Source organism: Coptis chinensis, chromosome 7, assembly GCF_015680905.1.
Source record: "Coptis chinensis isolate HL-2020 chromosome 7, ASM1568090v1, whole genome shotgun sequence".
Lineage (NCBI taxonomy): Eukaryota > Viridiplantae > Streptophyta > Magnoliopsida > Ranunculales > Ranunculaceae > Coptis > Coptis chinensis.
The window spans coordinates 35,620,154-35,681,101 of record NC_141462.1 but is presented as its reverse complement, the minus strand read 5'-3'; the positions used below and the strand labels follow the sequence as shown (position 1 = coordinate 35,681,101).

The 60,948-nt window shown below is 38.3% G+C and overlaps 2 protein-coding genes, 2 long non-coding RNA genes and 1 pseudogene across 4 annotated transcripts in view; 4 read left to right on the top strand and 1 right to left on the bottom strand.

Moving 5' to 3' along the window:
• Window positions 1–13,580: 13,580 nt before the first annotated feature.
• LOC147487305 (uncharacterized) lies at window positions 13,581–30,010 on the top strand. Its single transcript, XM_086574008.1, has 6 exons — window positions 13,581–13,823; window positions 13,921–13,983; window positions 28,124–28,238; window positions 28,332–28,510; window positions 28,617–28,911; window positions 29,817–30,010. The coding sequence occupies exons 3-6, from the start codon at window positions 28,130–28,132 to the stop codon at window positions 30,008–30,010; spliced, it is 777 nt and encodes a 258-aa protein (XP_086430134.1). The 5' UTR covers window positions 13,581–13,823; window positions 13,921–13,983; window positions 28,124–28,129.
• LOC147487306 (uncharacterized) lies at window positions 22,663–23,039 on the bottom strand. The gene is made up of 2 exons (XR_015202421.1): window positions 22,968–23,039; window positions 22,663–22,894 (listed from the first exon to the last, which is right to left on the bottom strand). It is a non-coding gene; the product is annotated as an uncharacterized LOC147487306 (long non-coding RNA).
• An 18,650-nt stretch (window positions 30,011–48,660) lies between the features above and the next one.
• Window positions 48,661–49,056, top strand: LOC147487304 (uncharacterized). The gene has a single exon (XM_086574007.1). The coding sequence runs from the start codon at window positions 48,661–48,663 to the stop codon at window positions 49,054–49,056; it is 396 nt and encodes a 131-aa protein (XP_086430133.1).
• Window positions 49,057–49,571: 515 nt separating this feature from the next.
• Window positions 49,572–57,641, top strand: LOC147487303 (thaumatin-like protein 1 pseudogene; annotated as a pseudogene).
• Window positions 57,642–60,308: 2,667 nt separating this feature from the next.
• LOC147487302 (uncharacterized) overlaps window positions 60,309–60,948 on the top strand; it is a 1,891-nt gene continuing 1,251 nt past the window's right edge. Inside the window, exon 1 of the long non-coding RNA XR_015203177.1 lies at window positions 60,309–60,509. This is a non-coding gene — a long non-coding RNA (uncharacterized LOC147487302). The remainder of the gene's footprint in view (window positions 60,510–60,948) is intronic.

Genomic DNA, 60,948 nt, shown 5'->3' with positions numbered 1-60,948 from the left:
AGGACTTGGCACAACCCATTGAGAATGGAGGAGTAAAACCAAACGCAATAACCGCTGCTGAGTAGAGCAAGCTTGACAAAAAAACAATTGGGTACATTCGACAGTGGATTGACGACAATGTCTTCCACCATGTAACCCAAGAGACTACCGCTTTTGGCTTGTGGAATAAACTCGAAGACCTCTATTAGAGGAAGTCGGCCGGAAACAAGGTATTACTTATTAAGAAGTTTGCTAACACGAGGTACAAAAAAGGTTCCTCAATGTATAAGCATCTTAATGAAGTACAGAATACCATAAATCAGCTGCATTTGATGAAGATTGATACAGGTGACGAAGTGGAGGCTTTGTTACTATTAAACTTTATACCCGACAGTTGGGAGACTTTGACAGTTTCTCTTGGAGGAGCTGCTAAGGATGGAATCATGTCTATGGAGATGGCTACCGGGGCATTATTGAATGAGAAGACAAGAAGGGGTTCACAAAACAACTCCTCTTACTCAGAGATCCTTAGCACAGAGAAGCAGGGGAGAGGTTAGAAACCATCTCATTCTAGAGGTGATGACAGAAGCAAATCTAGGGGTGAAGCTAGAACTCTTAAGGCAGATAGACAATGTTACTATTGTGCCACCAAGGGTCACTTCAGATATGAGTGTAGAACACTGAAGAGGAATGAGAAGAATAACTGTGTACATGAATATATGGTAAAGAGGAATGAAAGCACATGCCGAGATACTACTGCACTAGTAGACGATGGTCTAGTGGGAATTGTGTCAGATTGTAATGAGTGCTGTGTTAGTACCTCATGCCAGGATATAGAGTGGGTGATAGATACAAGAGCATCTTATCACGTCATACCGCACAGGAGTTTCTTCACTAAATACAATTGTGGTGAATTTGGTGAAGTGAAGATGGGTAACAACGGAGTCTATAAGATTATAGGCATTGGGGATGTTCATCTAGAAACCAATGTTGGCTACACCTTGACACTCAAGGATGTAAAACATATCTCTGACATTCGGCTAAACCTAATTTCCATTGGGAAGTTAGATGATGATGACTTTCAAAACTCGTTTGGTAACGGGGTATGGAAACTGAGCAGAGGTTCCATTGTAATAGCCAAAAGGAAGAAAATTTGCTTGCTTTACAAAACACAAGCTAGTTTGTGTAAAATAGAGTTAAATGCGGCACAAGAAGAAGCTTCATCCGAACTATGGCATAAGAGACTGTGTCATATGGGAGAAAAAAATATGGAAGTTCTTGCTAAGCAAAAGGCATTGCCAAACATCAAAGGTACGCATTTAAATAGATGTACTCATTGTTTTGTTGAAAAGCAACACAGGGTGTCTTTCCAAAGATTCCTTTCTCACTGAAAGAAGAATGTCCTTAAGCTAGTACACACAGATTTATGTGGTCCAATGAAAGTGAAGTCCCACAGAGGAGCTTTGTATTTCTTGATTTTCATTGATGATGCGTCAAGAAAGATATGAGCATATAGTCTGAAGACCAAGGATAAAGTACTTGGCATGTTTAAGACTTTCTAAAGCATGGTGGAAAGAGATACATGGAAGCCTTTGAAGTATATTCACTCAGATAATAGGGGAGAGTACATTGGGCTGTTTGAAAAGTATTGCAAGAGTCATGGGATTCGTCATGAGCAGACCGTTCCCAAGACAACGTAGCAAAATGGTATAGCTGAGAGAATGAACTATACCATTGTAGAGAGGATGAGATGCATGTTGTCTCACTTTAAATTACCAAGGAGTTAATGGGTAGAAGCAATATGCACAGCCGTACATGTGATCAACCTATCGCCTTCAAAGCCTCTGAATAGTGATTATGAAGAGAGAGTATGGTCAAACAGAAATGTTGATTATGGATACTTAAGGGTATTTGGATTCAGAGCATTTGTTAATATTCCCAAGGATGAGAGATCCAAACTTGATGACAAAACCAAGCAGTGCATTTTTCTTGGTTATAGGGATGAAAAGTTTGGTTACAAACTTTATGATCCGATCAACAAGAAGGTAATCCGAAGTCGAGATGTTGTGTTCTTGGAAGACCAAACAATAACAAACTTTGAGAATGGTGAGAAGCTAGAAGCTTTTATTGATGATCTTGTTGACTTAGAACTAGAAATTCTTACTGTGGAACGTGCAGAAGGCATTGAGAATGCATATAACAATGAGTTTGAAGCTCATGATGATGATCATATTGCTCATGATGGGATAGAACCTATTAATATAGAAAATGTAGATGAAGTGCATAAACCACCACCTGAGCAAGAAGAAGTACATCCTCCTGAGCCACAAGAAGATGGGGTAAGGAGATTCGAGAGAGAAAGACAAGCTTCAACTAGTTATCCACCACATACGTATGTTTTACTATCTGATAGTGGAGAACCTATGTACTATCAAGAGGCTCTTGAAGGTATAGACAAAGAGAAGTGGTTGAAGGCCATGCAAGATGAGATGAGTTCTTTGCATAAGAATCACACTTATGACTTAGTTGTGACTGAAAGGAAGAAAAGTTCTCAAGAATAAATGGAACTTGAAAGTCAAGCATGAGGAGAATAATCCACACCCAAGGCACAAAGCTCGCCTTGTTGTGAAGGGATTCGGTCAAAGAAAAGGTATTGACTTTGATGAAATTTTCTCTCCTGTAGTTAAGATGACTTCTATCAGGGTGGTATTGGGTCTGACCGCAAGGATGAACCTAGGGGTTGAGCAACTTGATGTCAAGACAACTTTTCTTCATGGAGATCTTGAAGAAGATGTCTACATGGACAAGCCATAGGGGTTTGAGGTCAAAGGCAAGGAACACCTGGTATGCAAACTAAGAAAAAGTTTGTATAGGTTGAAGCAAGCACTGAGACAGTGGTACATAAAATTTGAGTCCTTTATGGTGAAGCATGGATACAAAAAGTCTACTTCCGATCATTGTGTGTTCATTTAGAAATTTCCAGATGGGGATTTCATAGTGCTTTTGTTGTATATGGATGACATGTTGATAGTTGTCCAAAACATCAACAAGATATCCAAGCTGAAGAAAGACTTGAGTAAGTCCTTTGAGATGAAGAATTTGGGTCAAGCAAAACAAATACTTGGAATGCAGATCACTTGTGATAGAAAGAGTGGGAAGTTGTGGTTTTCTCAAGAAAGCTACATTGAGAGGGTGTTGAAGAGATTCAACATGGATCAAGCGAAGCCAGTTAGCTATCCGCTTGGTGGCTAGTTCTGTATGACCAAAGATATGTGTCCAAAGGGTGAGCATGAGAAGAGTCAAATGGAAAAGATTCTTTATGCATCCGCAGTGGGCAGTTTAATGTGTGCAATAGTATGTACAAGATCGGATATTGCTTTCGCCATTGGTGTTGTAAGCTGATTTCTGTCAAATCCGGGTAAAAGGCATTAGGAAGGTGTTAAGTGGATATTGAGATATCTTAAGGGTACTTCCAAAGTGTGTTTGTATTTTGGTGGGAGTAAAACCTTGCTTGAAGACTACACAGATGCAGACATGGCATGTGATGTTGACTCGATGAAGTCTACTTCCGGTTATCTGTTTACTTTTGCAGGGGGAGCAGTTTCTTGGTAATCTAAGTTGCAAAAATGTGTTGCGCCCTCTCCACTACAGAAGGCGAGTATATTATAGCTACAGAGTGTTGCAAAGAGATGTTATGGATGAAGAGGTTTTTCGATAAACTAGGGCTAAAACAGAAATAGTTTGTAGTTCTATGTGACAGTCAGAGCGCCATCCATTTAAGCAAGAATCCGAGTTTTCATTCTAGATCCAAGCACATATGTGTGAGTTATCATTGGATTAGAGAAGTTCTCGAAGACAAGCAATTGTGCATTGAGAAGATCCATACCGACAAGAATGGGTCGGATATGATGACCAAAGTTTTACCGAAAGGTAATTTGATGTTTGTTGTGCTATCGCCGGAATTGTATCACACTCCTCATGTTGATTTGGGAATGCATGGACGTATCCCCCCTCATGGCTCAAGAGGGGGAGATTGTTGGTGTTATCCCTCATATGAGGAAGAAGGAAAAAATAGGTACTGTTCGTGTGAAGAAGTCAGAGCGTGCACGTGCTCAGTTTGGTTGTGCCCAAGGCGTGCCCGCGCCCTTGCCATGAAAAAGAAAATAGTTTTTTTCAGCCTCTCATGAAACATATCTATTGGAGTTTGGGAAATTGGAAATATAAAAGGGCGTGCGTGCCCTCAGATTGGCCTTGCCAAGAGCCCTTCCGTGCTCTTGCCTAAACATGTCAGGTTCTAATTTTTCTACAGTAAACACGAAATTTCGCAGACGCATCGAAATTTCATATTACTATAAAAACAAAAGTTAGGTTTTGGAAAACCAAGTCTTGAAAAGAAACCCAATTTTGAGAGCAACCAAAATTGAGATGAAACCCTTGCAAAGAGAAAAAGCTTGTAAGGAGAGACGAGTGATCTAGTAAGTTTGGAGAGACTTGAGAGGAGTGATTATAATCTTCTTTCCTATACTTATAAAATGATTTGTTCTTGTGGAAGTAGGTATTATTGGCCGAACCATGTCACATCTTGTGTTGTGGTATGTTTTACTTTATTTATTGTCGTAGGCAAATATCGTCAACCTGATATGTTAGCCCAAATATCATGATTAATATCGATATTTCGTACTTAAGTTTGTATGTTGCAGGAAAAGCGGGAAAATGATGGAGAAGAAGAGAAGGAACACGTGGTATTGCATGATTGGTTAAAGCTATTATTAGAACACTATATAAAGAGTAGAAAGAGAAAGAAAGGCTCATTCCGAATTCATTCAAGAAAAATCTGAAAACAAGAGCAAAGAGAGAGAGAGAAAGGAAAATGTGTAACCGCCATTGATACTAATAATAAAAGCTTAATACTAGTTCATTCAATCTTGTTTCTAGCTCTTCAATAGTTTCTTGTTAATTGATCTTAGAGAAACATCTTCTCCAACTACATTGGCGCCATCTGTGATTCAAGGATCAAGAAAGAACATTTCTTTTCTTGTTTTCTTTGAAGTTTCGAATCTATTATAAAGGAGTTGGAAGGAGTTTTGATAGGATTAGTGGAGAGTAGGAGTTTGGTTAAAGAGTTTTGTCATGCCTCCCAAACGAGCGACAACAAGTAAAACATTAATGGTTGAGGAAGCAAGTACGTCTCAAGCAGCATCTAAGAATGCAGATCGTAGAGCTAGACGATCAGTAAGTAGAATGGTGGAAGAAGTGGATGAGATACGAGAGGAAGAAGTATCTCTGAAAGATTTATTGAGAAGGATAGCTGAGTTAGAAAAACAAAATCAGATGTTAATGGCTGAAAATAAAGCTGTAAGGGAAGAAAAGGAGAAGCGTGATGAAGACTCTATGTATGAGAAGGATGACGAGGAGTCGAGTTCAGGCACCCCAATAGTACGAAAGAGTCACCTCGAGGAGATAAGAAGAAGCCATCCTGAAGAAGTACAATCCATAGCGAGAACGACACCGAAAGTGGTGCAAGAAGAAGAAGTTAAAACACCAGTCACAAAAGAGATGGTGCAGGAAATGATGCAGAAACAATTAGGAGATCAGTTATTAGAAAATGTCTCGACCTCGATAAGAAAGCTGGCAGATGATGTTGGTAGAAATCCATTGAAAAAGGAGATAGAGAGGGCCTCGTTACCTCCAAAGTTCAAGAATCCAAAATTTAGCCAGTATGAAGGGGCTACTGATCCCATGGACCATCTTTTTAGTTATTGACATCAGTTCTCGATATATCAGGGTACCGAATATTGGGATACTGTACTATGTCAATCATTTTCATCAATCTTGAAAGGAAAAGCGCTAAAGTGGTTTTGCACAATTCTGGAGGGATCCGTTTCGTGCTTTCCAGAAATTGAAGAAAGGTTCCTCACTAATTATGGTCACCAGAGGGTGAAGCCAAAGCAGGTGTTAGCTTTATTTCAATTAAAGCAAGCAAAAAAGGAATCACTGAAAGAATTCTTGGGAAGGTTCAAGGCCGAAACCCAGTAAGTAGAAAGGTTGGATGAATCAGAAATGACAGCTGTTATAGCGTTCCAGTCAGGTGTAATTCCAAAATCTTTTATGCATAAGTATTTGTTGAGGAAAGAGGTTAAAACTCTATAGGAATTATATGATAAAGTTGATAGAGATATCAGAGTGGAGGAAGGGTTAAAAACGGCCAATGCTCAAGCAGTGTTGCAGGTCACTGATGCAGGAAGAAAAGATAAAGATAGTAATGATCGATATGAAAGTCGAGATTCTTCGAGGTCAGATCATAAAAGACCTCAAGAGCAATACGCAAATAGAGATAATCAACCACAACAAAGAAGGAAGTTTGAGAAAACACTGAAGGAGGAATTAGATCCTAGTAATTTCATAGCTCTCGACTTAACTCCAGAAGATATATTGAGGAGGATAGCGAAGGAAGAATTCGTGGTCTGGCTGAAATATACTCTCGGAGAAATAAAAGGAAAACCTTACTGTCAATTTCATAAGGTGGAGAACCATGAAACTAATAGGTGTCTGCAACTGCTAAAAGATATTAACAGGCTCATAAAGGATGGAAAATTGAGAGAATTTCGGGCTGATGTTAGACCTGAGGAAACAATGACTATACGAGAGAAACCATTGGGGGTAATAAACATGATTTACAAAGGAGAAATTCCCCAGAAAAAAATCCTTCGAGATAAGATAAGAAAGATATCGACTGTAAAAGAGGTGCTCGAGGTTAATGTCAAGCCAAATCCAGTGAATCAACAGCTGGTGTCGGCTAGCATTCCTGGGGCAATCATGTTTGTACCAGAGGATTTATTCATGGTAATGTTACCACATGACAATGCTTTGTTAATCACTTTGAGTATCGTGGGTTATGATGTACAGAAGATATTAGTGGACTGCGGTAGTTCAGTTAATATTTTATTTTGGAGAGCATTCAAAAGGATTGGTCTCGATGAGTCTCATTTAAAGCCACCGAATTTCAGTTTATATGGTTTTAATGGAACTTGTACCAAGCCAGTTGGAGAGATAAAATTGCCAGTTCGAGCTGGGCCTCAAATGGTGATGACGACATTCGTGGTCATCAAGCACTATTCTGATCACAATGCCATATTGGGAAGGAAGTGGATACACAAAATGAGGGTTGTACCTAGCATGTTCTATCAAGTCATCCGATTCCCAACTGTATATGGATTACATGAAATTAGGGGTGATCAATCCAAATCAGAAAAATGTAACTTTGTCACAGTAAAAGGAATGATGAAGGGGAAAAGCCAAGACATTGGGGGCGTCTTGGAAAACTCTAACTAGTAGTTACAGCAAGCTTTGCCTGTCGACACCAGTATGCAGATTCAGGAGCAGGTAAAGTTCACTCAAGAGCTGAAACAAAATGAAGAACCCCTATAGGAAAGAAAGACCATCAAAATGGTGGAGAAAGTTAATATTAGTACAGGAGAGAGTGAGCATCATACGTTCATTGGTACAGAGATGGAGGGAAACATAAGAAATGAGTTGATGATATTTTTGAAAGAGAATTAGGATGTTTTCGCATGGTCAATGTCAGATCTCACATTTATAAATCCAGATGTTTGTTCACACAAGCTGAATATGGAAGAAAATACAATTCCTGTGCACCAAAAGCATCGAAAAGTGAGACCGATGTATGAAGAAGCAGTGCAAATCGAGATACAGAAGATGTTAAAAAATGGCATAATCAGAGAGGTGGAGCATTCTCAATGGGTAGCAAACATCGTGGTAGTACCGAAGAAAGATGGTAGAGTTTGAATATGTGTCGACTTTACCGATGTAAATAAAAAGTGTCCAAAGGATCATTATCCCATGCCTAAGATTGATGAGTTGGTCGATCGAACTGCTGGTTTTGAGTTGATCAGTTTTTGCGATGGGTATTTGGGCTATTTAAGATTCTAATGTTTATTGTGGACCAGCTAAAAATGGCGTTCATCGTAAATGGAGGGATATACTATTTTATCAAAATGCCATTTGGGTTGAAGAATGCAGGAGCCACTTATCAGAGACTAGTAGAAAAGATGTTTAAAAAACTCATCAAACGAGTTGTCGAGGTCTATATAGATGATATGGTCATCAAATCCATAAAAGCTGTGGATCATGTAAAGGACCTCGACACCGTATTCAAGATTTTGCTAGAGTTTAATATGAAGCTTAATCCTGAAAAATGTACCTTCGGGGTCAGTTCGGGCAAGTTTTTAGGATACATTGTTACGAAATGAGGTATCGATGCTAATTCTGATCAAATAAGAGCACTTCTGCAAATGCCATCTCCTATAACCAGAAAGCAGATACAAAGGTTGACGGGAAGAATAGCTGCGCTCAATAGATTTATCTAGCTCAAGAACTTCGGATTGATGTAAGCCACTTTTTAAGTTGCTTAAAAAGAATGTTAAATTCTGTTGGAGTGAGGAATGTGAAGAAGCATTCTCTGAATTAAAGAAATATTTGTAAGAAATGTTAACACTTACAAAACCAGATGAGGGAGAAAGTTTGCTCCTTTATTTGGCTGTATCAGATTTTGCTATAAGCTCTGTCCTTGTGAAAGTAGAAAATGGATTGGAAAGGCTGGTATATTTTTAGAGCAAAATGATGCTCGAGGGTGAGACTCGATACTCAATTCTGGAGAAATATGCTTTAGCCCTTTTATTTTCATCTCAGAGGTTGAAGCCATATTTTCAAGCACATTCTATGATAGTGATGACGAATTTACCGTTAAAGCAAACTCTAACAAAAACTGCTAAGTCAGGAAGGATGTCTAAATGGTCGGTGCTAATAAACGAATTCGGAGTGGAGTATTGAAACCAAGTATCAGAGAAAAGTCAGGTTTTGGCCGATTTTCTGGCAGATTTCCCATCTGAAGATGCTAGCTGGGGTTTGGAGGAAGAGGAATTCTCAATGATCCAAGAGTCTGAAGATGTTATCGATGCAGATGATCCATGGGCGGGTACTAATGGTTGGAGATTATTTGTCGATGGGTCATCTGGAGGTAAGGGGTGTGGCATAGGGGTGGTGCTGGTTACTCCTGAAAATCAAAGGCTCGAAACGGTAATAACATTGGGTTTCCATGCATCTAATAATGAGGCTGAGTATGAAGCTTTAATAGCTGGTCTTGAGATGGCTAGGTCTCTCAATATAAAAGAACTATCAATCTTCAGTGATTCGATGCTCGTGGTCAGCCAGATCAATGGAGGATATTTGGCAAAATGTGAAAACATGGTGGATTATTTGAACTTCATAAAATCCAAGTTGAGGAATTTTAGTAAGATAAAGCTTCAGCATCTCAACAGAAATGAGAACAGGCATGTTGATGCCCTGGCATATATTGCAGCGATGTTGGAGAACACAGAGGGTCGCACTCTATACATCGGAGTCCAACAGAGGCCAAGCATCGACATCGATGACTCAGAAATTATGGAGATTGACACACTGGGGGCGTCATGGATGGAAGCATATATCTCATACTTATCTCAAGGCAAAGTAATAGAGGACAAAAATGAGGCTAGAAGGATTAAGTCCGGAGCTCAAAGGTATGTATTGATTGATAATGAGTTATATCGAAAGAATCCTGGAGGTCCACATTTGAAATGCATATTGCCTGAGGAAGCACAGCTAATCATTGCTGAGCTTCACGAAGGCGAATGTGGAAACCACTCAGCAGGTAGATCGTGAGCTAATAAAATCACAAGACAGGGGTATTTTTGGCCTCAAATGTGAAGAGACTGTCTTCGATATGCAAAAAAATGTATACAGTACCAAATTTATAGGAAAGCTATACATGTCCTAGCTGAAAAGTTACATTGTGTTTCAAATCCATGGCCTTTTGCTCTATGGGGTATGGATATTGTAGGTTCATAAGCACCCAAAACTGTAATATTAAACCCCGAAAGACATAGCATTTTGGTCGATTATGTGTTTAATAATCATGTAATAATTATATTTTCGTACTTTTGTAGGTTTTCGCATTTAAAATGAATATAATGATAAAACATGCATTGAAGTACGGGAATACTGGAATATTTGAAGTTTCCCACTCAACCCCAGTGAAGCTCAACAAAGCCTGACTAGAGCCGAAGTTTCCAAAAGAACAAAACCAGTGCAGAATGGGTCCACATATAAAGAAGCAGCAAACTTCCAAAGCTCATATATGATAAATCTGGATGCCGACGTTGGCTAGTGAAACTGCCATAGCGACCCGGGCGACGAACTCTCTATGAAAGACAAAAGTCGTAAAACGCCAAAATCGGCCGCCACTAGACACACACTAAGAGGACCCACTCAAGGGCCCAAAAGGCATGACGAAGTCAAAGATAGGCAGGGTGGCAAGTGATGGTTTTAATTTGGTGCCACCTCCAATATGGAAGATATCGCACCAATTCAAACCAGGTGGTTTGAATTGAAATTGGCTAAAAGACGAAACTTTAATAAGGTAAAAGACAAGACAAATAAGTAAAGACAAAACTTTGATTTTCAAAGTTTTGAGCGTCTAAATTTACTACAGGACAAAACCAATTAATCTTTCTCCAGCCATCCAACCTATATATATGAAGGGGGTCTTCATTATTCGGTCTTCAGCATTTTCATGCTCTAGCATCCGCTTAGCAGTTAGTTAGTTTTATTTCAGCACTTACATTCCGTCATTTTCATTCCAGCAGCTTAAATACTGTAAGTCATTTTACCCTTAATAATGAGTCATTTCTTTTTCTAGTTTAATTCTGTCCCGCATTTATTTACTTAATGTATACAAGAAGTTTTATTATTCCTTCAATGACCATGAGCTAATCCCCCCGGAGGAGGGGTTATCTTTGCTTCGTGTGAGAATCGGATTGACTCTTTAATATTCTAGAATCACTGCTTAGGAATTAGGCATAGATTAGACATCCGGTCCCAAAATGGACCGAGGCTGCACAAATTTGGAGGCCGATGCTCGATCGATGTCTTGTCGCGACCAAAATGTCTCGCGCGCCACTATATAGTGTCAGACAGCTCTCCAATTTGTCCAGCTGATGTGGAATCGAGGTAGGAGCTGAAATGATATTCCAGAGATGAAATATTAGTTCAATTCCTTATGCTAATATGATGCGGCTCAGAGATGTGGGCATGCGCTAGGGATCAATACTCGACGTTGTCTCCGAACACGAGATGAATTAGAGATGTAGTGATATGTTAATATAAACTGTTGAAAAATGATTCTTGCATGAGTATGATTAACTCTCTCCCTGTTTCTCTATCTTTGTTTACCTACATCAAAATCACCGTAGTAAGTTACATTATTTGCATTATCGTTAATTTAATTAAAACCAACTAAAAAACCTAAAATCCTACTCACCAAAAGTTGTAATTCCAGTTGTGAACCTTTTCCGAGCCCTAAGGTTTGGACGATCCCTTACTCGACCTATCTTACCAAACCCACGTGAGTAAGGTAACTTGACTAAAACGGACGACTAAACGGACTTTGGACTTTGGACTTTGGTCTTCGGACTTCGGACTTCGAACTGTGGACCTCGGACTTAATCAAGAAAACCAATAAACGTACAATTAAAAGTTTTTATCAAATGGCGCCGCTGCATGCCGAAGGACTCTGGACTTAACGTAATAACTGGAACACATCACGTAAAACCCCCTCCCCTACCTCTTCATTTTTTTAATTTCCATTTCATTTACGATACTAACATGTTACGTAACTGTTTGCCTTAACTTTTTCTACTAACAAATATCTGTGAACCAAGTCTTGTTTATTTTCATAGCACAGTCTAAGTATTTCGTAGGAACTTGAAGTACTGAACTGATAAAAGAGTCTCAGACGAGACTAAATTAGTACCGCACGAGACTAACCTGGAGTATCAACACTCCGGTTTTCAAGTACAGGCCACTTTCCTTTTCAGTACTCTTTTGGACTCTCTGGTCCTGTTTTTCCAGTAAGTTCACGAGCTCGGGAGTTAGTTCGATCGTTGTACAAGGAATTGCGGGACGCCAGGTTTCAAACTCTTAAACTCCTCAAACTTTGTCGAGGATATTATTTGATATAACCTGTTTTACCTCGTATGTTTGTGTGTTGGCATGAGAACTCTTTGCATGTAAATGTGGTTCGTCATTATATCTTCATGTTAACACTATTAATATGATTCGAATATATTTGGATGTATGTGTAGTTTCAAACCATCTGCTTAGAATATTTTTGTATGTGTATGTTACATCAATTCACGTACGTGGTATTCATTTGTATGAGTTCGTTCTCGACATTCCCCTAGCTCACATTTAAGTTGCACGTATCAATAGCTATAGATTATTGCATGCGTAGGACACATTTCTATTCACATAGATTTGGATATGTAGACTTCCTGTGTAAACCTAGCATGCGTTAATTGTATGTTTAGTTTCTATTTTGACATATATCGTTTTTAATTGCATGTTTCGTAATCACGTCTCCATAATACATTAATTACGTAAACCAAAAAAATAAAATAAAAAAAATCCTAATAATTAAAATTTCATCTTAATCATCTTAATAACACCCCGTATAATACACCATCATAAATCATCATCCTATTCCATCAGTGCTTAGGAAACTTGAAAAAAAAATTGAGGTTGCCTAATTAAGGAACGTGCTAGCACGAACAACCTCCCTCAATTCTCTCAGGTGACTTGGCTGCTGGAATATTCACACGCTATCCTAGCTTACCGCTCCGAGTTAGCAACATTTCTCAGAAGACGCGTGCTTCACCTCCCTCTTTCCTTAATTCTAAAACCTCCAGTCATAATTCATTCCTTATTAGCCTTAAATTAAAATTTATATTTGTATGAGACTACGGTCTGGTAAACATAAGGAATTAGAACTTACATATCGTCATCGGAAATACAATAAACAACTGCTTATGCTATCTCCTAGACATAGTTCCTCCTCCGTACATCAACCTCGTCAAACATCTTTGTTGCCATCATCTCCCTTAATTATGGCCAAGGAAAATCCCACAGTCGGGAAACCCCTTTCGGATTTCTATACTGCCTTACAAGAAGGACCTGCCTCCTGCATTAAACTTGATGCTATTGTAGGTGATTTTCGAATTCCGCCAAACATTTTCGGTTTGTTACCTGTTTACCATGGTCTAGACCATGAAAAACCGTACAATCACCTTCGTCGGATGCAACAAGTAGTCACCACTTTCCGCCATCCGATTATTACCAACAAACAAGTCTTGCTTAGGTTGTTTCCCTTCACCTTAGCTGATAAAGCGGTTTAGCTTTGGCTCACAAGCTGGCTACAATCCATTGACACATGGGCCAAACTTCGTACAAGCATTCATGATAAAGTTCTATTCTCAGAAGAAAACTACAAAATGCTTCAAAAGATTCAATTTTTCGCAAAGCACCCCGGGAATCCTTTTCGAAGCATGGAGCAGATTTATCGACCGCTTCGAATGTCCCCATCATCAACTCGACACGCTGTATTACACTACACCAAATTGGCCAAAAACAACAGTGTATTCGCCAGAAATCCACGGTTAATAGCCCCGTAATAAAACTTGAGCCCATAGCCGTTGTTGTCTAACTCAATAGCCGTCGTCCTCTTATAATAGAATTTGGAGCTTTGACGAGCTAATTCCCGCTCTACTATTTCGCGAAAAATTAGACTTCGCGGCTAAATTTCGATTGGGCGAATAAGAAAAATATAGCAGAGAGAGAGAATTCGCCTTCGTCAAAACAAAGTGTGAGAGAAAAATAGATATTGAGGTTCGTTTGGAAATCTTGATTGTTGTTTTCATCTCGTTCTTTCGCCATCAACAACTTAGTTTCAGGTAATCATATAATCTCATTTGCAACAATTAACCCTTTATTTTTATTTTTTTGTATAAATTCTTCAGATTTCAATTATTTTATTTGTTTTCCCATCAGTTTTTCGGTTTCAATTTGGGGGGTTTTGGTGGAATGTGCTTTGCTCGATCATCCAATTAGCAGGTACTACATATTTTGATCTTAATTCTTTGATTAATATTTGTTATTAGTCGAAAAAGTGAATTTGTTGTTGTTATATTAAACCAATTGCAATTTATTTTTAAAAGGTTGAATTTTTCTTCAAAGATTACAATTTTTTTTTAAAAGGTTGAATTTTTCCGCAAAGATTACAAATTTAATGTTAAGTCACTGTAAAAAATCAGTTGGGTTGCTAAAAAAAAAATTCAGTGGTAGTAACGCATACAACTAGGATACCTTTCAACGTCCTCTTAGTTAATCCTTGGGTATACGTGGTATCATAAGCATAGCATTCCATCTTAACGAGATGTTTTAGGACTAGCTGAAACTGGTAGTGGCAAAACTGCTGCATTCGCGCTACCTATATTACAAAAGTTAGCTAAGAATCATTACGGTGTTTACGTGTTAGTTATAACGCCTATGCGTGAATTGGCGTTTCAGTTAGCTGACCAGTTTAAAGCACTTGGGTCTAGTTTGAGTTTGAGGTGTAGTGTTATTGTTGGTGGAATGGATATGATTGAGTAAGGGAAAGTGTTGATGAGTAGGCCTCATGTTATTATTGCTACGCTTGAGGGGAGGATTAAGGTTTTGATTGAAATTTTGGATCCGGATATTGAGGTTTTGTGTTTAAGAGGACTAAGGTATAAAATTGTTTTGTTGATGATATGTAAATTTATTAGTTATAAGTATATGAAGAAAAATGTTAAAGCAATTTGAATGGTTAAAGTATATGTGAGAAACCGAGATATGCAATATGTTTCATAACCATGTGGGGATAGAATTTCTTTGCGATTGGCACCTTGGCGTGTGTGTTTTAGAGGATATGTGTAGTGGATGGTTGAGTTTTGTATCTGTTTTAATTGAATGGAAACACTTAAAATTTATGAACATGTAGTTGTGTATGGCTAAACCATACAAATCTTAGGATACTTGGATGTAGAGACTTGAAGTGTTTAGAGCGAGACTTGAGTTGTCCATAGACAGAAGATGTTGCTGAAAGAAAGGCTTCAACGACTACATTTTGACCAAACTTCATCCCAGTAAACCTTTAGGTTGAAAAAGTATTGGCGGATCACCTCTCAGAAAGGGAGGAAATCCTATTCTTCAGTTGCTGAAACAACAGAGATTTCTGAAGGCAATCGGGGTTGAGCACGGAAATGTGTCTACTTTTAAGTGAAAGAACATCCAGTCCCAGTAAAACCTATATAACAAGATCGGCAAAAGAAAGCAAAGCATCTTATCTTGTTTGAGCCATCCAATGATTAAAAAATAATAAAAAAGAGCCTTGAGAAGCCAAGTGAAGGCAAGCGTGTAAAGGCGATTGAAAAGAAACCCTCGAGTCCGGATCTAGTTGGCTTCCTTGTTTAATTTCTCGAGCCTTTTTACATCATTGTGAGTTACATTGTCTTGGGGTAGAGCTTCATTAAAGCAATTCTAGTGACAAAATTATATCCTAACCAACTTTCACTATAGCAGATTTTTTATTCTTTGAAGATTACGTTTAAGTTGATAGATTTATGTATGCGAACAAATTAACTTGATAAACCAAGAAAGACATACAAAACCAACTTAAGATACAATTCCAACTTTAGGAACATGCACAAGGCATAAACCACCGGTAAACTAAGTGAAAGGGTAAAACATTAGCTAATCACATACATCCCAAATAAAAGCCACAAGAATTAGAAGCTATTCACCACATGATCAAAGCAAGCAAAGATGCGGTGGAAATTTTAAAGTTAAAAGCATAGGGAAGAAAATGAAAGGAAAAACTAATATCTTGAGGTACCTTTTAATGTTATCCGGGATGTCCTCCGGGATTTGAAACTTCGTTGCTTGAGAAGATCTTGATCGTATTTCTTTGGCCTCTTCTCTACCAAAAAAAAAAAAAAAAAGGTTTAACAAAACACAAATATATGATCATAAGGTTTTGTCTTTGCCTTTCGGTAAAAACGGTCCACCGCGATACCAAACAATGCCCCACTACCCATGACAAGAAATTCATATTCTGAAAACAAAGAAAGGCAACTCCCAAATTACTCAATTCCCCAACCCCCAAGTTAGATATTAAGATTATACACAACCTAAGAATGTAATAGACTTCGATTGGTCAAGAAAGCTCTATTCTGAAAATCATCAATAATGAAAATATCCTTTCAAGGAGAAAATTAATGCACCGACTAATGAGAGTCTTAAGTCCGAACTTGAGAAACGGATGAAAGAAAAAGCTTAAACCAAGAGAGAAAATCGAAAAAAAGAAAGCTAAACACAAGAGGAAACCGTGAAGCGGTCCGATAAGCAAGAGAAAACAACATTACTGAAAGAAATAACTGAATCTAAAACAGAGAAACCGAAGAAAAGAAACAAAAAGAATCATAATCGTGGATTTGAGAAAACTCAAGATACTGAATCCTATGACTAAAGAGACTACCAAATTACATATACCGGTGATCCCACCTCAAGAAACGAATCCTATAACTACCAAATTACGAGATACACCTGATCCCACCTCAAGAAACTACTGGGACAACCTATCTTTGGGATTAGAGCAAGCTAACCTGGGATTAGAGAAACAAGATCTGAATCCTAAAGACACAACAGGAAACCTAAGCAAGGATTAGAGAAACCACGTGCCTCAAGAAACTACGGGACAACCTATGCATGGATTAGAGCAAGCTAGCCCTATTTCTCAAGACAGAAAGGAAATACCTAACGCGGGATTAGAGATACCGGTGATTCCTCCTATTACTGAAGACAAGATTGAAATACCTAAGAAGGGATTAGAGCAACAAGAAACGAATCCTATGACTAAAGATACAACCGGAAACCTAAGCAAGCTAACCCGGATTAGAGAAACACGTGCCTAAAAAGAAACTACGGGACAACCCACTCTATACAATCACAAAACTAAAGCTATGAATAACAATTCAAAAAGAAAGAATAAGAGAAGAAACAAAAAGAATAAAAAAGGTAAGCCGAAGAGGATAAAACCCCCTCCTTAAGCGCGAAGTCTGCTGCTATGGCAGCTAAAGCGCGGGTGAACTCCAATTCTAAACAAGCTCCTGCCCCACTTAGCTGGCATTTGAGATGCATTAAAAGCCTGTTTAGTCCTGCTCATGGGTAAAGGCCTTTGCACAGTTTCTTCTTCCCTAACTACTTACTATCTGATCTGATACCTTTGCTTTTCTTTGGTTTTCTTCTGTTTTTCTTTCGTGAGTGAGCCTTAGTGATTGTATAAATTCTTATTTTCTCATCCTCAACTAAAGAAAAAACACCTAAAATGAACAGAAGAAGGTCTATCCCTTCAATCCACTTTTCAAGCCAAGCAAGCTCGGGTAAATGGCCTAGAAATAAGAAAAGACCACTGAAAAATAGCGATACTAAGGGTTGCTTTCCTCTGGGTAGGCTATCTTTGAAAAAGTACAAGCCCAAAAAAAAGCCATAAATGAATAAAAATGAAAACAAATATTCCGTTCGATTCCCAATACGGTAGTATTGTCGCTAGGTGCTGACATTATTCCTATGAAAATACTTATCATGAAATAAAATAAGAATGCAATTAGAAATGCCCCAATCGGCGCCTTGATAAGCTCATAAGATGATCAGGCCCCCACAAAAAGGGCTGCCCGACCAGGGGATCCTTGAAATAGAAATCTTCATAGTAGAATAATCCAAAGAGAAATTGAATAATGAGAAGCAAAATAAAGGACAAACAACGTTTCTTAGGGTCGAACTTGACCGCTCTTTCCAAAAAGAATGAGAGCACATAGGTTAAAACAAAGAATGTCGGGCAAATCCAAAGACCATGCTGCCCCGCCAAAGCAAGAAAAGCTGCAAGAATAGCTGATCCAGCCCCGTATTCTTTCTTGAGCAACTCGAATAGTATTGGGCTTTATACCTAATACTTGGGCACATTGAGCATTAGGTGTAATATCGTGAAGTCAATAAGAAGCTTCCTCTGTTTGCACAAATAGAGACTCCACAAGTATTTTAACGGGATTACTTGGAAGTAGCTCCCTTATACCTTTTATGGGCATTATACAATGCGTCGTAGGGGCAGTATAGTAGGATAACCCCAGCGAGCTACTCAGTAATGAAAGCTTCTCATCCATTTGTGGTAGATCTTATAACGAGACTTGAGTTGTCCATAGACAGAAGATGTTGCTGAAAGAAAGGCTTCAACGACTACATTTTGACCAAACTTCATCCCAGTAAACCTTTAGGTTGAAAAGTATTGGCGGATCACCTCTCGAAAGGGAGGAAATCCTATTCTTGATTCTTTGAAACAACAAAGATATGTCTCGTCGTCGTCGGCTTACATACCTTTAACTGACCCCACCGACCATTCTCAATGTGGCTTAAAAGCTCTTCTATTTCCCTTCTCGAGGGAGTTTACGTTTTAGCCCCGTTCCCAAGATCGATCCCCTTCTTTAGGGACCTTTCAATCTTTCATACACTGATTTTAGAGTAGGGTCTCTAGCCCATATCTCGACTCTTTATACCTTATTATCCCCCGAGGAGCCCCAAAGTAAGCTAAAATTCCTTTAGTTTAGAGCGGGCAACAAACCCTTTTATTAGTTAGTCGGATACTAAATCCCGGTTGGCAACCTCTATCCGACCCTTGATTACGCTTTTTAATACTTTGTTGGATTTGAAACTACAGCCTCAGACCCCTTGCTCCACCGGCTAGAGCTTGGCTAGATGTCCACCTCTCGATCACCATCTGTTTCGACTCGTTCGTTACCTAGTGATGAGCTTGACTGGTGCTCTAAGGCTAACGCGGTCCAATCGGCAAAGCCGGCTCAACGGCTCTTGAGTTTGGCTCCTCTCTTAAGCAAAAGCGTTGTTTCGGGTCATTGGAATGGGCCTCAAGCCACCGCCCATGCTTCAACACCTAAGTTTTCACGAGAAAAACCCAATTTTATTATGGGCAGAAAGATTAGATTCCAGTTCAGGAAACCAAACAAAGAAAGCCAATCGGAAATTATTTTATCACTACGGCGAATCCAAAAGAAAACTTCGAGCGAGAATCAACATCCTCACTTAGGGCTAGGGTAGGCGGCGGCTTGGGGCTTATGGCGCCCTCTGCGGCTTCTCCGAAGGTTTTCTCGTCACTACTTAAGATAACACAATATTGGGATGTGAATCCATAAAGAGAAGGACATAATAGAATAGATAGGTGAGTGCGTTGAGTTCGAAGAAGAGCTTCTTCCATAGGGAGAATCTATGAAAATCTAGCTGGGATGGATATAACCATACTAACAAAGGAAACAAGATAAATACCATATAATACATTCCTACCCCGCCTAATCTCTTAGCAGGAAAGAACCTTTCAGTAAAAATAGAAAGCAAGGAGGAACATAGGTCCCACTTTTTTTCTTAGAGGCCGCCATACTAAACTAAAAGCACTTGAAGGAAGTTAATGGCAGATTTACTTACCCTAATATAGATATCTCTACTCAGCTCTTCCCTAGCTACCATAGCGGGGAGCTACTAGAAAGGCAGGAAAGATAAAGTGCCTTAGAGAACCGAAAGCGAGGGAAGGAAGATCGGGGAGTAAGATACAACCAATCGTCGAAACCGGGATTTTGGTTGTCTAACTCAAGGTAAGCAACCTTCCTTAAGGATCAGAGTGCAGTTAAGGTCTTATGCTTAGAGTGCAACAGCAAGAATGGCTTGTTTGCAGGAGCGGTGCTCTGTCTCTATCGTCATGCAGCCCATCTTGAATTAGCAAGAATGCCTAAAAAAGATGTCGGAAAAGACTTGGGATTTTGATCGATGAGGAGGCCGTTTATCCGAGCGTGGACCTTTTTTCTCTTGATATGTTAGAATGGTCCTCGCAATACATTGTTCCAAAGTATTTAGCTATTTCTTTCCTTCCGGAGAGATTGACCCTCTTTCGAGGAAGAAGCTTCTTACCCGTATTCAGTAAATCAATTACTACATAATACTTAATCTAGGTTCGCTTCATCGGTGGCGTTTAAATCGGTCTGCTGACTTATAGTTAGTTGTTTTGTATGTCGGCATTCGTATGAGACCTCCGGATGACTATCTATTGACAATGTATTCGGGTCATCACGGGTTTTAAGGTGCCGGGAAGAGTATTCGCTATTCCTAACGCCAACAGTGAAAGCGGGCACTACGCCGTCCTGATGAATGATTAGTGTATGTCGATCGTAAGTAAAATCCCACAAGATGGAACTTTCGATCAACCCGCACCTCCATACAGTTGAAGGGTTGCATGAAGGTAAGATCGTATGATTTATCTTACGCGAACCCGACCGCTTTCCTCTTATCTTAAGTTCCGAGGAGGGGTGATCGAAAGTGTTTGTTTAACAAGGTAGTTGCCCATGCTTGGGTTGAGTCGGATTACAAGTAAAGTAGATTTCGGGCTCCTAACTCGCCAGAAGGCTACTTTAAGTTTATCACCCTTGGGCTTCCTATCATCGGGTGTTATTCTCTGTCACCACATTCTTGTGTGGCTCGGTCTTGGATGCGGTCTACCTGGGCAGGAGATTTGTCAAATACTAGCTTCTTGGTGATGATTTTGTCATCGGGGATGCGCGAGTAGGTAACCAAAGCACCTCCAAAGTGAACAATGTACCGCATAGTCGAGAATTCGAGATCTCTAAACTTAAAACAGATCTGATGAGAGACACCACAAGTTCCTGAATGATATAGTGAAAGAGTTCCTACCAGTACCAATGTTAGACATTGTACAAGGCAAATTTGTATCCCAAATTCATCCCACTTGAACCGTAATAAAGAAACACGGAAACGTCACATTTTACAAAACCATGGAACCATTATGCTCTTAAGTTTAGGATGCAAATTCGATTTCGCTAAAATCTGTTCATAAGCGATAATGACCACTTTTATCAAGTAAAAAGCATATCTAAAAGATAAATTCTGCAATTCCACATAGGAACACAAGTATTTTCAGTTCACTTTTAATCACTTTGAGTACTAATAACAACCCCATTAAGTTCTTGAGACTAAAGTACAAAAAGAACCAATAGATTTCTAACAAAAACAAAGAATGCCTATTAACCCATTGTGTATAAAGTATATAACATTCAATCAACAATTTCAAACTACCAAATGCACAAAAACAAAACAGCCCCATTGCTTATTACAATGAATCAAAACAAATCTTTAATTGCAACAAAATAAATAAAAAACAAGTACCTCAAATTTCTCTGCAAGATCTTGCAAGAAGTGAGTATTAACCGAGGAGAAGAAGTGGGCAAAGCGTTCATTTGAATGGTTATAGCTAAGACCACGCCAACTATGATGACTAATAAAGAAGGTTGAAGACTTTGTTGCCATGAAAGCCTTCTCAAACAATCCACATTTGGTTTAATAGTTTCTTCTAAATCATACCGAGAACATAAGCTCGTTTCTCAAACATCTGAGCCAAAATCTTCTTTGGAATCCCTAAAGAAACCAAGTAATCCACAATTGGCTTAATAACAGTCCCCACTCTCATTCCAAGCAAATAAGGATATTGCGTGACCATCGGGCCAATATCCCTAGGACTAACACCAATACTCACAAGATACATGAACGAAGTACTCATCGCACCCTCGAGCTTAAACCCTAAAAGCTCGGGATATACGTAAAACATAACCAATATCCTGCCTATCGACATCAAGACCTCGAAGAAACTTAACAACAGGAACAAGTTCAACAACCACACTAGCATGTAAAATTTGTGGATAGTTCTTAACAAACTCACCCATATTTGACCTTTTAATCCCAATTTTTCTCAATAGCCTAAAATAGGAATAATATTTTTCCTAACCCTACACCCTAACATTAATGGATACTCATTAATATCATCAATGGTCAATCCAATCTTTTGTAAAACTCAACTCTTTCTTTCATAACTTCTACTATTGATGGTAATTCTAAATGTTCTAACTAATCAGGTACAATGCCCAAGTTCTTTAAATAGTCACAAAAATAACCCTTGACACTAATATATGCAACGGTAAGTAAGAAGTTATGAGAAGAACAAAAGAAAGGTAAAAAATACAATCATGGAAAAATGCTACCTACTGTATCAAATATCCATATAATAAAACATGCCTTGACATGTCATTCAACCTTGTGCCACACTCTATAACAGCTCCTACTTGCTACCTTTAACCGTGCCTTCTTTTATGTTTTAACTCACTCCACAGTCAACTTGTGAACCCACAGTCCAATCCAATCTAATATACTGATAAGTTAAAGAATCCATCACATTCAACAATGTATTCACATAAGCAAAGCATACATAATATGACCTGTTTTCACATGACCAAGGTCTCGGGTATCTAATACCATGTGATTTCCAGTTTCCCCCTCTGAAGGTTTTTAAAACAAGTTCGTTACAATAACGAAAGTCAATAATGAATATCATTGGTACAGATGACAAGGCTAAATTTAAAAAAACTAGCTGATTTTAAATTCTAATCTAGCTACGAAGAAGGCCCCTCTCTCTATGTAGTTGATACACAATTAGCATATTTCGTGAATTTGATATTGTCAAGTTTCACAATTTTGTTAATCAAAGGTGTGTTTGATTTGTGAGAATGATTCTCGCATCTATCTTTGAGAAATTTTAGGTTGATACAAGTCTTCCACTCTAAAAAAACTCATAATTGAAAGAACTTGTCAAAAACTCGTTCAAATTCACCATCGGCTACTCACTTAATTACCCATAAAGCATCGTTTATACAAACATGTAAACTATAAAGATACTGGATTTAGATTCAGTTTAACAATAGAGAATCACAGTGAACCACACAAGAATTTCATTGCAATGTCATTGAAGTGGTTTGGACCCTCAGTTTGAGGAATGTGTGATGTGTTCTTGATCACTTCCAATCTTGCCTTGTCTCCCAAAAGCCTGAAAAAAGAGAGTAGATCGTTGTAATTAAGCGATATTGGTAAATTAAGAGTCATTTCAGTTGTTCACTTACTCCTTCAGCTCCAAGGTATTCTTTAAGGGAAATATTTTATCCTGCTCCCCCCAAACAATTAAAACCTCCTGCAAAATATATACATGAACTTGTTTGAAATTTGTTGACATTAAAAACGGTGTTACATTCTTAAAGACGTAACCTTGTGACTAATCAAAATAAGTATTTCTTGTATCTTTGTTGGATTTTTATCAAATTTGAAATAACAAAAAAGTCAAGTGAAGTTAGTTGTGACCATTTCACGGTTGAACGATCAAAGGGCATATGTTTTGATGAGCATTTCTTCTTTTCATTTTTCCAAATATTCTAGTTGTTAGTTAAAGAGGCTTCCTAGTAGTGTTAAGATATTCAATAAGTTTGTTTCACTCATGAATCTGTGTTTGTAAACTGCGACCCATCTTGAAAAATCAACGAGGTTACGCTTCATCCTCATGGCAACAATGGATTTCTCACTCTTCGCGACCATTTCTTTTCATGGCACCTCTCTTCGACCTCAATCAACTCAAGTACACTACTTAGTAGTGCTTCTTCACTTACGGAATTGTTTGGGTGTTCTCTATTTTGGCTAATATTAGCTTGTGAACTTAAATGATTCACAACAAAGTAAAAGTAACTCAATAAAGTGGTTCAGTCTTTATATATAGGGGCCCCTGTATATATGTGTGTGTTTATATAAGCAAAATATCAGTATTCAAACACTCCGTTTAGTAAGACTAAAAACAATATATTCTTATATAATGACTTTAATATAAAATGGAATGTGAAAATATTTAAGGTAAGGAAGCAGCCATACTCCAAGTGGGGTGTCAGCAGTAAGCGTCAATCTAGAGGGCACTTTCTTAATCCTTGTATAGAAGATCTACGAGAATACATAAAAGGAAAATAACACTAATAATAACAAACTGGAGCAGTAAAAAAAAACTAAATATTTTATTACCTCTGCTTTCCTTGCCGATGTCCGCATAAATACGTGCACTTGTAAACTAGGAGGTGATCTTCTTGTGTTAGTGTGCATCACGAGATCTAAGAAGGAGAAGAAATAAAACCGAGAAGCCCAGAAGTTAGAAATAGAAAAAATATTTATGACGATTATTCTAGAAGATATGACTTACAAAGAACTGATCAAATAAGCCCTTCAATATAGTTTCTAGAAGATATATTGAGGTCTCTAATGAGTCTTGTTATCCCCATATATTGAGGTCTTTTGATCATATAGCGTTTTAGTGATTGATAGTATTTTGAATTATGAATGATATACCATTAAATTTTGTCTTGGTATTTAGCAGTTGCTAGCTTGAACTTGTGCTTATTGCTAATATTATATTTAGTTCTCATTCTTTTGTATAGTAGGAATGTCTTCAGTACCCCCAAACAGGGCATGGATGAAAGCACCTCAAGCTTCAACGGAATATCTTGATGGTGTCATATCGTTCCTCACATTTGCTCAAAACAAACCGGGAAACGATGGATGGTACTGCTGTCCATGTGTAGCATGTCGTAATGTTAATGGGAAAAAGACTCTATCTGAAGTCAGTGACCATCTAATCCGTCTTGGTATTGATCGGACATACCTGGCGTGGACTTTTCATGGTGAACCACTGCCCACTAGTGGCATTAAAAAGGGGATTCCTAGCACTTCTTCAAGTGCAACCCCTAGGATGGTTGATTTGGTTAACGATGCCCACATAGATCCCGAGTCATTAGATGATTGTATGGAAGAACTTCGAGGTGGACGTGACACACAAAATGAAGAAGATATACATGGTAATGATTACTACAAAAATTGAAGGAAGATGCAAGATAACAACCTTTATACCCTTCGTGTGAAGATGGATTAACGAAACTTTCCGTGACAGTTGAGTTGATGAGTATGAAAGCTAGAAATAGATGGTCGGACAATAGTTTCACAGAGTTGCTCCAAATGTTAAAAGCTATTTTGCCAAAGGAGAGCACTATACCTATTGACACCTATAATGCGAAAACACTGATCAAATCTTTGGGAATGGACTATGAGGTGATCCACGCGTGTCGTAATGATTGCATTCTATACTGGAAAGAGCATGCAACTAGGGAGTTTTGTCCAGTGTGTAAGGCAAGCAGATGGAAGTCAATTGTTCTTAGGAATAAAGGGAACAAAATTCCGTGGAAGGTGTTAAGGTACTTCCCATTAACACCAAAATTTGAAGAGATTATACACAATACCGTGGATTGCAGAGAAAATGAGGTGGCACACAAATTCAGTTGGAGATGAGGATTACATACGCCATCCTGGCGATTCTTCTTCGCTTGGAAATCGGTTAATCATAAAGTGGCCTGAATTTTCAAGTGAGCCACGCAATGTCCGGCTAGGACTAGCTACTGACGGATTTAATCCTTTTGGAATGAATAGCAATTCTTATAGTCTCTTTGGCTTTGTCATGATGGTTCCTATAATCTTCCTCCCTCCTATTGCATGACTCGAGAATTTACAATGTTAACATTGTTAATCCCCGGAAAAACTAGCCCGAGGAGATGACATTGATGTGTATTTGCAACCATTGATTGAAGAGTTGATGAATTGTGGAGAGTTGGAAGTCTAGCATACGATGCCTACTCCAAGAAAATATTTACTATGAAAGCTATTTTGCTATGGGCAATACATGATTTTCTCCGCGGTCATCTCTCGGGTAGTAGAACAGTGGAAAGTATGCTTGTCCAGTTTGTAGTGTACATACCGACTCAATCAGACTATTACATGGGAAAAAGGAAGCTTACATGGCAACTAGAAGATTCCTACCAGATGATCATGTGTTTAGGAGCCAAAAAATGCAATTTAATGGAAAAGAAGAGCATAGAAAAAAGCCCAATCGCTTGACTGGTTCTGAGGTATTGATGAGGGTGGAAACATTTCCCACAGTGTACGGAAAATTAAGCAAGAAAAGGAAAAGACCCGCACACGACGATGAAAATGGTTCATATGCATGGTCCAAGAAATCAAAATTGTTTGACTTGCCGTATTGGGAGGTAAGTTTAAAATGTTTCGCATCACAAGTGTTATATATTATAATATATTAGGTATTTTAACATTTTCAGTTTTGTGTAAATGTAGGAGTTATTTATTCCACACAATGTGGACGTGATGCATACAGAAAAAAAATGTTGCTGAACATCTCCTTGGGACAATCATGGGAACAAAAGAGAAGAATAAGGATGGTCTTGCAGCTCGCCTAGACCTTAAAGAAATGAAGATAAGGAAGAACTTGTGGCCTATTGAAGAGAATGGCAAGATTTTCTTGCCTAAAGCTCCATTCGCTTTGTCGAAATCAGAAAAACAGTTGGTATGTCAAACTCTAGTTGATCTGAAAGTTCCCAAAGGGTATAGTTCAAACTGGAAACATCATGTGAATATGGAGGAGCTTCAACTCAAGAGCATGAATTCACATGATTACCACATCCTCATGCAACAATTGCTCCCGGTTTTACTAATGCATGCATACAAAAGCATAAGCCTTTGCGTCTTTGCTATCTTGCAATTGTCGCTATTCTTCAATGTCTTGTGCTCAAAAGTTATTCACCGTGAGGCGCTTCGAGATCATGAAAAACGTGTTGTGGAAACTTTATGTGTGTTTGAAAAGTATTTCCCTCCTTCATTTTTGTTCCCATGATACACCTTGTTGTGCACTTGGCGGAGGAGGCATTAACTAATGGACTGTTCCATTTCGATGGATGTACCATTTTGAGCGGTATGTAATATATATTTATCTCATTTTATGCTATTCATATATGAAATTATTGTGTCTCTGATTTATTTTATGTAACAGGATGATGAGAATATACAAAGGGAAGCGTGATGAATAAGACACATGTAGAAGGGTGTATTGCTTGAACGGTACATTATGGAAGAATCGAGAAGATATTGCATGGAGTACATGCCTAAAGCGAAAAGGAAGCCATAAAAGAGGAAAGTTCACTACTAATAAAAAGGGGACAAGGTACATTTTGTCCAATTTGCAATCTGAACAAGTCGCCAAATGGCTTTTGCAACATTGTCCTCAAAATGCTTTGAATGGGAGGCGTAAGTAAAATCTGATTTTTTCTTCATTACTTTCAAATTTCATGTAAATTTATTCAAATCTGAAGTTGTTTAAATTACAGGAAGTACCCGGTTATCGTTGAACCCTATACATCTCATCCTTCTAGGGGTCGACGTCGAAAAAGGAATGTAGCAACTGAAAAGCCATTGGAATACGTTCCTTGGTTAAGACAACAACTACAAAATCAGAAGATGACGACCTTGAAAAGGCTTGCTATGGGTCCGAGCTTTGAAGCCAAGTCGTATGACAGATATGAGCACAATGGATACATGTTTTGTACTGCAGGGTCCGAAACGGCCAAGTCAACCCAAAATAGTGGGGTTTCAATGAATGCTTTTACTAATTTTAGAGCAAGTGCGAAGGATCAGAACCTCGTGGAGAAACAAGCTACTTATTACGGCATCATTAGGCAAATACTTGAAGTGGATTACTCTGATTTCAAAGAAGTGGTGTTCTATTGCGATTGGGTGCTGATTGGAGATAAAGTAAAATGGATGTGTGGTTGATCCGAAACAAAATTTAGTATTTGTTAACCTTGGGAGGTTCCAAGGAAAATATAAGGAAAATGACGAGCCATTTATTTGTGCATCTGAAGCTTCTCAAGTTTTCTACTGCAAGGATCCAACAAGGGACAATTGGTATGTTGTCTTGGATGCTCCAAAGAGGTTGAATCAAGGTGTGGACGCGTTTGAGGATCCTTTGGTTTTTGAGGCAAGAATGAGTGAAGAGGAAATGATATCGAATTAGTAAATGACATTGTGGAAGAAGTAGATACCATGAGATGGTTCTTGGGGTTTAGATTGTTTTTTTTTTGTTGTGTTTTAGGTTTAGATTGTTCTTGGGAAAAACCTATATATATATATATATATATATATATATATATATATATATATATATATATATATATATTTTTATTGTTCTTGGAAGAAGTAGATATATATATATATATATATATATATTTTTTTTTTTTCTGTTCTAAGTTTCTTTTGGAGGAATGGATTGTTAGAATTAGTAATAGTAAATGGATGTTTTGTTTTGAGCATGATATTAAGTTGAATTGCTATGTTTTGAGCATGATATTAGGTATACATGTCGCATCCGACATTTGATCAAATGCTAATGTCGGAGGAGCAATCTAGCGAGCATGAGCATGAGCCTGAGCATGAGCATGAGCCTGAGCCTGAGCCTGAGCCTGAGGGTGAGATTTTTAATATTTGGAAGTTTTATCACTCTAGTTTATTTTATTTCTTATGTATGTGTATAATTAACAATCTATTATATTGTTATGTAGCCCCACCTCCTGTGAGAATAGAAGTTCATTTCAATGTTGATGGGAAGGCGGTTGGACCAAATGCAGCGAAATATGCTTCACGACTAGGGAAACTTACAAGGCAACATTGTCCTCCACACTACTCTGAATGGACCCTTGTTCCTGTTGAAGCGATAAATCTTTTGTGGAATGGTATCTTGGTGAGTATGTCTTTCATTCGAAATTGCTTGTTTTGCTTCAACAGTGTGGAGTGATGCCCTCCACACTATATATATATATGGCTGATTTCTGAATTTGTTTTGGTAGAGCTGGTTCGATGTCCCAGTAGAATATCGAAGCCAACAACTACACAAAGCAAATAACATGTGGAGGAATTGGAAGTCTAGTCTTCGGAAGCATTGTGACCAATATGATACAATCCTAGAGAGAAAGCGGAATCGTAAAAGTGGTGTGAAGAAAGAAGAGTGGGATCTATTTGTTGACATGGAGTCAATCGAGCTCGCATGCCTTCGCCGTGAAAGGGGAAAGAAAAACAGAGAAATGATGAAGAATCCACACACGACGGTAAGCGAGGATCAGCAAGGACTCAGTAGAAGAAATGGTAAGTTATAGTCAAATACTACTATGAATCCTTAAGGATGATCAATAAGGTATACGGAAAATGCTTTAGCCCATTCTTTTTCTTTTGTTATTTCTTGGTCATAAATAAGCAAATTGCTTGTTTTGCTTGTCTACCATCCTTTTGTCTTTCTTTTAGTTAGGTAAGATCCAAGTTTTAACAATTAAACATATAGGTCACAGTTGTGGATATTAGGACATGTGCCTCTAGATGTTCTCCTTCATTCTCTAGTCGACAGATGCACTTAGATTCTGTGAGAGGTAAATATGAGAAGAGGTCCTTATATGGGAGGTCCTTATATGGAAGATGCTTGATTAGTAAACTAAAGCAAAGTAAAATATTCACTCGCTGAGTTTTGATTAAACTACGGGTATTCTATGATCAGTTGTAGTAAGTGTTGTTGTGGAACAATTTGTGTTTTATTTTATCTTACTGAATTTCTATTCGTAGAAGGATGCATTTTTGTATGAGTTATAGAACTAATAGCTCTTATTCAAGTGACTAAAGGGATGATATATTCTTATTCATAGGTTGCTAATGATCCTGCTAATCCCCTCCCGAATCGATATATTAAGTGGTGACTCATACTAGAAAGAATGGAACATTTGTTTGAGGAGGAAGTCGGACAAAAAATGGTATGAAATATATATTTACTATTCTTATAGTCAAGAGAAGTAAGTTTAACTGATTTTACTTTTGTTCTCACTTTGAGATAAAAATCAATGAAATTGTTGCTTTCGTGACCGAAAGTAGTAAAAAACACAAGGATTTGGACCATGACCCCTGTTGCAGAGGTGTGTTTCTTGTTTAATATATACTTTTTATATATTAATTTTACAATTATTCTTCTAAAATTAATCCCAATGTTGGTAAAAATGAGTTTGAAGGTCTTTGGAAAGGATGGAAGGGGTCGAAAGTACTAGGCTTGGGTAGTGGTGTCTCCAAGACCACTCTTATGGCTGCAGCTCCTTATAAAAGGAAAGCCGAAGAAGCGGAGAGATCAAAGGTGGAATTCCAAAGCCAAATAGATGATTTGAAGCAGCAGGTGATTGATGGGAAAAGGACACAAATGGAGATCTGATCACAAGTGAATGCAATGCTCGCGAATGCAAGGAATTAATGAGGGAGCACCAACGCGAATCTCTACTTAACTCTCCATCGATCAGGTATTTGGTTAAAATTAGTGTACCATTTTAACTTGTAAATTGCAAATCGTAAAGATGCTATCACTACATAATCCCATATGAATAATTGGCTTACCGTTAATTATAGTTGGTTGCACATAGCTCAATTCATCTCTTCCTGCTGTTGTGTTCCCTATCACCTCAGCCCAAGTGCTTTTAGTGATATTACTTTTACTTTTAGTGCTGTTGTGTTCCCTTACACATAGCTCATTCCGGGTAGGGTAGGCGGGAGACCAAACCACCATTCCACTGTGCGTCGTTGGCCTGGATGAGACTTTCGTCCCAAATTCCATCGCCGTGGCCATCTGGTTCAAGTGACCCCCCGAAGGGCTATTCTGTTTGAGTCATATCCGTGTGCAGAAAAATCCTTGTTCCTCTTCTTCGAGCCCTGGCTGATTCGATAGCCTGAGAAAGATTGACCACGATTGTAGTGGATTAGGCTAAAACCGGATGTTAGGTCTCGTCTGAGTCATTCCCCGTGGTGTATAAGTCAAGCCTTGCATGCCCTCCACTGCTGCCATCTCTAACGTTGCTGTAAAAGTGGAGTCTTGGTCATCCTCCACTGCTGGAAGTTCTTCAGCATGGTTTAGAACAAGGTCTAAAGCCTCCTTGATCTTACGGCCTTCTTGGTTTGTCCACCTCTCATCAGCTCCGACTTCTTTAAGCTCGAGTCTTCTCCTGAATCTCTCCAGCATGGTTTAGAACAAGGTCTAAAGCTAGTCCATACTTCTTTACCGTTATTGTTTCAACTAGGGCATATGGAGCAGCAGCTTTATATTGCTCAGTGCTTGATCTTAGGGAGATAATTACTTCTCTTTTGCTGTGGGAAGAAACCGCTCAAATGCACGATATCGCCTTGGTTCAGTGGAGGAAGTTGTCACATTCCTGAAGTTACTAGCAAAGAAAGCATCAAGGACTTGAAAAGCAATATATCTTTCTAAGTGGTGTTGTAAATCCAAAATCTTTGAACTTGCGGTAGCTTTTTATTGCTCGCTAGGGGTCGTGAAAGTGCGCTTGTTAGAAGGCGGGTTGGTTTACGTGGACCCAAAACAAAATATAAAGTAAAACCTGCAAAAGTAACTATTACCTAGGAACATAAATGATCCGGTTGGTTAGTTTGATACCTTCTCGTAAACCTCGATTGGAACCGATTTAGGGTGAATAGAGACAAATAAGCCACAACTCTAAGGTTGTACTTGTGAATTGAGGTCGATGATCGCGATAGAGAAATATCGGGAACTCTTAAAACTGAATGCTATCAAAACACCAAAACTTTGAGGCCGCTCTCAATTCATGAGTTGGGTTTCTCAAAAGAGAGAGGTCTTTTCACCCTAGATTTGAGCACTTGATTTGTGATGGGACAAATCGACCGCGGACGAATCGAGTGTTCTTTGTGGAACTCAATCAAGTGTTCTTTGTGGAACTCAATCCAATTTGTCTTTCTTTATGAAGGCAGCTTTCCTCATTGTCCTTGATTCGAGATTGTGGATCGGAAGCTGCGACCTTTTGTTTTGGACTTTCCTATAGATTCAACTGGAATAAAACCTTCTTTCGAGCGTGTTCGAAGGGCATGGCTCTCCCACATCTTATTCAACAACTTCTTTTGGAGAGGAAGTCAGTAATAGCTTTTGGATGTTGATGGTAGTTTGGATTCGCTTCTTACATTGTCTAACATGCCAATGAATGATGGAAACCAGCAGCTGTTGATCTAGTTTCATCGGTCGATTTTGTTTCATATCAAATGCGAATTGATGTTGAGATGGAGTCCTTACAGAGGTACTTCTAAACAAAGGGGAATGTGGTATTATAAGTCATCCCATTCCGCATCCCCTCTGCAACTACTTTTGTTAGCCAACTAGTCAAGCTAGTCTAAGCAATTCTGCAGTCACTTCACTCTTGCACGGGATTCAATGCGCCGCGCCATTCTCGAAAACAGCCCTTCCTTTTAGCCCTCGAGCCGTCTTGGGCAAGCAGGCAACCAAGAGAGGTAGGCGCGAAAGGAAGCACTCTAGACCAAGACCTAAGCACACTCCACTATACTAGGATAGGAATGCCAAAAACAAAGAACCTAGCTAAGAAAAGAAAGAGAAGAATATAATTCCTTTTTTTTTAAATCTGGTCCGAAAATACAACTAGATCTCAGTAGCGCTATAATATGATATGACCCTGGCGTGAATGCGAGATGCCAGCGGAATGATCGGCCGGACAGAGGCTAGGGCTGCTTCCCACCGCGTCCTTCCTTGTGTGTCGGAGATACAAAGCGAGTGCACATTCGCTACGAATCAAAGGTAAGGTTCCGATCCGAGTTAGGAACAGAAGGGTGGGTCTAAAGAGATAGGCCTCCGGCCATTCCGATGCTTCCTCCTTTGCCCGAAGCTGCAGGGCCCTTCGAGAGAAATCAGAGCTTAGAGTCTTCCCTTTTTTATAGAATTTCGAAGCTTCTTAATAAGCAGAGTCCGAAAGCGCTAGTAAAAGATTCCTTATTGATTTTCTTTCAAGTAGAGCTCATCACGACCATCATGCTAATAGGACTTATTTATGTTATCCGCTTAAGATTTTGAGATGAAAATCTAAGTTGTAGTATATTGTATATATATAACATAAAGATACAAGTGTGAGAAGATAATAGAACAGCTAATAAAATAGTAGGACTAGGAAGAAATAAACAAGAGAAAGGAATATAAATTGTGCATCTAGAATACGAGGACATGATCTTAGCAAATTCTTTGGTATTAGAGTATTAAATCTTGTAAGATGGAACCGTGATAGTACAATATGGTTTCTTTTCTTCTTTTTTAGCTTTGAGCAATGCCAAATGAAATAATGAAGAGCTCCTGTATTAGTTCCGACATTATAGTCAAGGCACCAGTGATTAAGAAGCATTACACATTTATACATGAAGATGCCACTTGTTGATGTCTGCTTGATGTTTTGTAATCATTAGATTTCTTCCTTTTTCTTTTAGTGTTTGGGATGTTGTAAATGACTTGGTTTCTTTTGCTTTAATTTCCTCTTGCTTATATATAAAGCTGCCAAGTTTACTTATTCATTGTTGAGTCTGCAAGAAGTTATCAACTATAAATATATAATATTGCTATATATTTGTTATACAACTCTTGATTTTACATATGAATTTGCTAGTTGACATGTTTGTCGTATTGAGATTTTCTTATTACTTTATATCTTGTTCATCGCAGACGACTGGTCATTCATTATCTAGGCGACCAATGGTATCACGTTCTGCACAAACGTGTGAGCTGCAAAGCATGGGGGGAAGAGTGGTTGCCATTGGAAGAATGCTTGGTGATCGAGAGGATGTACCTGAGAATGCATATCGGATTATAGTGGACGAGATCCTAGAATTTAATGCTGAGTTGTTTGGTGCTAGAGGAAAGACCTTTAGTGACATTGACATGGGATCTTCTATTACATGGCCTAAAGCCTTTACTAATGTAATCTAAACTACTTTCTTAAGTTATATGAAAGATTTGGTTGTGTACAAAGTTGTAGGATAGGATTTGTTCAAGTTGTTGGATGGGATGTTTTTGTTGAAGTTTCAAGTATCCAATGAAAATATTTTGCTGTGATTTAGGTTTTTGTTATTGTTTTATATTTTTTTATTGTTCTTCAGTTATAGCTTTATAGGAATATATTTTGTTTCTATCAGGTAAAAAAAAAAAAAAAATGCTAAATAGATAAATGACAGCAAAGAGCCGATGAAACATTTATCCCATAAACAACGGCTTGAGTCTGTTGTTATATTCCAAATATAGGTGGGGGCTAATTTAAAGGAAAATGTGCTGACGACCGTCGTTATTTTACAAGTGTTAAAAGCCGTCGTTGTTGTTTAAAATTTACAAGTGCCCCGGGCCGTTGTATTTCAAAAACTACAGCGGTTTTTGTGACGGCCGTAACAACGGAATATAGCACATGTTTTCTTCATAAACAACAGCTATGGGCCGTTGTTTCTTGACTGTTTTTTTGTAGTGTTAGTCCGTTCATTCTTTAATGGTCTCTCTGACCATCAAAAGGAAACCTTAGATATAATGAACGGCGGATGTTTCATGGACAAGGGCGCTACTGAAGCATACAATTTTCTTGAGAAACAGGCTTCACGAAGCACCCATTGGGGAAACACTGATTCTTCCAGATCTTCTAAAGACACTCCTACCAAAGTTATGTCTATGTTCGAGGTCAAACCCGATCCGGAATTAAAAACTCTAATCGAGTCCCTAAACAAAAAGGTCGATGCTCTTTCGGTACAAGTAAATGATCAAAAACCTAAACAGGTCATGGCTGCCAACGCTTCCCCATGTCCTCTTTGCTTAAGTCCTGAGCACGCCGATTCTTATTGTCCTTTGGTATACGAGTGCCCTCCCCAACCTTCTGAAGAGGCTTGTGCTTTCAACATCCCTAATGCACCTTGGCGACAACATCCGAATTTAACTTGGACACCCCCTGCCCAACAACAAGCTCCTCCGGGTGTCAACAACGTTCCTCTACAACCACCCGCGAACTACAATTCCTATCGTCAAGGAAATCCTCCGCAATTCCAGCAAGGGCAAAGTAATTTTCCCAACAATGCAAATATAGGGTACCAAAACAACCGCAACCTTGTTCCCACTAATCAAGGATATAGCTACCAAAATCAACATGTAAATAATAACCGTGAACTAGTTCCTGCTGCTCCGCTGGTACAATCACAGCCGATAAAACAGCTGAAACTTTTCTAACATACATGAATCAACATAATCAAATCCTAGCTTCTATCCAACAGTCTCTTCAGCTGTTATCTCAGGATAAAAGTCAAAAGGGCGTGTTTCCTGGCCAAGCAGTTCCAAACCCTAAGCCTACAAACACTGCCTTTGAACTCAACAATGCACCAGGATCTAGTAATCCAAGCCAGGGTGAGGTAAATGTCATTACCACTCTTCGCTTACGGCGAACCATCGACAATAAAATACGTTATGCCAAGCGGAAATTGATGAAACCACGGTGGCGACGTCCTTCCAACTCCTACCTCGCGAACCTATAGCGGACGAAGTTGTGCCTTCCAATTCTACACCCACGTCCCTAGGGAAAGACGCCACTGATCCTTATGCGCGATTCCGCCCAAAAGCTCCGTTCCCTGCCCGTTTGGTAAAGAACAAATATGATAAACATTTCAATGAGATCCGTGAAACCTTCAAAAATTTGACCATAAACTTACCTTTCCTAAATGCGCTTAAGCATTTACCCAAGCATGCCAAGTTTTTGAAGGACATGTGCACCACCAAACGACGTACGAATGTTCCTCAACAAGCGTTCCTCACTGAGCAATTTCCCTTGATCACCACTACTAATGGTGTGGTAAAGTACAAGGACCCAGGTTGACCAACTGTACCATGCACGTTGGGTGACAAGTATACCGCTACCGCACTTTTAGACCTAGGTGTCATTGTTAACCTACTTCCCTACTACTTATTTAAGCAGTTAGGTCTTCATGAATTAAAACCTACCAATATGACTCTGCAACTCGCGGATCGCTCCATCAAGTACCCAAAGGGCATAGTAGAGAACGTCATAGTCAAGGTCCAAGATTTTTACTACCCAGTTGATTTTGTCATTCTAGATATTGAAGTGGTCTGTGACTCCATTCCTATCATCTTGGGATGTCCTTTTCTTGCAACTGCTAACGCTCTCATAAATTGTCGGGACGGTTCAATGACATTGTCTTTCAGGAACCTTTCTGTCCAACTTAACGTATTCAAATTAATGAAACAATTTCCCGATCCTATAATGGAGGGCGAGATTAGTTTGGTTGATAGTCTAGAACATGATTATTTCACAAACTCTTTTCCCCCAGACGAGATACACCAATTTCTTTCTTTTGATAATCCTGAGTTTGACGATGACTCGTACATAAAGGATGTCCACGCATTATTAAAGTCGGTACCACTATTTGATCCTACTGTTGCGTTGCAAACTGATTCAAAAGAACCGGATTCACTCTTTTCCATTAAAGAGATGATCCCTCATGAATCCTTGATCCCCAATCCTCCAACTCTGGATTTAAAACCTTTACCCTCTGATTTGAAGTACGTGCATCTCGATCTCGATGGTAGTCACCCTATAATAATTTCTGCTCACTTGACTACCGACGAAGAGGCACATTTGATTCATGTCATTCGTGAACACTGCTCCGCTATCGGACGGTCCTTAGATGATATCAAGGGAATAGACCCTAGCATATGCACGCATCACATACATCTCGATAACAGCACAAAGACATCGCGAGAACCACAATGCCGCCTTAATCCGGCCATGAAGGAAGTGGTGAGAGAGGAAGTTTTATGATTACTTGATGCGGGTATCATATACCCTATCTCTGATAGTGATTGGGTTAGTCCTGTCCACGTTGTTCCCAAAAAGTCCGACATTCAAGTTGTACAAAATGAAAATGGTGAGTGCATCTTCACTCGCATTCCATTAAAATGGAGAATTTGCATTGACTATCGCAAACTTAATGCCAGAACATGTAAAGATCACTTCCCTCTCCCATTCATTGACCAGATGCTAGAACGTTTAGCCGGTCATGCTTACTACTGTTTTCTTGATGGCTATTCTGGATACTTCCAAATTGTCATCGATCCCGCCGATCAAGAAAAGACAACTTTCACGTGTCGCTTTGAAACCTTTGCATACAGACGAATGCCTTTTGGTCTTTGTAATGCCCCAAGCACCTTCCAACACTGCATGCTTCACATTTTCAGTGATATGGTGGAACGTTATATGGAAGTCTTCATGGACGATTTTTCCATCTACGGAAATTCCTTTGACGACTGCCTATCCAACCTTTCTAAAGTATTAACGCGTTGCGAAGAGAAAAAATCTGGTACTCAATTGAGAGAAGTGTCATTTCATGGTTACCAAAGGACTTGTTCTAGGTCATATTGTTTCGAAAGATGGGATAGAGGTTGATAAAGCTAAAATTGTTAAAATTGCTTCGCTACCTTTCCCATGTACAGTTCGTGATATCCGTGCCTTTTTAGGTCACGCTGGATTTTACAGGAGATTCATTTAGGATTTTTCTAAAGTTGCTCGACCTTTAACCAATCTCCTGCTTAAGGATGCAGTATTCGACTTCAATTTTAATTGCAAACAAGCTTTTGATACTCTAAAACCGCCTCGACTACCGCTCCTATCATTCAACCCCTGATTGGTCTCAACCATTCGAACTAATGTGACGCTTAGCGACTTTGCTATTGGCACCGTGCATTTTAGGCATAACGACGTGATGACAAACCCATTGTCATTTACTACGCTAGTAAAACTCTTAATGATGCTCAACGTAATTACATAACAACTGAGAAAGAGTTCATAGCTGTTGTCTATGCTTTGGATAAGTTTCGCCCTTACCTAGTTGGAACATCCACCATCGTATATACTGACCATGCCGCACTTCGGTACTTACTCGCGAAAAAGGACCCAAAACAACGATTGTTCCGCTGGATCCTTCTCTTGCAAGAATTCACCCTGGAAATCAAAGCCAAGAAAGGAACTGAAAATGTCGTGGCTGACCATTTATTAAGGCTGGTTGGTGACATTGATAGTGATTCTGAAGCTATCTGTGATTCCTTCCCAGACGAATATTTATACTCTATTTTCTCATCTCCATGGTACGTGGATATCGTTAACTACCTAGTTACTGAGGAAGTTCCTTCCTCTTGGTCACGTATCCTGATCATAAAAAGTTCTTATCCATTGTAAAATATTATTTTTGGGATGACCCCTACCTCTTTAAGTATTGTTCGACCAACTCATTCGTCATTTGCATTCCGTGGGAGCACACCGACGTATTATCCTTTTGCCATGAACAATCTTGCGGAGGTCATTTTAGTGGAAAGAAAATTGCGGCCAAGGTATTACAATGTGGTTTTTACTGGCCTACCCTTTTTCGCGATGCACATGAACATTGCATAGCTTGCATTCGTTGTCAGCACCTAGGTCAAATTACCAAACGAAATATGATACCCCTAAATCCTATCTTGATTGTGGAAATTTTTGATGTTTGGGGCATTGATTTTATGAGACCTTTTCCTATTTCTCAAGGTTTTCTATACATTTTAGTCGCTGTAGACTATGTGTCCAAATGGATTGAGGCACTCGTATGTTGCTCAAATGACCATAAGACTGTCGTGAAATTTGTTAAAGAAAATATTTTCTCTCATTTTGTTGTCCCCAAAACTATCATCAGTGATGGGGGTACACATTTTTGTAATAAAATTTTTGGGTTTTTAATGAAGAAATATGGAGTTACTCACAAGGTTGCTACTCCATATCACCCACAAACGAGTGACCAAGTGGAAGTCTCCAACAGAGAGATAAAGTCTATTATGGAGAAAACTATCAACCCATCAAGAAAGGACTGGTCTCTCCGCTTATTGGATGCCTTGTGGGCATACTGAACAGTATTTAAGACACCTATAGGGATGTCTCCTTATCGCATTGTTTTTGGAAAACCTTGTCATCTGCCAGTTGAACTTGAGCATCGTGCCCTTTGGGCCATCAAAAGCCTCAATTACAATATCATCGAGGTAGGCGAGAAGCAAAAATTGCAATTAAATGAGCTTGAGGAGATTCGGAGTGATGCTTATGATCTTTCAAAATCCTACAAAGCTAATATGAAAAGAGTGCACGACAAGCACATTTTGCGTAAGGATTTTAAAATTGGCCAAAAAGTTTTTCTATCGCATAACTCCAGTTACACATTTTTCCCGGTAAATTGAAAACACGGTGGTGCGGTCCTTTCATTGTTTCAAATTTGTGAAACATTGGGGGTAATCTCTTTGCTTAATCCACAAGATAACAGCGAATTTCAAGTCAATGGACAATGCCTAAAATATTATCACGAATTACGCTCACCAAATGTTGAACAGACTCTTCTTCAGGATTCGGTCTACACAGACTAGATGTTTCGTTTGGCGTACTCAATCTTGTTTCTATAGAGGGTATGCCATTTTGGTAGCCGGGCCATCTTCTATCTTATGATCTCTAAAGTTCTTTGAAGTGTGTGGTTACAAGCGCCGAAACCTTAGTCCACGAAAACTCTATTTTAGAACTGAGTATAAATGTCTTCTGCAACACGAGCAAATGTGCTTTTCGGTAAACGATGGGTACCTAAAAATTCACCTCCTTCCTTCTCTTTCCTTTTCTACTCTCTGCCTCGCGAACTTCAGCTAATCATTTGGTGTAAGTCTCACTCATCACGAATAGGGAATGGTCGTAGTACTTTTGCTCGTAAACGACATGCGCGAAGGATGGGCTGGTGTATGCATTGCCAAACACCCTTCTGTCTAGGTCTTGACTTCCTATCAGATACTAGCCAGTTTAAGATATACTTTTGTCTGACACCAGCTGTGCAAGATAATCTTCGTCACCGCGCCATTTCTCCCACAGGTTGGGATTCGTCTTGAGAATCTGACGTTAAAAGACTCGATTCGTCTTGAGAATCTGACGTTAAAAAACTCGACTCGTCTTGAGGATTTGACGTTAAAAGACTCACCTTGTAGATATGTTTATATTGTTGCCTTTTCCCTTTGCATTAAGTTTTACACATGAGATTCGTGTCCAACCTCAAATGTCGCATACTTGGAACACAAACGGGCAATGGATTCCACCAGACCAACCCTAGAATTGGTTACTTTGAGTTCCCTTGGGGCAGTTTGAGGATAGCCGTATGTAATAAAGGGCAATTTTATTAGGACCGTGGCAGCGCATGGTCGGGGATGGTACCGTCACGCCCCTAACCCCATAATACATAAAGGTAAAGCCCCGCGGTCGGCTGGATTGGGTTTGCTCGAGCCGACATGGCCGGTTGTCTATGATTTAAAATGGTGACTCTTCTGGACATCCAGTGTTCTTCACGTATATCTCCCTTGTATATAAATAAAACCTTTGTTTATAAATAAAACACTCTCCTTCTTTTCAAAAACTCTTGTGACCTTTGAGAATGACTCATACAATTGGATAGCATTTTTCGTGCCGATCATTTCGATATCTCATTCATCCAATTCGGAGTCCAAACGAGTCGTGGGTAAACGTTTAGTTTTTTTAGGCTTAAATGGGGTTTTTGGCTTGATTTGGGCTTGGGAAATTTTTTGGCCCAACCAAAATATCGAAATCTCGGGCCCTTTAAACCCGACAAAGCCGACCACACGCATCACCATCACCCACTTCGTCTTCCCAAATTTCCGGATCTTGCCCCCTCTCGTTTAAGTCTCGCACGAGACAGGCCCACGCTAAATCCAGGTCTCGCACGAGACTCTTACAACTCCAACCACAATTCTCTTCCGTCAGCAAGTCCCATTTCTCCCCCTCATCATTAATCAATAGCCAGCCTCTCCCTAAGACCAGTGATGGCCAGAAACAGGCGTATTTGTGTGGAGAAAAATTTTGAAAATTTATTTGAAAACGGGATGTTTGCTCCATTCTTTGATAATGAAATTCACTCTAGAGGATGGGAGTACTTGTTATATGATAATGGAGGGCTTTATTCCAAGGATTTGGTGATGAAATTCTACGACAATGGGAGCTTTAATGGCGACCATTTTTAGGTTACCGTCGAGGGTGTGCGCCACGAAGTCACACCTGTTTTGCTCTCCGGGATCACGGGCATTCCTCTGGTCGACCACGTACTGACTCAGCAACAGTCCGTGTACCCACAGATTTACGACCTAATGCTTGACACGCTAATCGAGGGAGAGGACAACATAGACGGAAAATGCATGCGTATCGGGCTTCGGTCGCGGAACCGGTTAGGTTGTGACTCAATGGCTGGGACTGAACGTCATTGGCACCTCGAAGCCCTCAGACATCAACAAGGCCTTCCTCCACTTTCTCTAGATCCTCCAGGAGTGAAAGGGTAACTTATGCATCGTTACCTTTCTTTTTGATATTATTACACATGCCACTCTTAGATCAGCCCCTTTTGCTGTTCTGGTAACGCAAGTTATGATTACCTTGGGTTTTCTGTCCGCCACCCCGCTACTCACTATACCACAATATGAGAATATGCTTGTCTTCAAGAAATGCATACTGGACCCTTGGGAACCCACAACACCTAGGGCTGCCGAGCACTCTAGCGTAGGCTCATCTCACCCACCCTCTTTTGATGAGACTGCCATGAGTAAGATGACCCAACCCATAGATGCCTTACGTGTTGTGAACAATGGTTTGAGAGACATGTACACTCGCCAGGTATCGATGAAACGTACCTTGGGCGAGTTAAGGACAGATATGACCACTCGCCACGAGTCGATGACAAACAGCATGGGCGAATTCCAGCAGGAAATGAGAGCTTCCATGACTACATTTTAGGACCATATGCTTACTCGCCAGAACCAATTCCAGCGAATGTTCATGGTGAGCCAACATCGATTCGAGCTTTCGGTGATGGATACTGCGGGTGATATCCGGGGGGCGGTTAGCCTCCACGGGGAGCTCATCTTGCCGCGACGACGTCGCGGGACTCTCGGTTCTTCTTCCGCGGCCCGGGGGATTCTTCCTCGCAGCTCGAGGATCATCAGTAGCTAGTTTATTTTTCCAATCTTGTATAATATTTATGTCAGATATTTGATTTACGTATTTGCATTTCCAGCTTAATAGTAGGTTATTTCCTAAAAATTTCTACCTGGATATATTAGTTATATCTAATATTATATTATATAGGAAGGAACATATATAATAATATTAGTAATAATAATTTATATAGGTATATATAAATATATATACATATATATTTTAGATGTCACACTTAACAACAAACTTTACCATAAACTAACGTTTTATTAAACGGTCATGAAAACGCACAAAAAAATGGTAAGAAAACGGTCATGAAATCGCATCTAAAAACAGTCAGAAAACGGTCAGAAAACGGCAATTTTCTTTCTATAAATAAGTTCAACACTTCCTCCACATTCACTCATTTCATATTCTTCCCTTTACACTTTTTATTCTAAAAATCGTTTTTAGTCCGCTCCAAATTTCAAGCTTCATGGATGCACTAGAAAAGTTTGAGCAGCGGCAAATTGAATATGCTACTCAAGTCTTCATGCTTGTTTGTTTCATTATAGTAATGTTGTTAATGTGGCATATAGTTCTATATAATATTTAGGTTTGTATTTCATTCCCCGTATCATTATGTTGTGTTTCCATACCGTTGTACGTTCTTACATCTTATTGTGATAGTATATCTACATTTTCCTTGTCTTTCTACTTACGCTAAAAAAAAAAAAAAAAAAAGGAAAAAGAGGGGGCACTCCTTGTAACATGCCTCATTCTTCTCATCCACACTACATCTACTTTTGCGCATATCTTAGAAGATACACGTGGTCTAACTACCCTGTGACACCTCGATCCATATCTCTTACATTTTCGGATTGGTGCCTATTTATAACAAGGATAGAAACCTCAAAAATCTAACTTCCCTTTTTCCAAAAAAAATTTTCTTCACCACTCCATCTTTAATGGCCCTCACTCGAAGTTTCGTGCCCGAGCAAAATTTTATGGAAATTTTCCAAAATGGTCTTTTTCATCCCTTTTTTGACATAGAAATATTACGTCGAGGATGGTACCCTCTTTTACATCATAAGCAGACTTTTTACTCCAGAGAATTGGTCTTGTTGTTCTATAAAAGCGGTTATTTCCAAAATAGGCAATTCTTTGTCCGTGCAAACAGATGCGAGCATGAATTGACTATGGAAATCATCTCTGAGGTACTTCAAATTCCTATTACAAACCAAGGAGTACACTTTCAGGATTCACCTTTCGACAATATCAGGCATCTTATGTTTGCAACTATCCTTTACGGCGAATACAACTGGAAAAACCGTATTGTTTATTAACGATCTTTGCAAAAGAACCAATTATCTGTGATCCAATGGGTAGCTCATAATGTGCTTGGGACGTCTAAGACTTCTGAAATAACCAAACCCCTCCTCCATCTACTCTGGGTCTTACAGAGTAACTGCAATGATTTTTGCATTATTAAATTTCTCTAGAACACGATCGCATGTGCCAGGAAAAAGGCAGCTCCTTTACCAACCATTGTGATACTTATCATGATACGTTGGGGTTTTTCTAGTACTTCTCCTCATACACCTCTTCGAACAGCTAATATTCTTACCATTCACTCAGTATGTAGGAACGGATTCTGGAACCCCGACGTTGCAAAGAACCATGTCGGTGCAGAAACTGGCGAAGATTGTTCCGCTGACAACATCTTCACTAAAAATGCATTATGCAACATATTTAATCCCATGGAAGGCCTTCGTTTAATTCAACAAGGACTGATGACATTATTCAAACGTCAGAACATTATCATCACCATTCTTCTTGAATTTTAGGACCTGCGGACAATAAACGAAGAGGAACAAACACAATTCTTGCACAGCCACAACCAGTTCTTGGCAAATCACACTCTCATAATGGAGAACCACGCTGAGATTTACCAGACAGAAAGCGAAATGTTGCAACGGGCTGTTGTACGGATTGACGGCATAGAAAATCTTATAAATGGATCCCTCCCACAAAAGGATCCTCGCCGTTACTAGGGCCCATGACACCATTTAAATTTTGCAATTTTATGTTCTTTGTTATTTTCTTTTTAGTTTTTAATTATAGTGATATTTTCCTATGGTAATTTGTTTTTACTTAATCATTCTCATCTTATTCTAATATTTATTAATATTTGTCTACAGGTGGCATCTTTCTTTGTACGTCTTCTACTATGGCAGCCCCAAAGATAATTTCAGAACAATCCTTCCATTCGTTGCTGAATTCTCCTGCGTATGGACATCTCTCGAGAGATTTCATCACACGAAGTTGGTTGGAACTCCCTTTATTCTACACTTTCGAGCAAACATATTCCCCAGGTTTGGCAACTTATTTTTTACGATCACATGGAAGATCTCTCGCTATCTGGGGTTCCCTTTGAATGGATTTACAATCCGTATTGGTAACACCTAACACTCTTTTACGAGCCAACAGCGGTTGCTATGGCTCTAGACCTTCCTCCTCTTTAGCGGACCTCCCCATTCAATACATGATAGAGAATGACTTTAATGACTATTCTAGGGAATTTTTTGCTGCCCGGTATGGCGATGGCCTTGCCCACGTCGATGAACATGTCCGAAGGCGGGCCGATGGCCGGACTTCACTATTCCACTAGCCCGATATGACCATGAATGTTGGAAGCGCCATGTTATTTATTCTTTCGAACATCATAGGGGATTGACATTTTTCCACCTGCATCAAAGTCGGCGTGTAAGACATTCCATGCATTGGCCCAGCAACATACCGCCTTTGACATTACAGACCTAGTAATTGAGAATCTTAAGAAGGCTCTGTCTTTTCGGCAGCACTATATCACCCTGCCAGTTATAGCATGCAGGATAGTGAGGACGTACTTCCCACAATTTGCGGCCACCTTTCAGGACTGGGTAAAGGTCGACTCTATGTGTCCAACAAACAAGATAATTCGTTCTTTGCGATTTCGGACATGGAGATGCCCTGCAAGGGATCTAAAGAAAGTTCGTTCTTTCCCTAATGATGATAAAATGATAGCTCATCTGGACACTACAAAGAAGAGGAAGTGGAGCGAAGTCTGGAAAACTATGATAGATTGGCGTGATGCAAAGGAATGACATTTCTACAGAGACGAAGGAAGGATGGACCATCCCCCAGTTCAAGGTTGGGGCAATGTGAGTTGATGCATGTACATATTTGTTTTACGTTTTGATGTGAAATAAATAAATAACCTAACGTGTGCTACTCTAACAAGATGTGCTTCTGCTTTTTTATGATGTATAATATATAGTGTGTTATAATAAATTTCTGTGGAAGATGTCAGCTATATTTTTGCTCAAGCCTCTCAGGTATACTCTTTCTTCTTCTTAACACTTTGAGGACACAGCGTCCGACTGTTTGGGGGTGGTGAAAACCTTTCGCAAAAATTAGGCATGCATAGTTATATATAGTTTACTTGATGTCTAAATAAACGTATTTAGTGACAAATTCTTGTTTCCCTTTCTATGATGAAAAATATTTAGAAATCTCACCCTAGCATCAGAATTAGGACTTGTTCTTAGAAACATAATTTAATACGTATGCAATAGTTTTTACATCTTTTCATGAGCATTCATGCACTGACTATCATTAAATGTACACAGCAGTAAGTTTATGGGACCCACGATTAGACAACTTAGTTTCCATATCCTGTAAGAATCTAACAAAAAGGCCTCAAAATGTGTGATATATGAGTAATGACACAGAGGAGTAGTTCTTCCGAATAGAGAAGTTCACACGTCTACTTACTTGATCACTACCTAAATCCTAGGCGAGAATTTAGGCCTTCCTTGGATCGATATAGCCAAAAATTCACACAGTAAAAAAAAAAAAAAAAAAAAAAAAAAAAAAAAAAGTTTACCGCTAGTCGTCCCACTGAACCTTTCATTAATCCTTTCTACTTCACCAAAAAAAAATCATTACCCATCTATTAACCATAAATAAATAAGCCTACCTAGATGATGAGTATGAGAAATAGGATGAAGTGCAGAAAAATGAAGAGAAAAACCTTGTCACAAATCAAAATCAGTTACCTGTTTTAGAAGAAAAGAAAAGGAAAAAAAATATATGTTTCCAAAAATCAAAAGAAATATCAAGGTTAGAATTCCCCCCCAAAAATCAAATCAAAAGGGAATACAAAAGCTTGAAAAATCCAAGTATGGAAACCCATGTTAGAAGCAGGAAAGAAAATAAGGATTCTCTAGTATAAATATCTCGAAAACCTTATTCTCTCGATCATACTTATCATTTTTGAATTTTCCATTCCAGTTTCTTCAACACTACCTCCTAAGCCCCATAACACCTAATAAAGACCTCTAGCTCAATTAGGAGTAGGATGGTGTGATAATAAGTAGTAGTTGTGACTTCTTGACCTCGGTTCCTCTGACTGTCATTGAGTATGTGAGGAAACGTGTGCCCACTGCACACAGGAGATAGCAAAACTTGAGTGGAAAAATAAGAGAGAAATTGTATTTCGACACATACCTATAAGAACCTATTTAAGGACGCTATCCAAAGGATCCAAAAACGGCCCTACTCATACATTTCATTATAAGATCACTGCATGCATGCTCATACGTAGATGTTTTGATTATTGTATGTATATTAACTTGAAATTCGAAAGAATTAAATCCTTGTTTCCCCCGCTAGTGAGATGTCTAGATACCTGAGATTAATTAAGGAAACAAGCCTTTGATACTGAGTCGTTGTAGTATAAATGAAGTTTGTGAGTATCTTCTCTAGAAAACTCTCACGAGGCTATAACTTGTCCACTAGGGAATTCCTAGTGGTTCAAGGCCTTGTTGTATACGGTCAATGCAACCGCACTCTGCGAAATGAGATTTAGCTTAGGACAACACATTTTTGACCATTTATCATTTTAATGTCTCTTCTTTGCTTGAGGACAAGCAAAATGCTGTTTGGGAGTGGTGTGATAAGCACCCAAAACTGTAATATTAAACCCCGAGAGACATAGCATTTTGGTCGATTATGTGTTTAATAATCATGTAATAATTATATTTTCGTACTTTTGCAGGTTTCCTCATTTAAAATGAATATAATGATAAAACATGCATCAAAGTACGGAAATACTGGAATATTTGAAGTTTCCCACTCAACTCCAGTGAAGCCTAACAAAGCCTGACTAGAGCCGAAGTTTCCAAAAGAACAAAACCAGTGCAGAACAGGTCCATATATAAAGAAGTAGTAAACTTCCGAAGCTCACATCTGATAAATCTGGATGCCGACATTGGCTAGTGAAACTGCCATAGCGACCCGGGCGACGAACTCTACGCAAAGACAGAAAGTCGTAAAAACGCCAAAATTGGCGTTGCCACTAGACACACTAAGAGGACCCACTCTGTGGGCCCAAAAGGCATGACGAGTCAGCATAGGCAGGTGGCAAGTGATGGCTTTAATTTGGTGCCACCTCGCAATATGGAAGACACGTACCAATTCAAACCAGGTGGTTTGAATTGAAATTGGCTAAAAGACGAAACTTTAATAAGGTAAAAGATAAGACAAATAAGTAAAGACAAAACTTTGATTTTCAAAGTTTTGAACATCTAAATTTACTACAGGACAAAACCAATTAATCTTTCTCCAGCCATCCAACCTATATATATGAAAGGGGGGTCTTCATTATTCGGTCTTCAGCATTTTCATGCTTTTTAGCATCAGCTTAGCAGTTAGTTAGTTTTATTTCAAAGACTTACATTCGTCATTTTCATTCAGCAGCCTTAAATATCGTGTAAGTCATTTTACCCTTAATAACAGTCATTTCTTTTCTAGTTTAATTCATGTCCTTCATTTATTTACTTAATGTATACAGCAAGTTTTATTATTCCTTCAATGACCATGAGCTAATCCCCCCCCTCAGGGGGAAGGTTATACTGCTCGTGTGAGAATCCGGATTGACTCTTTAATATTCTAGAATTATTACTTAGGAATTAGGCATAGATTAGACATCCGGTCCCAAAATGACTGAGACTGTACAAATTTGGAGTGCTGATGCTCCAGAACAGTCTCGTGCGCGACCTAAAATGTCTCGCGCATGACTCTATGGTGTCAGACAACTCTCCAATTTGTCCAGCTGATGTGGAATCGAGCCAAGAGCTGAAATGATATTCCAGAGATGAAATATTAGTTCAATTCCTTATGCTAGTGCAATGCGGCTCAGAGATGTGGGCATGCGCTAGGGATCAATACTCGACGTTGTCTCCGAACACGAGACGAATTAGAGATGTAGTGATATGTTAATATAAACTGTTGAAAAATGATTCTTGCATGAGTATGATTAATCATCTCCCTGTTTCTCTATCTTTGTTTACCTACATCAAAATCACTGTAGTAAGTTATATTATTTGCATTACCGTTAATTTAATTAAAACTAACTAAAAAACCTAAAATCCTACTCACCAAAAGTTGTAATTCCAGTTGTGAACCTTTTCCGAGCCCTAAGGTTTGGACGATCCCTTACTCGACCTATCCTACCAAACCCACGTGAGTAAAGTAACTTGACTAAAATGGACGACTAAACGGACTTTGGACTTTGGACTTTGGTTTTCGGACTTCGGACTTTGGACTGTGGACCTCGGACTTAATCAAGAAAACCAATAAATGTACAATTAAAAGTTTTTATCATAGGTCCACTAACACTAGGGAGAGGCAAAAGAAGGTTCATGTTGGCGGTCATAGATTATTTCACAAAGTGGGTAAAAGCCATCGCTTTGCAGCACATCAAAGAGTAGGATGTCATAAACTTCCTTTTTGAGCGAGTCATATGTCGATATGGGTTGCCATATGCCATTATATCAGATAATGGCCCTCAGTTCGAGGGAGGAAAGGTGAAAGCATTCTTGGAATCTTAAAAGATAAACATTTCACATCTGCGCCATACTATGCTCAGGGTAACGGGTAAGCCGAGGCAACAAATAAAACCATTATGGATAATATCAAGAAAAAGTTAGAAGACAAGAAAGGTCTTTGGGTGGATGAGCTAAACAACATTTTATGGGTTTATAGAACTACACCTCGAACGGCCACAGGCGAATCACATTTTACTTTGGCTTATGGCATGGAAGCAGTAACTCCATCTGAAATGGTGGTGTCGACATCCAGAACAAAAATCTTATTAAATGGTCAAAACGATGAAGGAATGGCTTCGGAAGTTCTCAATCTTGAGGAAACAAGAGATCAAGCAAGGGTAAGGCTCGACACCTATCATAGACAATTCAGAAAAACTTTTAACAAGAAAGTAAGAGGAAGGCATTTTCAGGAAGGGGATTTGGTCTTGAAAGTGGTCACTCATCTATTAAAGAAAAAGGGGCTGGAAAACTAGCAGCAAGCTGCGATGGGCCTTACATCATTCACAAGGTCGGAATCAATGGGGCTTATTACTTAAAAACGGCTGAAGGTGTAATATTACCAAAGCCTCAAAATGTAAGCAATTTGAAAGCATTTTATCAATAAAGAATATTTCAAGTTTCATGATGTATTTTTTCTAAATCAAGGATATACATTCAATAAAGATATTGTCATTTGCAAAATCAATATGTTTATACATATATAGCAGATCTTGGTATCTCTAGAATTATATGATTGATAACAGGTCAAACAAAATCATGGTGATCTGTAGATCCTCATCTCGATACCAGGTTAAATAAAATCCTAGTGATTTGTAGATCCTCATCTCGATACCAGGTCAAATAAAATCCTGGTGATCTGTAGATCCTCATCTCGATACCAGGTCAAATAAAATCCTGTTCTTGGCAGCAATGCGAGTTCAGGTCAATAAAATCCAGTTCTTGGCAGCAATGTCGAGTTCGGGTCAATAAAATCCAGTTCTTGACAGCAATGTCAAGTTCGGGTAAAAAAATCATGTTCTTGGCAGCAATGCTAGTTCAGGTCAATAAAATCCAGTTCTTGGCAGTAATGTCGAGTTCGGGTCAATAAAATCCAGTTCTTGACAGCAATGTCGAGTTCGGGTAAAAAAATCCTATTCATGGCAGCAATGCGAGTTCAGGTCAATAAAATCTTGTTCTTGGCAGCAAGGTCGAGTTCAGTTCAAAGAATCATGTTCTTAGCAGCAAGGTAAGTTCAGCTAAAAAAGCCATCTCTAAGCAGCAATGCGAACAAGTAAGCATGGTAAAGGGTGCAAAGGTAAGCAAAAAAGGCTGGTAATTTGTAGATTATCATCTCGATACCAGGTCTGAAAAGTACGATTCAAAAGCAAAGGTATATATGGAGGTATATCGATGTTAAATATATATTAAGTATCGATGCTGCTTTTAGTTGAAGTGGTAGTATTGAAACTCGTTTTTTAAAATTCAAAATATATATTAAGTATCGATATTCCTTTTAGTTGAAGTGGTATTGAAACTCATTTTTTAAATTCAAAATATATATTAAGTATCAATACTGCTTTTAGTTGGAGTGGTATCGAAACTCGTTTAAAAAAAAAAAAAAAAATTAAAATATATATTAAGTGTCGGTACTGCTTTTAGTTTGAGTGGTATCGAAACTCGATTTTTAAATTCAAAATATATATTAAGTATCAATACTGCTTTTAGTTGGAGTGGTATCAAAACTCGATTTTTAAATTCAAAATATATATTAAGTATCGATACTGCTTTTAGTTGGAGTGGTATTGAAACTCGATTTTAAATTCAAAATATATATTAAGTATCGATACTGCTTTTAGTTGAAGTGGTATCGAAACTTGTTTTTTAAATTCAAAATATATATTAAGTATCGATACTGCTTTTAGTTGAAGTGGTATCGAAACTTGTTTTTTAAATTCAAAATATATATTAAGTATCGATACTGTTTTTAGTTGAAGTGGTATCGAAACTCGTTTTTTAAAATTCAAAATATATATTAAGTATCAATATTGCTTTTAGTTGAAGTGGTATTGAAACTCATTTTTTAAATTCAAAATATATATTAAGTATCGATACTGCTTTTAGTTGGAGTGGTATCGAAACTCGATTTTTAAATTCAAAATATATATTAAGTATCGATACTGCTTTTAGTTGGAGTGGTATTGAAACTCGTTTTTTTTAAAAAAAACAAAAATCAAAATATATATTAAGTGTCGATACTGCTTTTAGTTGGAGTGGTATCGAAACTCGATTTTTAAATTCAAAATATATATTAAGTATCGATACTGCTTTTAGTTGGAGTGGTATTGAAACTCGTTTTTTTTTTTAAAAAAAATCAAAATATATATTAAGTGTCGATACTGCTTTTAGTTGGAGTGGCATCGAAACTCGATTTTAAATTCAAAATATATATTAAGTATCGATACTGCTTTTAGTTGAAGTGGTATCGAAACTTGTTTTTTAAATTCAAAATATATATTAAGTATCGATACTGTTTTTAGTTGGAGTGGTATCGAAACTCGATTTTTAAAATTCAAAATATATATTAAGTATCGATACTGTTTTTTAGTTGGAGTGATATCGAAATTCAATTTTTAAGGTTTCAAAAAATACACTAAGTGTCAATATTATGTTGGTTAGAAGTGGTATTGAAATATATATATATATATATATTGTATGGATGATAAATATCAAATGTATTGCATACAAGATGAGTGTATAACAAGCAAAAAGATCTATTTCCATAATTCGAAAGGAGGGTAAAGAAATCTAGAAAGACAGTTAGATCATTGTATCAATATTACAATCAAGGGCTATAAAATAGATAAGACTAGTTTTGGGTGAGCTTCGCATCGAGGCGCTTGCTTTCCAGAAGGGTGTTGAGGGCATCCCACACTTCAGGTCCATCCAAACAGCTAGGTGTGTTGATAAATGAATCTGGATTGAACACTGGGGTACTCGTTGTTGTATTTACTACTTCAACAGTTAGGGTGGTGGAGTCCACAACATCTTGTTCAGGATCACGGGCAGCGCTGTCAGAAGGCATTTCGCTTTTGTCATCAGAATCCAAGTTGTATTCGGTGATGACGTTAGCAGGGAGATAGGGTCTGAAACTCCTCATTGTTGTAACACAATATTTCATGTGAGTATCAGCATTGGACAGATCGAGTTTAGCATTATGAACTTCTGCTTCAAGAATAGCGGTCTTTGCTTCGAGATCAGCTGTTTTGATTTTTTCTTGATCAAGACTCGCTGTATGGTCCTCATAAGCCTTCTTAAGTTTCTTGACCAACTCAATATTCTCATCGACAAATTTCTTCATCTCGGCATTGGCAGAATTGAGTTGGGAGCAAGTGGAAGCATGTTTTTTCTTTTCCTCTTCCAAAGACTGTTGTACTCTCTCTTTCTCTTGTTTCAGCTTCTCATTATCATCTCGAAGAAGACGTAAGGTCCTCATATCATCCTCAAATTGGCCAACAGCAGCAACTTTAACCTGAAAAGAAGATAGGGGTCATGAATATATTATATACATCATAAGTAAAGGAGGATAAGAGTACGATCAAAGTTGTTTTCTTTACCTTTTCAAGGGAGGAGCACAATATGTGAAAACGTTCGGTTGCGCCAATTTCAGCCATGGTTGATCTATCTCGAGGGAGAATAGTATTCAGAACAAGAGCTTCCTCGAGGCCAGGTGTTGGAGGATCAGAGAATAAAGAAGCAGATTTAGAATTTTTTTTTTTTTGTTCCGAAGGACAAAGTTAGCGACAAATGCTTCAGAATGCGAAGAGGAGCTTGAAGTTGTGAGAGGATTAGTGGGTTTGTGAATGGCTGGTAAGGTGGATGATTTGGCAAGCACAGGAACAAATGGTTCAGTATTGGTAGTTTTGGCAGTTTTTAGTACCTTCGAGGTTCGAGGTACATTAGTGAAAATAGTTTCTTTTCTTTTCTTGTGATGAAGACTGGTATTGGTAGGTGGTTCTTGAGGAAGAGTAGGAGCTTGGGAGGAGCTTCCAATTGTTGCTTTGTTCAGAAACTTTTCCAGGTGTTTGGCGGATTTGTCTTGAACATGAGGAATGCGATAGCCCATATCTATGTACAATAAGCAGTAATGATCAAATACATCTTGCAAAAGGGGATAATTATAGAAATCGGGAATTTCTTGTTTGATTTTGGGAAAAAGATCTTCAGTCATGTTAAAACCATTTAGTATATAATCAAAATAACATCGAGGAGTGTTTGTAGGCAATTCAGTGGAATCAAATGTTTTTCTTAATACTTTATCAGAGAAACAAGGTTGTAAGGGACATGGAATAGTTTTGCATGGCATAACAGATTGGGGAGGTAAAGAATCTTGACCTCGAAGGACGGTGCTTTTTAAGAAGTATAAAGGAGAGACATAATTGTCGATATCTGGAAGATCGATATTCAATTTTGGATTGCTGTATTTATCAGCACCAGTTCGAGTAGTGATTTTTTCATCAGTGCCTTTTAGAAGATCCATTACTATAGTAGATTCTCCAAGACTTTTCAACGAGGTTGGTTTTGGTACTGAAACAAGGTCACAACGATAGACCAGTCAGATAGCAGGTCCGAGATAGAGGATTCAAAGAAGGATTCAAGGGATGGGGTGTTGTAAAATAACATACCTCTAATGTTAAAAACAGGATATGCCAAGGATGGAATAGCAATCGAAGCAGATGACTCCCATTGCCCAGATATAACGATAGGGTATAATGGCCATCTGAAATTACTATCTCGGTTTGTCCTTATAATGCCTGCGCGGTTAATTCATTTTTTGGGATAAAAATAACCACTAGGCTCTTTTATACCATTTTTATTCTTCTCGTTACGTTCGACAAATGTATAGTGTTTTTGAATGTCAATAAGACAAATTCTTTGGGATATCCGGACATCAGATGCAAGGTGAGAATTATAAAAATTACAAATGTGCAGCAATCTCCAGAAATTTCCTGTGCCTTGGCCAGGAGAAATGGTCAGATAGTTCAGTACCTCTCGATTGAGGTTAGATAAGGGAAGGCGCAAACTAGCAGCTAGTTGCCCAATAGTAATAATGGTTGTGTGAGGATCGCCACTTTGGCATCGAGTTCCTTTAGTACTTCCAACATAATGTCGAAGATGGATGGAGTCTGGTATTTGGTAGGCAACTTTAACTATGTCTAAGTTGAGTCTTTTTGGAAAACAAGGGTTCAAGCCACTACTCCATATGCTATGGTCGTCCATAACTTCGCGCTCAGACTCCGAGTCCACAATCTCAAAAGGATGGCATGATAAGCCATTAGCCAGATACGTGGCACACCATTCTGGTTTGTCAGTTTTAGTCCTTTATGATGACGAAGCTGAAGAAGATGAGTTGTTTCGAGTTGAAGATTCAATACTTTCGTTCGACATGTCGGTATCACTAGAAATAATAATTTTTTTATTAGAATTATATAATTTATCTGAGTTACTATCACTATAGGTAGTATAATTATATAATATATTATTTATTAAGCACGTATCGAGGTCTCTAGATGATAATGTCGGGGTTTGAGGTGAAGAATTGTCTCAAACGCATACGTTCTTGATGTCGAAGCCAAGATTATTTTGAGAGAATGCGTATAAAGTTAACACAAGTTTTTCTCTTAGCCATACTGTCAAAAATGATAATTCAGAGTCTAATTAGTATAGAGATACACAGATAATATGTGAATATTCAAAGCCTAAACCCTAAGTATAATAATCTGGAAAGAGAAGCAGGCGAGATTGTTCAAAATATTTTAAGATAACGATAAAGTTGGGACAAGGAGTAGTGTGTTAAGTTGTTTTTTTTTTACTAACTTGATAATGGTGCAGAAAGATTTGCTGAGGACGACAGCGAATACGGCCAAGATTAAGCTTTCCAGATGATGTTAATAGTGGTGGGGTTTGGGTTTTCTATCAAGCTTTTTCGCAAATAAGTGAAGAGAGAGAAAGCGAAAGAAAGTTTTTATAATTTCGATAGGGCTAATCTGTTTCCAACTGTAACCGCTTGATTTTTTGAATTTCAAAATTGTTTAAAAATTATTTTTTGGTTCTCGAATTGAAGCATTCAAAATTTTCGTGGTCGAAATTTGAAAGTTTCGAAAGGGGGCGATGTCGTGGGCAAATATCGTCAACCCGATATGTTAGCCCAAATATCATGATTAATATCAATATTTCGCACTTAAGTTTGTATGTTGCAGGAAAAGCGGGAATTGATGGAAAAGAAGAGAAGGGACATGTGGCATTGCATGATTGGTTAAAGCTGTTATTAGAACACTATATAAAGAGTAGAAGGAGAAAGAATGGGTCATTCCAAATTCATTCAAGAAAAATTTGAAAACCAGAGCAAAGAGAAAGAGAGAAAGGAAAATGTGTAACCGCCATTGATACTAATAATAAAAGCTTAATACCAGTTCATTCAATATTGTTTCTAGCTCTTCAATAGTTTCTTGTTAATTGATCTTAGAGAAACATCTTCTCCAACTACATTTATATTACTATTGTTTGTTTGTGATAGTTATATCCATAGTTTAGGTTTGTAGTTATTGGTTGTAGTAAAAGTTTAGATTTTTATTAGAGCAGTAGATTGTCCAAATGCAAACTATGTTAGTGGGGATTGATTGCTATCGTTTTCCCCAACATTTTGTGAGTTCCATATCAAGTTAGCAATAACTAAAAAAAAGCTCAAAATGCCCTTTGTCATAAAAGTGAAGTTTCTTCCTTCAAACAATTACTCACATTCTCAGTTTCTCACAAATTATATTGCTATCTATGGCCCTTTTGGGGCTTTGGCTAAAAAGAAAAGAACGGCCAAGGCAATATGACGTTGACAATCTATGAAAGAAAATCTACAAAAATCTATGATGAATATTACAACTCCAATTTGAATCTCCAGAAATATCTTGGAGCTTTAAATGCGGAAATAATAGCTAAACCATCTCTATATATGCATGGACTCCGAGTGCTTGCTCACGAACAAAATCCAGAGTCATAGTCCACAGTAGGAGATAATTTTTTCACAGGTCAAACAAAGTCAGTTCTCATGGAACCAAAAGTTATACTAATACTGCTCTTGGCCTCCATTATTCAGGGTTTGTTTGCTGAATTGGCTTTCTTTCATTCTCTTTGTGGTTTGTGTACGTTAGTACTAGTACACTTCTCACCTGGTTTTTCCAAAAGCTGTTTGATGAAAGAGATTTCATGCAACTAAATAGTTAAACGATTAAAGAAGACGGAGATAGTTTCTGTGTTTAATTGTTCACAAAATCCTTTACCAAAAAAGTTGTTCACAGTATCATTTTCCCCTTGCAAGCATAATGCAGCTTTCTAGCAAGATGGCTTCAGGTTGAGGGAGAATGACAACGTTGTCGAATGGCAAATACAACTCAACAGCTCTTGTCATGTCCGCCAAAACTTGGCTTTAGGGGTCGTTTGTTTTTCTGAGCCTATGAATGCTGAATGGCTCATTCTCTGAATGCTAAATGCTGATTGCTGAATTCTAAAAAACATGTTTGTTTTTTCGTTAGAATAACCCCGCTCAAGAAATTTGAATATAAATCATTCGGACAATTTTACTCATGATATCTATTTTAAACACTAACTTGATTTCTTGTTAAACAAAATATATATTATATTTGAGGAGAAGAGATGGATTATCAAAAAAAATAAATGATAAATAAATTTATTTAAAATATGTTTTCACAAATATATTTGAACGGTTTATTTTCATATTTTGTTTATTTTCAGAATATATATATGTAATTCTATTTTTAACAAAGTGGATATCATTCACAAAAAAAATGAAAAACCCCCATTGGCGCCAACATCAAATTTTGAAGAACTTATTTTGAAGCCATAAAAGTCCAGGTAGGAAAGTAGATGGGTTCTTAAGATTGGGTTCTTAAGAAAGGGCAAGAAGGGACTTCTTGTTTCAAGTATTAGAATTCAGCATTCAGAAGAAATTTTGGTGCTGAATGCTGAATGCTAAAATTACCACTGAATACTTAAACTACTTAAAAAAAACAAACAAGTTTCGAGCCTCTGAATGGTTAAAACTTAAGTTTAAGAGGTTCTGAATGCTGAATTCAAAAAAAAACAAACAACCCCTTAGTCTTCCATCACAAACGACTAAACTCAAAACAATATAATTTTCCGTGAGACAGAGAAGAACTTGTTATATTTTGTTTACATTCCAAAAGAAACATTTCACGTGGAGTGTACAATTGGTTGAACACAATTCATTTTAGTGGCTCCGGACCTAACTCCTAAGGCATACACAAATCAGTTTTGACATAAGTTTAAGTACACTGAAATATTATATTAACTACATATCAATTTTGAATTGCAGGTTCATTTTCTGCTACATTTACATTCAAAAACAATTGTCCATACACAGTGTGGCCAGGAACATTGACAAACCCAGGTGTGCCCCAATTTCCATCAACGGGGTTTGAACTTCGGAATGGAGCATCACAGTCATTTAACGCTCCAGCCACATGGGCTGGTCGATTTTGGGCCCGAACAGGTTGCACAAACGGCGGAAAATTCACATGTGCTACTGCTGATTATGCCTCGGGTCAGATTGGTTGCAATGGAGCTAGTGCCATTCCACCTGCCTCCTTAGTGGAGATGACTCTTAGTGGTGGTGCTAGTCATAACATGGATTTTTACGACATAAGTCTCGTTGATGGGTTTAATTTTCCCGTCGGTGACACCATAAAGTAGGCCGGGTTGCAAGCCAGCGGCCTGTCGAGCTAATGTGAATTCGGTGTGTCTAGCCGCATTGAGTGTGAAGGGATCTAGTGGGAATAACATTGCTTGCAAAAGTGCATGCCTCCGTTTCAATCAACCACAATATTGCTGCACAGGGCTGTTTGGATCTCCAAATACGTGCAAGCCAACAAATTATTCGATGGTATTCAATAACGCTTGCCCTCAAGCTTATAGTTATGCCTATGATGATAGGACCAGTACCTTCACTTGCCCTACTGGAGCCAACTATCTGATTACCTTTTGTCCGTAAAACTTTTCGTTACTTGTAAGTTAATCGATTATAATGGTTTAGATCAAAACCAAAATAATTTAACAAATAGTTAATGGTTCAAGGAATAAAATTTAATAATTTAACATTGATGTATGTTTTTTTTTTCCTTCCAGATGTATGGTGATGAATTGATGATTATGATGCTATATTCTGAAATGTGGTACCGTGGTAGTAGTGTTGGGGAAACCAATACCAATCGATCCCTACTAAGATAGCTTGCACTTGAATAATCTACTATTCCAATAAAAAAAATCTAATATTTCACTACAACCTAAACTATGGATATAACTATCACAAACAAGCAATAGAAATATAAAACAATTAAATATACCACAACACAAAGATATACCGTGGTTCGGCCAATAATGCCTACTTCCACAAGAGCTAATCCTTAGTATAGGAAGGAAAATTATAATCACTCCTCTCAAGTCTTTCCATCTTACTAGATCACTCATCTCTTCTTACAAGCTTTTCTCTTTTCAAGAATTTAATCTCAATTTTGATAGCTCTCAAAATTGGGTTTCTATTCAAGACTTGGTTTTCCAAAACCTAACTTCTGTTTTTATAGTAATCTAAAATTTCGGCGTGTCTGCGAAATTTCGCATTTAGTGCAGAAAAATCAGAACCTGAGATGTTGAGGCATGAGCGCGGGCACGCTCTTGGCAAAGCCAATATGAGCGCATACGCGCCCTCTTATTTTTCCATCCCAAAACTCTAGTAGACATGTTTCGTGAGAGGCTGAAAAATAAACTATATTCGTTTTCACGGCAAGGGCGTGGGCGTGCCTCGGTCACGACCAATTTAAGTGCGTGCGCACTTAGACCTCTTCACACGAACAATACCTCCTTTTCTCCTTCTTCCTCATGTGAGGGAAAACTCCAACAATCTCCCCTTCCCGAACAGTGAGGGGGGGATACCTCCATGCATTTTCAAATCAACAGGAGGAGTGTGCTACCATTCCGGCGGTAGCACAACAAACATCAAATTTATATTTCGGTAAGACTTTAGTCATCATATTCGACCCATTCTTGTCGGTATGGATCTTCTCAATACACAATTGTTTGTCTTCAAGAACTTCTCTAATCCAATGATAATGCACATATATGTGCTAGGATCTAGAATGAAAAATCAGATTCTTGCTCAAATGGATGACGCTCTGACTGTCACATAGAACTACAAACTGTTTCTGCTTTAACCCTAGTTCATCGAAGAGTCTCTTTATCCATAACATCTCTTTACAACACTCAGTGGCTACAATATACTCGAGTTCTGTAATGGAGAGGGCAACACACTTTGGCAACTTAGATTGCCAAGAAACTGCTCCCCTTGCAAAAGTAAACAGATAATCGGAGGTGGACTTCATAAAGTCAACATCACTTGTCATGTCTGCATCTGTGTAGTCTTCAAGCAAGTCTTACTTCCACCAAAACACAAACATGCCTTGGAAGAGCCCTTGAGATATCTCAATATCCACTTAACACCTTTCTAATGTTCCTTACCCGGATTTGACAGAAATCGGCTTACAACACCAACGACGAAAGCAATATCCGGTCTTGTACACACCATTGCATACATCAAGCTGCCCACTGCAGATGCATAAGGAATCTTTTCCATTTGACTCTACTCATGCTCACCCTTTGGACACATATCTTTGGCTATGTGGAACTGGCCACCAAGTGGACAACTGACTGGCTTTGCTTGATCCATGTTGAATCTCTTCAACACCTTCTCAATGTAGCTTTCTTGAGAAAGCCACAACTTTCCACTATTTCTATCATGAGTGATCTGCATCCCAAGTATCTCCTTTGCTTGACCCAAATCCTTCATCTCAAAGGACTTACTCAAGTCTTTCTTTAGCTTGGATATCTTGTTGATGTTCTGGCCAACTATCAACATATCATCCACATACAATAAGAGCATTATGAAATCCCCATCTGAAATTTTTTGAACAAACACACAATGATTGGAAGCAGACTTTATGTAGCCATGTTTCACTATAAAGGAATCAAACTTTATGTACCATTGTCTCGGTGCCTGCTTCAACCCATACAAACTCTTTCTTAGCTTGCATACCAAGTGCTCCTTGCCTTTAATCTCAAACCCCTATGGCTGGTTGATACTAAATGTCTTTATTTGTATATATATGAACAGTAGATTAGAGATGCTTGAACAGTAGAGAAAGAGGTGAAAACAGTAGATAATATACTTTTAATGTTGTAGAAATAAAGAAGAGTAGTCGTGCTCGCCAAACTCTAGTCGTACATTACTTGGATGCAAGTTTAGATTAGAAATATGTTTTACTAATGAGAGTCAAAACAGTAGATTTAAAGGTGAAAACAGTAGATATAATAATGATAAAAGGGATTAGAGATGGAAAATTCCACCACGCGATTCGATTGCCTATTAGTTAGTTATCGAATCGCTTGTTTGATCCCTAGTGAACATCAAGTCCTCTAGGATCAAGACTTCATACTACACCAGATTGGCTAATGAAAGACACCTTAAAAGACGCGATAGTAATGCCGAATCTTTGGACGCCGTAACAAGCGCCGTTTCTTTCACAAACGTAGTTCGTTTTTTTTTTAAACACTCCGAAAAGAAAAGCCCAAAACGAAATAAAAGAAGTCCAAAACCCAAAACGCATTTCACAAAAGAAAAAAAGAAATGGAAGCTCTTTGTTTCATTCCATTTCTCCAAAAAGAGGACACCACTCCTCGATTAAAAGGCGAATTCATTTTTCAGAAAACCAAAAAAAAAAATGAAAAAAGAGTGATTCCACTCTCTCTGTCTATCGATTAAGGCGATTCCACTCCCTTTTTCGTTGTCAAAGGAGTTTTGGTCAATAAGGTGAATTTTCGGTCTCCTCAATCTAATGTGAAACCCTAGGTTGTTGAATTTATTTAATCGAAGCAGATATCTATACTTTCGATGTTGATTTTGATTATTGTTATATGATTTTGATAGCTACTTATTTAAAATGATTTTGATTGATTTTGATTGATTTTGATTGATTATGATTTTGATATCTATACCCTAGGTTGTTATATGATTGTTAATTTTGACATTGATTTGATGATTAATGTGAATTTTGTTAATTTGTAGCTAGAGCGTGGGATATATTTTAATTAATTAATTTGTAGCTTGTAATTTGTTAGTATGGTCTTGGTGTTTCGTTTCTTCGTCTTGCATGCCTTGGTCTGTTTTTCCAAGTTATGTTGATATAGTGGGAACGAAGTTATCTTTTGTTTAGTACAAGTAGTAGTGGATGGAAAATAAGTTGGTTGAT

Bases quoted from the DNA above. Each gene is read 5' to 3' on its own strand.
- LOC147487305 (XM_086574008.1), top strand. From the start codon at position 28,130: ATGTCGCATCCGACATTTGATCAAATGCTAATGTCGGAGGAGCAATCT. The intron at 28,239-28,331 runs GTGAGATTTTTA...ATTGTTATGTAG, and splicing joins GCCTGAGCCTGAGCCTGAGG to CCCCACCTCCTGTGAGAATA. The intron at 28,912-29,816 runs GTAAGTTATAGT...ATGAGTTTGAAG, and splicing joins AGGACTCAGTAGAAGAAATG to GTCTTTGGAAAGGATGGAAG.
- LOC147487304 (XM_086574007.1), top strand. From the start codon at position 48,661: ATGGATAATATCAAGAAAAAGTTAGAAGACAAGAAAGGTCTTTGGGTG.